This window comes from Podarcis vaucheri (assembly GCF_965113315.1).
Source record: "Podarcis vaucheri genome assembly, chromosome: 8".
Lineage (NCBI taxonomy): Eukaryota > Metazoa > Chordata > Lepidosauria > Squamata > Lacertidae > Podarcis > Podarcis vaucheri.
This window is the reverse complement of record NC_138766.1, coordinates 13,082,403-13,154,298: the sequence shown is the minus strand read 5'-3', so window position 1 is coordinate 13,154,298 and position 71,896 is coordinate 13,082,403. Positions and strand designations below refer to the sequence as shown.

The window sequence follows — 71,896 nt, the reverse complement described above, 5'->3', positions numbered from 1 at the left end:
CCCCTTAAGTTTTTGAGGGCTGATTTCTTGTCCTGTGATAAAAAGCCTTCTGTTTCCATCGCCAAACCTTTCAGGACAGCATTTTCAAGCTTTTGGCACCATTTTTGAGTGAATTGCCAAAAGTCAGATTTTTGCTGAAATTGTGACCCCGGGGCTTAGGGATTTTTTCAAAAAAATATTTTCTGCCGGTTAAGTTTTTGAGGGCTGACTTCTTGTCTTGTGATAAAAAGCCTTCTGTTTCCATCGCCAAAGCTTTCAGGGGATCATTTGCAAGCTTCTGGCACCATTTTTGAGTGAATTGCCAAAAATCAGATTTTTGCTGAAATTGTGACCCCAGGGCTTAGGGATTTTTTCAAAAAAATATTTTCTGCCGGTTACGTTTTTGAGGGCTGATTTCTTGTCCTGTGATAAAAAGCCTTCTGTTTCCATCGCCAAAGCTTTCAGGGGATCATTTGCAAGCTTCTGGCACCATTTTTGAGTGAATTGCCAAAAGTCAGATTTTTGCTGAAATTGTGACCCCGGGGCTTAGGGATTTTTTCAAAAAAATATTTTCTGCCGGTTAAGTTTTTGAGGGCTGATTTCTTGTCCTGTGATTTTTAAAAAGCCTTCTGTTTCCATCGCCAAACCTTTCAGGAGAGCATTTTCAAGCTTTTTGCACCATTTTTGAGTGAATTGCCAAAAGTCAGATTTTTGCTGAAATTGTGACCCCGGGGCTTAGGGATTTTTTCAAAAAAATATTTTCTGCCGGTTAAGTTTTTGAGGGCTGATTTCTTGTCCTGTGATAAAAAGCCTTCTGTTTCCATCGCCAAAGCTTTCAGGGGATCATTTTCAAGCTTCTAGCACCATTTTTGAGTGAATTGCCAAAAGTCAGATTTTTGCTAAAATTGTGACCCCGGGGCTTAGGGATTTTTTCAAAAAAATATTTTCTGCCGGTCAAGTTTTTGAGGGCTGATTTCTTGTCCTGTGACAAAAAGCCTTCTGTTTCGAGTGCCAAACCTTTCCGGAGAGCATTTTCAAGCTTTTGGCACCATTTCTGAGTGAATTGCCAAGAGTCAGATATTTGCTGAAATTGTGACCCCGGGGCTTAGGGATTCTTTCAAAAAAATATCTTCTGCAGGTTACGGTTTTGAGGGCTGCTTTCTTGTCCTGTCATAAAAATACTTCTGTTTCAAGTGCCAAACCTTTCAGGTGAGCATTTGCAACCGGTTGGCACCATTTTTGAGTGAATTGCCAAAAGTCAGATTTTTGCAAAAATTGTGACCCCGGGGCTTAGGGATTCTTTCAAAAAAATATCTTCTGCCGGTTACGTTTTTGAGGGCTGATTTCTTGTCCTGTCATAAAAATACTTCTGTTTCAAGTGCCAAACCTTTCAGGAGAGGATTTTCAAGCTTTTGGCACCATTTTTGAGTGAATTGCCAAAAGTCAGATTTTTGCTGAAATTGTGACCCTGGGGCTTAGGGATTCTTTCAAAAAAATATCTTCTGCCGGTTACGTTTCTGAGGGCTGATTTCTTGTCCTGTGATAAAAAGCCTTCTGTTTCGACCGCCAAACCTTTCATGGGAGCCTTTGCAACAGTTTGGCACCATTTTTGAGTGAATTACCGAAAGTCAGATTTTTTATGAAATTGGCTTAGCGATTTTTCAAAAAGATCTTTTTCTGCCGGTTAAGTTGTCGAGGGCTGATTTCTTGTCCTGTAATAAAAAGGTTTCTGTTTTGAACGCCAAACCTCTCAGGGGAGCATTTGCAACCGTTTGGCACCATTTTTGAGTAAATTGGAGAACGTCAGATTTTTGATGAAATTGTGACCCCGGGGCTTAGGGATTTTTTCAAAAAAATCTTTTTCTGCCTGTTAAGTTCTCCAGGTCTGATTTTTTTCCAGTGATAAAAAGCCTTCTGTTTCGACCGCAAAACCTTTCATGGGAGCCTTTGCAACAGTTTGGCACCATTTTTGAGTGAATTACCGAAAGTCAGATTTTTTATGAAATTGTGACCCCGGGGCTGAGGAATTTTTTCAAAAAAATCTTTTTCTTCTGGTTAAGTTCTCGAGGGCTGATTTTTTTCCTGTGATAAAAAGCCTTCTGTTTCCATCGCCAAAGCTTTCAGGGGAGCATTTGCAACCGGTTGGCACCATTTTTGAGTGAATTGCCAAAGTCAGATTTTGGCTGAAATTGTGACCCCGGGGCTTAGGGATTTTTTTCAAAAAAATATTTTCTGCCGGTTACGTTTTTGAGGGCTGATTTCTTGTCCTGTCATAAAAATACTTCTGTTTCGAGTGCCAAACCTTTCAGGAGAGCATTTTCAAGCTTTTGGCACCATTTTTGAGTGAATTGCCAAAAGTCAGATTTTTGCTGAAATTGTGACCCCGGGGCTTAGGGATTCTTTCAAAAAAATATCTTCTGCCGGTTACGTTTTTGAGGGCTTATTTCTTGTCCTGTGATAAAAAGCCTTCTGTTTCCATCGCCAAAGCTTTCAGGTGAGCATTTGCAACCGTTTTGCACCATTTTTGAGGGAATTGCCAAAAGTCAGATTTTTGATGAAATTGTGACTTATGGATTTTTTCAAAAAAATCTTTTTTCTGCTGGTTAAGTTGTCGGGGGCTGATTTCTTGTCCTGTGATAAAAAGCCTTCTGTTTCCATCGCCATAGCTTTCAGCGGAGCATTTGCAACCGGTTGTGACCCCGGGGCTTAGGGATTTTTTCAAAAAAATATTTTATGCCGGTTACGTTTTTGAGGGCTGATTTCTTGTCCTGTGACAAAAAGCCTTCTGTTTCAAGTGCCAAACCTTTCCGGAGAGCATTTTCAAGCTTTTGGCACCATTTTTGAGTGAATTGCCAAAAGTCAGATTTTGGCTGAAATTGTGACCCCGGGGCTTAGGGATTTTTTCAAAAAAATATTTTCTGCTGGTTACGTTTTTGAGGGCTGATTTCTTGTCCTGTGACAAAAAGCCTTCTGTTTCAAGTGCCAAACCTTTCTGGAGAGCATTTTCATGCTTTTGGCACCATTTTTGAGTGAATTCCCGAAAGTCAGCTTTTTGATGAAATTGTGACCCCGTGCCTAAGGGATTTTTTCAAAAAAATCTTTTTCTGCTGGTTAACTTTTTGAGGGCTTATTTCTTGTCCTGTGATAAAAAGCCTTTTGTTTCAACCGCCAAACCTTTCATGGGAGTATTTGCAACCGTTTTGCAGCATTCTTGAGTAAATTGGAGAATGTCAGCTTTTTGATGAAATTGTGACCCCGGGGCTGAGGGTTTTTTTTTCAAAAAAATCTTTTTCTTCTGGTTAAGTTCTCGAGGGCTGATTTTTTCCTGTGATAAAAAGCCTTCTGTTTCGACCGCCAAACCTTTCAGGGGAGCCTTTGAAACCGTTTGGCACCATTTTTGAGGGAATTGCCAAAAGTCAGATTTTTGATGAAATTGTGACCCCGGGGCTGAGGGATTTTTTCAAAAAAATCTTTTCCTGCCGGTTAAGTTGTCGAGGGCTGATTTCTTGTCCTGTGATAAAAGGCCTTCTGTTTCGACGCCCAACCCTCTCAGGGGAGCATTTGCAACCGTTTGGCACCATTTTTGAGTAAATTGGAGAACGTCAGATTTTTTATGAAATTGTGACCCCGGGGCTTAGCAATTTTTCAAAAAAATCTTTTCCTGCCGGTTAAGTTGTTGAGGGCTGATTTCTTGTCCTGTGATAAAAAGCCTTCTGTTTCGACCGAGAAACCTTTCAGGGGAGCCTTTGCAGCCGTTTGGCAGCATTTTTGAGTGAATTACCGAAAGTCAGATTTTTTATGAAATTGTGACCTCGGGGCTTAGGAATTTGTCAAAAAAATCTTTTTCTGCCGTTCAAGTTTTCAAGGGCTGAATTCTTGTCCTGTGATAGAAAGCCTTCTGTTTCGACCGCCAAAAATCTCATGGGAGCCTTTGCAACCGTTTGGCACCATTTTTGAGTGAATTACCGAAAGTCAGAGTTTTTATGAAATTGTGACTTAGGGATTTTTTCAAAAAAAATCTTTTCCTGCCGGTTAAGTTGTTGAGGGCTGATTTCTTGTCCTGTGATAAAAAGCCTTCTGTTTTGACGCCCAAACCTCTCAAGGGAGCATTTGCAACCGTTTGGCACCATTTTTGAGTAAATTGAAGAACGTCAGATTTTTGATGAAATTGTGTCCCCGGGGCTTAGGGATTTTTTCAAAAAAATCTTTTTCTGCTGGTTAAGTGGTCGAGGGCTAATTTCTTGCCCTGTGATAAAAAGCCTTCTGTTTCAACCGCCAAACCTTTCAGGGGAGCATTTGCAACCGTTTGGGAGCATTCTTGAGGAAATTGGAGAACGTCAGATTTTTGCTGAAATTGTGACCCCGGGGCTTAGCAATTTTTCAAAAAAATCTTTTTCTGCCGGTCAAGTTGTCAAGGGCTGAATTCTTGTCCTGTGATAAAAAGCCTTCTGTTTCGACCACCAAACCTTTCATGGGAGCCTTTGCAACAGTTTGGCACCATTTTTGAGTGAATTACCAAAAGTCAGATTTTTTAATGAAATTGTGACCCCGGGGCTTAGCGGTTTTTCAAAAAAAATCTTTTTCTGCCGGTTAAGTTGTCGAGGGCTTATTTCTTATCCTGTAATAAAAAGGCTTCTGTTTCGAACGCCAAACCTTTCAGGGGAGCATTTGCAACCGTTTGGCACCTTTTTTGAGTAAATTGGAGAACGTCAGATTTTTGATGAAATTGTGACCCCGGGGCTTAGGGATTTTTACAACAATATCCTTTTCTGCTGGTTAAGTTGTCGACGAGTGATTTCTTGTCCTGTGATAAAAAGCCTTCTGTTTTGAACGCCAAACATCTCTGGGGAGCATTTACAACCGTTTGGCAGCATTTTTGAATCAATTGCCAAAAGTCAGATTTTCTATGAAATTGTGACCCCGGGCCTTAGGTATTTTTACAAAAGAATCTTTTTAAGATTTGTTAAGTTTTTGAGGGCTGATTTCTTGTGCGGTCATAAAATGCCTTCTGTTTCGAGCGCCAAACCTTTCACGGGAGCATTTGCAACAATTTGGCAGCATTTTTGAGTGAATTGGAGAACGTCAGATTTTTGATGAAATTGTGACCCCAGGGCTTGGGGATTTTTCAAAAAATTCTTTTTTCTGCCGGTTAAGTTGTAGAGGGCTGATTTCTTGCCCTGTGATAAAAAGCCTTCTGTTTCGACCGCCAAACCTTTCACGGGAGCCTTTGCAACCGTTTGGCACCATTTTTGAGTGAATTGGAGAACGTCAGATTTTTGATGAAATCGTGACCCCGGGGCTTAGGGATTTTTACAAAAAAATCTTTTTCTGCTGGTTAAGTTGTTGAGGGCTGATTTCTTCTCCTGTCAAAAAAAACCTTCTGTTTCAACCGCCAAACCTTTCAGGGGAGCATTTGCAACCGTTTGGCACCATTTTGGAGTGAATTGCCGAAAGTCAGAATTTTGATGAAATTGTGACCACGGGGCTTTGGGATTTTTTTAAAAAAATGTTTTACTGCCGGTTAAGTTGTCGAGGGCTGATTTCTTGTCCTGTTGTAAAAAGTCTTCTGTTTCGACGGCCAAACTATTCAGGAGAGCATTTGTAAGTGTTTGGCACCAGAAAAAAGTCATAAAAAATCTGAGTTTTGGCAATTCACTCAAAAATGGTGCCAAACACTTAAAAATGCTCTCCTGAATAGTTTGGCCGTCGAAACAGAAGGATTTTTACAACAGGAGAAGAAATCAGTCTTCGACAACTTAACCGGCAGAAAATTTTATTTTATTTTTAAATCCCTAAGCCCCGGGGGTCACAATTTCATATAAAAATCTGACTTTCGGCAATTCACTCAAAAATTGTGCCAAACGCTTACAAAGGCTCCCCTGAAAAGTTTAGTGGTCGAAACAGACGGCTTTTTATCACAGGACAAGAAATCAGCCCTCGACAACTTAACCGGCAGAAAAAGATTTTTTTGAAAAAATCCCTAAGCCCCGGGGTCACAATTTCATCAAAAAGTTGACGTTCTCCAATTTACTCAAAAATGGGGCCAAACGGTTGCAAATGCTCCCCTGAGAGGTTTGGGCGTCGAAATAGAAAGCTTTTATCACAGGACAAGAAATCTCCCTCAACAACTTAACCGGCAGAAAAAGATTTTTTTGAAAAATCCTCAATTTCATCAAAAATCTGACTTTCGGCAGTTCACTCAAAAATTGTGCCACTTACAAATGCTCCCCTGAGATGTTTGGAGGTCTAAACAGAAGGCTTTTTAACACAGGAGAAGAAATCAGCCCTCGACAACTTAACTGGCAGAAAAAGATTTTTTTGAAAAAAATCCCTAATCTCCTTGGTCACTATTTCATCAAAAATCTGATGTTCTCCAATTCACTCAAAAATGGTGCCAAGCGGTTTCAAATGCTCCCCTGAAAGGTTTGGCGGTCGAAATAGAAGGCTTTTTATCACAGGGAAAGAAATCAGCCCTCGACAACTTAACCGGCAGAAAAAGATTTTTTTGAAAAAATCTCTAAGCCCCAGGTCAAAATTTCATTAAAAATCTGACTTTCAGCAATTTGCTCAAAAATGCTTCCAAATGGTTGCAAATGCTCCCCTGAGAGGTTTGGCGATCGAAACAGAAGGCTTTTTATCACAGGAAAAGAAATCAGTCCTTGACAATTCAGTGGGACTTACTTCTGAGTATGTATGCATAGGGCTGTGCTGACCGGCCCTCTACTTCACAGAACTCCTTATTTCATTATTCTTAAATCCCAATTCATGAAGTTAGGATTAAACATGGATGGTCTTATTCTTCAAGAGCATCTTTATTTCTGGCCAACTCCCTGCACTTAACAAATCCATCATCTTCCACACTATGGCTGCATACCTAAATCAAGTTACCTTGCGACAAAACACTTCAATTAATATCTGAACGAACCTGCTTAAAAATAGAGGTAGTTCTGCTCACGAACAAAGACCCCACCAGGGGCATTTCCCCTCACCTTTTTCCAAAGCTGCCATTTCAGGTTTCAGTCTGGTAAGCAAACAGCTTAGGAAGCAGATTCTCCGCAATGTTTTAAGGTCCTCCATTAGGCATATTTAAATCTTAATTGCAACAAGTAAGGAAGAATAGCTGTTTAAGCCTAGATAGAAATTCAGAGCTATGTCAACTTTATTGTACAAGTTTAGTTTTGCAGTGTGGAGTCTCTGGCCCACACTGTCCCTCAATCTGTCTGGGGAGTCTTGCCTACCTGCCAATAATCTCATGTAATTACACACACACACACACACACACACACACACACTTTTCCATATATAAGACGCCCCCATGTATAAGATGCCCCCTATTTTTGGGGACTCCAAATTAAGAAAACACCCCTCAGCACTACCTGTGTATAAGACGAGCCCCAATTTTAAACCTAATTTTTTTGTAAGAAAAACACAGTCTTATACATGGAATAATACAGTATATGGCCTTTATAGCCACCTTATCATGAATAGTTGCTCAATTGGTTCATCTACTGTGTTCTAATATTAGAATCTAGTAATTAGTTTGGAGATAATCCTTAAAGTGCAGGCAGAGGGATCTCTTATCTCCAGTCTTTACACTAAGCACCACAGCACTAAAATCAAAGATAACCCCTCTGCAGTGGCGTAGCGTGGGTTCTCAGCACCCGGGGCAAGGCAAGTAATTTGCGCCCCCTAACCCGTGGATTTTAGCACTCGAGTCTCTTCCGCGCGCCCCCCAGATGTTGTGCCAGGTGCAGCAGGCCCCCCTGCACCCCCCACGCTACGCCACTGCTCCCACCACAAGTCTTCAGGACAGCCATCCGAAGGCTAGCGCGGGGAGAAGGTCTCTCCGCCCCACCGCCAGCCTTCGGAGGAGGTCCGAGGACAGTGGGGTTCCTGCTTCCTCGAGGAGGGCCGGCCAAACGCGCCCCCCTAAATGTTGCGCCCAGTGCGGACGGCACCCCTGGCACCCCCCATGCTACGCCACTGCCCCTCTGCCTGCTCTTTGGGAGCAAAAGGTGGCAAGGGATCTCTCATCCCAATTGTTAGGACTAAGCATGACAGTGCTAGGATTGGTGGTAAGCTTTCTGCTTACTCTTTAGGAATAAATGGCAGCCTTTCCTCTCACTCCCCACCATAGCACTGGAGTGGAAGTGGGAGAAATGTTGCCTCTTACTCTCATCTCTGGTCTTAGCGCTGTGGTGCATAGTGCTGAGAATGAGTGATAACAGTCCCTCTGCCTGCTCTGCTCTAAGGAGGAGGCAGAGATGTCAACCCCAGCACTGGAGAGGGCTGGAAATGCTGAACGTGCTTATACCTTTGTGTGTGTGTGTGTGTGTGTGTGTGTGTGTGAGAGAGAGAGAGAGAGAGAGAGAGAGAACCTCTCTTATTGAAGCAGATCAGAAATGAATATCAGGTGCCATCAAATTTGTCCAGAAACGCCCTTCTCTCTTTTTTAGGTCAGGTATTTTTTGGCAGCACATATAATACCCCACCTTATGAAGCGATTCAGACCCCTCCCCCCAAAAAAGGTATCATTTTGAAGTTTTAACAGATTGTGCCATTCTAAAATAAAAAATATCTGCCCCCAATATTTGCTATTTGGATTTCAGAAAATACCTGCTGAGCCTCTTGCTTTCAAAGCCCTGGTTAACCGCGACCAGACCGGAAAAAGGGCATGGAAAGAAGGTAAACGCAATTGCCCAAATAGAAAATCCATCGTCCGCAAGGAAACATTTTTATTTTCCAAAGACATCAAGATTATGGTGTTTTTCCTCACTCAAGCTGCTGCTCACATTGTAACAAAAATGAAGTAACCAAGAATGATATCATGGTATCAGCTTCACTGAGGAAGGATCTAAGGAGAAATTAAAGTTAATGTTTTAGCCGATGGTGTACAAAGAAAACATTGGAGCTTCCATATTAGATATACAAAACCTATTGCTAATATGAAGATGGAAATCCTTCCATGAGCGCGAAAACCTGAGCAAATACTGTGGAGAAGTTTGACAGGGTTAGCTTACTGAAGAAAAAACAACAGGAAGCCAGCTAACTCAAAAGGAAGGAAACTATGAGCTTTTTCAAAATAAAAAGCCATGGAGAATAGTTAATAGTTGTATGTCAGAGAAAATAATTGATGGTCATCTCCCCATTTTCTTACTGAGATACAATAGTATGCTTATTCCCAAATATATGGTAAACTTACACAGTTTTGACACCAGGACAATATAGCTAATTCCATACCAATGCAGACACGACTTAAATGAAAGGAAGCTGTGGTTTCTCTCACAAAATAACCAGTCATATTTTTTAATTGTTGTGATGATTGGCAGATACCTGTCTATAAGAAAATAGCCAAAGGGGAGAGTTACACACTTGGGATTGTATTCATCATTAGTCCTACTCAGAGCTTATTAATTTCCGTAGGCCTATTCTTAGTAAAACTTTGATACGCAAAGCTGGAAAAAGTCCTACTGAACTTGGGCTTATTTTTGGGTAGAAATATATATGTTGCTTATGGTTTCAGTTAAGCAAATCTTTAACTCCTTCCCATCAACATCAATGAGGCTTGAAAATATTTAGCTAACTAGCTAAAAGGCAACCTAAGTTGTTGTTAAAATATGGTTGCATACAGTGCCATTTTTCTAGAAAAAGAGGCACTGGAACTCACCATGAACACCTCCCTTGTTCTCTTATACAGTGGTACCTCGGGTTAAGAACTTAATTCGTTCTGGAGGTCTGTTCTTAACCTGAAGCTGTTCTTAACCTGAAGCACCACTTCAGCTGATGGGGCCTCCCGCTGCCACTGCGCTGCCACTGCATGATTTCTGTTCTCATCCTGAAGCAAAGTTCTTAACCCGAGGTAATATTTCTGGGTTAGCGGAGTCTGTAACCTGAAGCGTATGTAACCTGAAGCGTATGTAACCCAAGGTACCACTGTAATGGCAATGGCGCCCACCTGAAATATGCCAGAACTGAGTTCCAGTGAGTTCCAGCTGGGAAAAAAGTCCTGGTTGGATGCAACTGGATTAATGTGAATAGACTAGGAGAAAATGCATGTTTGTTTGTTTTTCTTTATTTAAGCATTTGTGGCATAATCCACTTCTTCTCGCCTGTGGAATCTGATGCATCTGCAGTTACAGTAGCAAGGTGGGTTGGGCTTGGCCATGAATGTAAAATAAAAAGGGAAAAGGAAAGAACCCAAGACCATGGGTTCAATTTTAAATAATTGCCAGTAAAGAAACAGCACAGGCAGTATACTTGTTTTCTATAGTTTAATCAGCAGTAAGCCCCAATGAGCTCAACAAATGTGTGTGATGTTTTATGTATTTTGTACATAGGTGTTGCAATAACTGTAGGGGTTACTCGTGCGCAAGTTGGTGCCACTCCTGGCTAGTTTGCCTTGTTAAACCTTTTCTGTCTGGACAGCCCTACACTTCGTGGCTGTTCAGTCGCTAGCAGAATCCGTCAGTGGGCGTTTCTTAAACCCTTTCCAGCATAAAAGTTGTTTGACTCCAAGTCTCCTCCTACTCTCCCTGCGCGGAAGTCTTCTGCGCAGGGAGGGCGTGGGTAGCGGAGGACCTGTGCTCTCCTCGCTGATCTCCGGCGAGGAGTCCTGGAGCCCCCTCGCCGATTCCCCCATCTGCCCCCCTTTATCCCTGGTGTTACGCTGATTTCCTTCCCCAGCTGGTGAGCCGCCTCTCCCCCTGCTGGGCCCTTCTCCAGCATCGTTTGAGAGCCTCGCCTCCGCCTCTGGCTCCGATGTCAGTTCCCTGATATCCGTGTATAGAGTTTCATGTATTTTGAGGGTTCTGCTAAATGCTGCTAATTCCAGCTTAAATAAAGGCAACGGAGAAAAATTAATTATTCTTCTCTAGTCCAGCTGCACCCATCAAGACACCATTATGTACACAAATCCCATGAAAGCAGAGGTTGCCCCTGTTCACTAGGTACTCTCCAAACACTGGGTAGAAAGATGCCTTATACTTAGACCATTACCCTTTCTACTAGCAAGTACTGTCCACTCTACCTGCAAGCACAATGTATCAGGTGGACAGTTTTCCTGGCCCTGCGTATTGAGAGACATTTTGAGAGCTAGATGGGCCAGTCTTCTGACAACTTCTTATGTTCCCTATGTTCACAGAGAACACTGGTTCACACCTTCATCATTATAGTCTATTCCTTACTGTACCAAATTCACAGAGGAGTCCATCACCAACTGATTTTGGCAGTCCTGTAAGAACCTCTTAATATGACTCAAGGTTTCAAGTCAGAGAGAGAGATGCCCATCTGAAATCTACTTTTACTGAACAGCTGCAGGACAAATTTGCAAGGAAGGGCACATCTGCCCAAGATGAAATCAGAGGCATCGTTATTTGTCTGGCGAATATGAAAAGAAACACAGCCACGTATTGTATAAATTCCAAAGGCCGGCGGTCCTCTTATTTTTATGATTTCAGTGCTTTTGCCAAAACTATCCTGCAAATCGCAGATCTAATCAAACTGCCTTGGCATTATTCTTTCATGTACTATGCTCTTTATTGCTATTGCCTCCAGCTCTGCTATTCATCAAGACGTTTCGCTGAGATTCCAAACAGAGGGAGCTGAAATAATCTACCAGCCAAATCCAACCATTATAGTGCTTTGCCAATCACTGCTGTAATCTAGATAAAATCTGTTTGTAAAGTACCTTGGAAAAGCATCTATCCCGGTGAGTCATGAAGACATTTGGCTTAAAATATTCCAAGAACCATCTGTGATTGGATTGCTCACAAAAAGACTGAACAACAAGAAGTTAAAAATTGGCTTCCCGTTCCTTGATAATGGAACTTCAGACTGATTCAGCACTAAAATGAAATTTCCGAAATTATTTTATTGTGTGTTCTGTACCTCTGTCTAATCTGCACTAATCAATCTTGCATGCCTCCTGATCTTACCTCCATTAAATATATGACAACACACAGTCACATAGGTGGCAAATCCCTTCGAAATATGATTCTATTTACCAGCATCTTTCTTTCTTTTTGCTTCTGTTTCCTCTCTTGTACTATATAATATAAATTGTGGTTTTTCCACAATTTATACACTTCCAGCTTTGCCACGTTTGCAACCCAAAGTTTACATATCCAGAGGGATACATAAGCAGATACGTATACAGTTGTACTTCTGGTTACAAACTTAATTTGTCCCGGAGGTCCGTTCTTAACCTGAAACCGTTCTTAACCTGAGGTACCACTTTAGCTAAAGGGGCCTCCTGCTGCTGCCATGCGATTTCTGTTCTCATCTTGAGGTAAAGTTCTTAACCCGAGGTACTACTTCCGGGTTAGCGGCGTCTGTAACCCAAAGTGTTTGTAACCCGAGGTACCACTGTGTGTGTGTGTAGAGAGACAGAGTGTGTATGTTAATGTCCATTTTTCTTTTCATGTGAATTGTCATGCAACTCCCCAGTTGTGCACATTCAAGGTCTGCATGACCACCAACACACGTGCTGTTTTTGGCTCAAGAAGGGTGCAGAATGGGGGGGGGCTTACAAGCATCCTGCTGACACACATGGTGCCTCAGAATGCAAACCCCACCACCACCAATGGGGAGTTGCATACCCACACTAAATCTCTGCTGGAAGAGTGCCGGGCTCATTTGGGCCTCTGTAACACAGGAGACAACTAACAGCGCCCTTCCAGACGATCTCAGAGATGAGGCCGGGATATAAGTCTATGACTACGCTAGGTTTTAACTTTCCAGGTATCTTCAAAGTATTTTAACCAAGGGGGGGGGGAGTTCTTCCAAACCATTGTTTCATAGAGATATTGGGAGGGGCTGTGTACACACCATGTATTTAAATCTCCCTGAAAGCACTTTATCTCCCTCCACCACCACCCCCAATCCTGGGAACCGTAATTTATAATGTGCTGTGCACTGTAGCTCTGTGAGGGTTAAGCTACAGTTCCCAGAATTCTTTGGGGAAAACAACATGCTTTCAATGTGCTTTCAATGTACAGTGTGTATGCAGCCAGAGTGGGAGAGAGATGTAGAAATTTTCCCATTTCCTAGTCATCGGGTTGTTGTCTGGTCTATACGTGCACCAACTTTCAATGCCAACCCTCAGATGTTGTTTTTATATGCTACTCAAAATTTGCGAAGGGATTTATCTCCCACCTGGGAATTTGGTTCAGAAGCAGACCCCTGACATGTACCTAGTAACATTTCAGAACCTGGAGAAAAAGCTATTGCCAATTTAGAGCTTGGCTGATGCATAGTAATGTTTGTCTTTTCAAAAGCAGGAAGAGCCTCTGAGAGCAACATAGCTCCATGCTACATCTCAGTGTGTGTGTTGCATTTAATACTTCCCACAGCACTCACAAGAGAAGTGCCCCTGAAGAGGTGCTGTTGTTGAAAGTCCTCTCTAATTATGTAATCCTAGGTATCTTTACTTTATAGTCCCATCAAGTTCAGTGGCACTTGGGGAATGTGTTTACGATTGAAGGATGAGATCCAAACCAGAAGTGATGGTTGAATGTCGGCATTTAACATGTCAAGTTTCTTCTTCTTCTCAATAACAGGTATGGTGCATGGGAATAGGGTTAACCCTTTCCTCCCACCACAGTCCCATATAAAACCATCCCTTCAGTTCCTCTTAACCGCAGGAAGGAAGCTGCCCCGCCACCAATAAAAACTTCCTTCCTCTGAATGCAAGTTGCTAGGGAACACAAGTGGGGAGTGTGTTATGGTACTCAGTTCCACAGGCATCTCCTTGGCTGCTGTGACAAGAAGATACACAACTAGATCGGCCTTGATCCAGCAGAGCTCTTTTAATGCCACTGTGATCTATGCCCCCATCCACCATGGCTGTGAAGTAGAAAAGGGGAAGGAAACAGGACACATTAAATGGGATGAGACGTCTGGTTTTGCCCTGAGAGCTGTTTTTGAGGAGACAAGTATTGCCACTCATCGCATCAGTCAGTCGTTAAAACAGATAATAGTGTTTTTCTTTGGCTTCTGGAGTACAGTGGTACCTCGGGTTAAGAACTTAATTCGTTCTGGAGGTCTATTCTTAACCTGAAACTGTTCTTAACCTGAAGCACCACTTTAGCTAATGGGGCCTCCTGCTGCCGCCAGAGCACGATTTCTGTTCTCATCCTGAAGCAAAGTTTGTAATATTTCTGAGATAATATCTCTGGGTTAGCAGAGTCTGTAACCTGAAGTGTCTGTAACCTGAAGCATCTGTAACCCAAGGTACCACTGTATTATCAGGTACGTCATGCCTGTGAAGGCATTTCTGCAGCAACCCTGCAGACAGTAAGGCTTATGATCTTGAGGATTTTCATTACCTATAATGCTGTCAGGTGCAGCAGCAGTAAGCTTTGTTTCAGCAATGGGCAAGACCAATGGAGCGAGAAGCTTAAAGAAAGTGATCTGCAGCCAGAGTAAAATCAGTAATTAAAAGTAGAAGAACTTAAGAACCGTTTGGAAAATCCTTGTTGCCTAAGAATTTATCATTCAGGTTGTGGATAGAACCATTCACCAAAACATAAGCTCTTCATTATCATCGTCAGCGCCATTAATTTATTAATTGCTTTCTATACAATTGTCTAAAGGCAAAATACCAATAAAAGCAGCTTTAAAAATACACAAAACCTAGCAGATGCCTTTAAAACAAAACTAAAACCATAACATATGCTCAGGGCAAAGACCTATCTATTCAGCTAGACAGTTGGAGCAAAAATGTCCTCAGCTGTTTCTAGGAAGTACAGATAATGGATGCCTGTCATCTCCACAGGAATGCTATTCTACAGAACAGGGGCAGCCACACTAAAAGCTCTGCTCTGAGTTACTGTGGCTTGTGGAATTTTTGGGTCTAGCAGAAGAAACTTTCTCACAGACTGCAGCAATCTACTGGATATATAAGAGGTAAGCAATCTCTCAATATGCCTTAAAGAGACGTAAGGATTCTCAAATTTCAGTCACTAGTTCCCAGAGGATGTATATATGAGAATGACCTGGAACTGACTTCTTTATTCGGATTGGTTGGATTTGAAACTAGGAATTCATCAAGAGAGTACCTAGGCAGTGAAAGTTATTATAGGAATGATCTCTGAGGCATGAGTAAGTTTCTCCCGTAACCTATGAAGAAAGAACATCAAATGTGAGTCAGGCTTCAAACCCAGTTTAAATCACTTTATCCTGGATTTGTCTGAACCTCTGGAGTGTCAAAGAAAGTTTTATCGATCCAAGTAGCAGTGTTCTATTAAAGGGAAATTTTAGTGTATTGGAGCAGATCTCATTTTATGAAATCAGGGCATTTGGTCCCCATGGCATAATACTATTTATTCTTATACAAGATGTCTACAATGGATAGTTGTAACTGCTGGTGGCAATTATTACGATATGACATTTTGCAAATTATAACATGTTATTTCTTCTACAGATGTCCGTGCACACACACAGAGACACACATATAGAGAGACAGAGAGAGTCATTTACCCAGATTAGATTTTAACATTACATAGGATTTGACTTCAATTAATCACATTTATATTGCTTTTATCATTTATATTCTTTTTAAACCTTCCATTTCAGCACAACCTCCCCAAAAGATAATTTTTTGCTCCAAATGGCCTGAGAGAAATGATATTTTATTGCATATTAAACATTTTCACGCTTTTGTGATTTGACACTTGTTCTGGGTTGTCAGTTGTTTGTTAAACAATCCTCTTTTTTGTCTAATGGCAAGAAATCTTGACACCCTTTTGCAGAACATCAAGGTAAGGATGGGGGAGGAATTTTGTTCAGTTTGTATTTAAAAGCACTTTTTGAAACAATGCATGAATCAACACTCAGTAGTACTTCAAAATTCATATGTCTGTGAATTCTGCAATGCAGTTCTCCAGCCAATTAATGTGTACAAAAAATTGTATGCTAGGGTAAATTGTGCATTAAAAAGTACATTTGAAAACAGTGTAGAAAAGTCCATTATACTTGAAAAAATGTATTATTGGGCAAAGCTGCATATATTAAGAGAATTTTGCACCAAAATGCAGATTAATATGCATGATGATGTTTGTTTGTTTGTTTGTTTGTTTGTTTGTTTGTTTTTGTTTGCTTCTTTGTTTGAATTACAAACTGATGTGGAAATGTGGAAAACTGAGTTTAAGATTGGAAAAAGGAGAAGCTGGAGAAACCAAAGCTGACAGATTTGCACAGCCCTACACCAAAGATGCAATACTATTTACACTTAAAGGTAAAGGTAAATGACCCCTGACAGTTAAGTCCAGTCACAGACGACTCTGGGGTTGCGGCGCTCATCTCGCTTTACTGGCTGAGGGAGCCGACGTTTGTCCGCAGACAGTTTTTTCCAGGTCATGTGGCCAGCATGGCGAAACCAGAGCAGCGCACAGAAATGCCGTTTACCTTCCCGCCGGAGTGGTACCTATTTATCTACTTGCACTTTTGGGGGTGTTTTCGAACTGCTAGGTTGGCAGATTGGCCCGAGCAATGGGAGCTCACCCCTTTGCAGGGATTCGAACCGCCGACCTTCCGATCGGCAAGCCCTAGGCTCAGTGGTTTAGTCCACAGCTCCACCCACATCCCATACATTTACATGCAAGCAAACTCACTGGGGCAGACTTCTGAATAGGCATGCATAGGACTTTTACTGGGAGAGGCCCCCCTTTTGAAGAAGTAAAACTGATGTATTTTTAGGTCTCTCTAGTAATTTGGCCTACTTTAGACTGTGGAATTTTTATACCGCAGTCAGATGGTAGCAGATGAGCCAAGGTAAGTTCATGGCTACAGCTTGTAGAGTAGTAGTTTGATATCCCGCTTTATCACTACCTGAAGGAGTCTCAAAGCGGCTAACATTCTCCTTTCCCTTCCTCCCCCACAACAAACACTCTGTGAGGAGAGTGGGGCTGAGAGACTTCAAAGAAGTGTGACTAGCCCAAGGTCACCCAGCAGCTGCATGTGGAGGAACAGGGAATCGAACCCGGTTCACCAGATTACGAGACCACCACTCTTAACCACTACACCACACTGGCTCTCTTCACTGGCTTGTGCTTAGAGAGGAGATATTTACCATGAGCTTGAGTGGCACACTCAGTGCGGCATAGCAGTAAAAAGGACCAGGAAGAAGCAAAGAAGATGGGGGCCTTCATGTCCACACGGTGCTTGTAAATAACTAACCACTCTCCTTTGCTTTGTAGCGGACATTTCTTCCCTATGTGTACTAATGCTTACATCTGTACCACAGTTATGATTCCTCACCTACAGAAGGCACATGTTTCTTACAGAAATAAAGAAAAGAGAGAGGCAGGGAGGTGGGGAATGCATGCCTCTTTGATGCAAGGAAGCAAAGGCCATATTGGCTCAACCTCATCGAAGTACTCAAACCATCAATTTTGTATACGGTAGCTTTGCTCTGTGTTTGGGGCTCATGGGACGAGGAAGAAGAAAGCACGGAGGCTAGGTTAGCGGCATTTGCATTTGATATAGAACTTGCTTTTTAGAGCAACAGGTCTGTTGTGATGCATCCATAAAAAGATTGCTGAAAAGAAAGAGAGGCCATTGTGGGTCTTTGGCCTCCAGTCATATGAAAGCACAAAGGGGCAAAGAAGCGTGATTGGAGATGAGCAGACTCTGCCTAAGCACTGGAGGAGTACACGAAAAGAACAATAAGTTCTGCTGTGCTGTGTGATATCAAGTAATGGGTTTTACTTCTACAGCCAGCAGGATTTTCCTCACACCATTCAGAGTAAGAGATACTGGTGCTTGCTCCTTTTCAAACAAGCATCAGTTTTCCCTCCTGCAAGTCGCTTCTGTTGATTCAGATCTCTCTACCACCTACTGATGGAATAAATGTCTATATTAACAACATGTAAACTGATCAGTTATACAGTGGTGCCTCGCAAGACGAAAAGAATCCGTTCTGTGATTCTCTTCGTCTAGCGGTTTTTTCGTCTTGCGAAGCAAGCCCATTGACGGATTAGCAGATTAGCGCTATTAGCGGCTTTTAGCGGCTTAGCGGCTTAGCGGATCAGCTGATAAGTGGCTTAGCGGCTTAGAAAAAGGGGGGAGGGGAAAAAACCCGCAGGAACTCGCAAGACATTTTCGTCTTGCGAAGCAAGCCCATGGGAGATTCGTTTTGCGAAGCACCTCCAAAACGGAAAACTCTTTCGTCTAGCGAGTTTTCCGTCTTGCGAGGCATTCGTCTTGCGGGGCACCACTGTATTCGATGTGAGACAGTAATGCTATAGACAGTGTCTAGTTATGATGTTCCTGGCTGCTGAGAGTAGGTGGCTTATGAGTCCTTTGCAGTGTGAGTGTGCATTATTGTCTTGGAAAATATTCAATAGGGCCAGTTCTATAGAAAGGATTCTATGAATGGAAAAGAGAGGTGCTGTATGTACTTTTGTAACAACAACAACAAACAACATACATACAACCAACCAACCAACTTGAAGCTCAAAAGCACACACAAAAATTCCTCCTTTGAACTTAGCAAGCTGATGTATTACTTTTCTAGAAAGCCCAGTGCATTAATACATGACAACTGCAATAAAGTCAATGTGCATGGGACTTGCTTGTTAATAGGCCATCCAGATATAGCTTAATTTTTATTATTACTGTGTTCATTGTTTCCAAGCAGTTAAACAATGATTACTAGGTCCTGGGTGCTGCTTAGAGTTAAGTCCATGGTCATCTCCCAATTGGTTGGTTCTAGGACACAGTCAATTTGGGGTATCTATAAATGTTGCCTGCTTCTTGTGACCAGAGCGTGTATTCAGTGTATGTGCAGCTAATAAAACTAATCCTATCGTTACAATGCCTTTGGATGAATCCCTGAGCACTTTGGTAAGAGGGGACCGATAGTACACCCTCAGTACTAAATTACTCTTGGGACCTCATATTGTCATCCAAAAAGTAATTCTGTGGGGGAGCTTTCTTTCTTCTTCAGCAGGCTTCCTCAACCTCAGCCCTCCAGATGTTTTGAGACTTCAATTCCCATCATCCCTGACCACTGGTCCTGCTAGCTAGGGATCATGGGAGTTGTAGGCCAAACCGAGGTTGCGGAAGCCTGTTCTATAGTGTCTCACACCCATTTTTGGATATATGCCTCTTCAAGTTCCCTCCAGCATTTTCTGGAGAGATAAGCCCTGCTGTTAGTTTTAGATTATCCACCCATCACATAGGTGGTTGTCCTCTTGAGCTTTTAAAATTGTAGGGTCTCCACACTAGCACTGCTCTGTTCCATCAAACTTGAAACACTTCAGGATGTAGCATATTTTCTGGAGTGCTTCAATAAGTATGTTTCTTGGCCTCTTTTCAGATTCATGTCACTTTGTTAGATTAGCTCTTCTTCCATGGAATAGGACTCTTTGTGGCATCACTACTCTAAGAACCAGAGGTTCCAAATTAGTCTGTCCTACCGATGCCTCGATTTGGCAAAGCAATATTGTACCTTGTTCTCTCCCCAGACAAACTGAACAAGCTTAAATGCATGTATTACATATATATTTAACACTGGCTTTTTCAAGTGCCAAGCAAATGCAAAGCTTATGTTGCCAAATATGAATTGAGATCATTTCAGCGCAAACAGTTTGTTTTGCCCCAGACATTGTCATCTAGCAACAACAGAAGACTGAGATAAAGACGTTCATCTGCTTATATTTCCTGTGGATTTCTTCCTATGCGCAGTATGCTCTTGGGCAAGTTATCAAAATCATCTTGGCAGCGCACCAGGACAAGCTAATCATATATTGTGGAATCATAATTATCTGTCTGGGAGTTATTTGCATGGCTCTCGGAGTCAGTATTCTCTGCGCTCTTGCAAAATTAACCCGGAGCCTTAACTGCTCTAACAGCTAAGGCCTCCAATCATGGCTGCAACCCGGGAAGCTCTTTTCAGTATACCCATGAGCTTGCATGTGCCCTCTGGGAATTGATGTTGTCTATTTTCCCTAACTATTTTAGATGCTTCTCAGAAGTGCTTTGCTATGCAGTATAAAGGAGCTTTGCCTGGCAGTGGTGGAAGGAATATCAAAGGTCCTGCTGTGTGTCTGAAGCTAGTTTCTGGTTCTCTGGAGAATACAAATATGTGCCTTCCGCTGTCTGTGATAGAGGTACTCATTAAAGCTGTCCACCTGAGAGATGATGGTTGTCTGCATTGTGCATGCAGATCTCTCTAAAGATCCACCACCTCCTCCTTTAAAATGTTGTAAGTTAATACATTTATTTAATAATTGTAATAGCTGGTAGATTGATGGAGCAAGGCTATGGGATAAATTAAAGCTGCCAAATGATACCTGTTTTCCTCCAAATCTGATATGTTTCACAGGGTGGTGGGGTAACTAATAAGAGACAGTTTTTCTGGAACAAAGCAAAAGTACTGGGGTGATGTTGGTTTTAAAATTTTTAATTGTATCTATTGAATGAGGACTAGGATATTCATTGTGGCTCCCATCTAAGTAAAAATGTACAATACGCTGATGGATTGGTGGATTAGGGGCACTATGGTCTAAGCCACTGAGCCTCTTGGGCATGCCGATCAGAAGGTCGGCGGTTCAAATCCCTGCGATGGGGTGAGCTCCCGTTGCTCTGTCCCAGCTCCTGCCAACCTAGCAGTTTGAAATCATGCCAGTGCAATAGTAGATAAATAGGTACTGTTGTGGCAGGAAGGTAAACAGCGTTTCCTTGTGCTCTGGTTTCCGTCATGGTGTCCCATTGTGCCAGAAGTGGTTTAGTCACATGACCCGGAAAGCTGTCTGTGGACAAATGCCGGCTCCCTTGGCCTGAAAGCGATGAGCACCACACCCCATAGTCGTTTTTGACTGCACTTAACCATCCAGGGGTTATTTACCTTTACCTATACTCTAGAAATTCTCTCTTCTTCTTTTTCACCAGTCCTTCCAGTTACTGTATTTTACTAGTCTGATGGGCAAGCCTATAGATGCCTACTCAGAAGTAATCCCATTGGGTTCAGTTGGACATATGCTGATGTAAGTGCATATAGGACTGCAGTCTAACTTGGTTTTCAAGAAATATTGTTTGTGAATCATGTCAGGAACACTGTGATTTTTAAAAAAAAAATTAATGATTTTCTGTTCTTATTGAATATTTGTTTTGCTTTTGTTTGATGTATAGGAAAATGTATTTATGAATTTGGAACGAGGCTTGAAAACAGAGAAATAAAAGATTGTTTAAAATATAAACACAGAATCCCACTAAACTGTGTCAGGCTAGCTGTGCATAAATGGTCACTGTACAAAGCAAGCGAGATGTCAAGAGAAAAGAGTGCTAGATCAACCTTCTCCATGACATATTGTCGTCTAACAACAAGAAAAACGGAATATTATAAAAACATATGGAACCCTTGGTTTCTCAGCAGCAAATCCCATTGATGGTCCTGGCTTCACTCCATCCTCACCACATAGTGTGTTCACTCCTTCAGCAGGGATGCTGGACTATTTATTATGCTGTTGGCAAGATAATGCCTTTGCATCTATGCTAGTCTTTCCAGTCTGGCGATGAATACTGAAGTGTGGATAATGAATACTGTGGCCAGCTTTGCCCATGTACGGACGTAGGTAAGGAGCTTATTGTTTCTCTAAATTGGTTGTCTCTCCAAATTGTCTGGGAATTTCTCAATAAAGGCCCATTTCAGTGCTGGAAATTCTTATTTATGTATGTAGTGTCTGGCTTTGCTCATGTTGAGACCTCCTTTTCCCATCAATCTCTTGGTACAACATTGCCCCCAGTGGTGGTATCTGTGTGCCAAGTAGAGAATGAATGGCTTACTTGCAACTGCACAGGCTAACACTGGAGCCTATGTTAAGCACCGAATGATCTCATGAAACATTTTCTTACAATCTTCATTCCATTGTGTTCCAAACGATTCTAGTGGATCATGACAGAAAGCCTCTGATGGTTGCCAACGTTGATGCCAAAATCCAGCATCGCCTGAGCGAGTGCGGCTTTCTCCCGATTGAAGTGCAGAGTGTTTGAGGACCGGGACATTCACAGGGAAACCAAAATGCTTGTTTACAAAGCTATTGTACTACCAACCTTACTATATGCTTGTGAAACATGGACCACTTATAAATGCCATCTCCAACTCCTCAAAAGATTCCATCAACGGTGTCTCCAAAAAATTTTACACATCACTTGGGGAGACAGGCGAACTGGGTTTCTCAAAAACAAGTCATACCAAACGAATCTCATTTCTTTTTTCTTTTCTTTTTTGATAGAGTCACAAGCTTGGTGGATCAGAGGAATGCTGTTGACATAGTATATCTTGATTTCAGTAAGGCTTTTGACAAAGCCCCACATGATATTCTTGCAGAGAAGCTGTACAATGTGGGTTGAACAAGGTAACTGCTAGGTGGATTTGTAGCAGGTTGACTGCAAAGGCAAAGGCTATCTGTCTGATGCCTTTCAGGATTAATTATTGTAGCCCTTGATATTTGTGAATACGGCCTTCCAGGTGTATACAGTCTGTATAATAGTTACACATGGCACTAGTAAAAGGTTTGTGGTGAGCACCTAAAGTAAAACCCCCATCACTTGACACCTTAACACGGGAGCTCTTACAATAGCTGGGCAACATCTATAAAGTCTCATGTACTCTCATATGTTTGCAGTTATCATGGGCATAGCCTGTTGTGCAAACCTGCGAGCCAACCTTGAGGAAAGCATTTATCTTAAGCAACAACCTTGCATCTGTACATTAAAACGTTCTATCCATTTTCAATTATAAAAGCATTCTGATGAAAAGGGAATCTTTATTTCAGTTTTGCACCTGCTGCATAGTCCTCTTTTGACATCCTAATCCTTTGTTTGTGACACTATTCATTGCCTCAGCAACCAAGTAAATGCGAATTTTCCGAACAGAGGATTAGGACTCCAGGTGAGAAATAAGCACAACCAAGAACAATGAACCTCTTCTCTGCCCCCTACCCCCACTTTCCAAGTTGTGTGCAGACATTATAGCCCAGATTTGAAAATGTCAAAGAGGGCATCTAATTGCTTCCAACAAAATCTGGGCCATTTCTTGCCACTGAAGCAGTTTTGGAAACTTTGCCTCAACCAGTTAAAAGATCGCACCTGTTGTTAAAACGAATGGCAACCAGATGCCATTTTAATGGTGTATTAGACAAAACACACAGATAGGGGATTGAGAGAGGAAGAGGCTGCAGGATTTCTCACTGCCAATTTCTCATCAGAGTTACTAATATATTCACTGGCTTCTTGTCTGGCAGCCTCCGCAGAGGACTAAACAGGCTTGGAACGAAGCCCACGAACTTCTCGTAGGCTGGCAAATCCTGCCATCTTTAATGGTGTTGACTAGATGGGAAGTGACCTGTGACAAGATATTGGCAACAATATCCCAAAATCATTGTGAACGGGAAAATTAAAATAGCAACATTAACACATAGATTGCGGTGGCAAACACCTTCAAAAATAAGTGGGGGGGGGAGCACTGGAGATAAGGTTGCAGTTCACTCCATCACACGTTTCTTGACACATTTGTGTGGCATGTCTCTTACAGTCTTGCCAGTTTGTGGAAGACCTGAAGGGTCATATTTAGAAGTTCTTCCTAAAGACATAATTTCCCAGCCATGACATTTTGCAAGGTACATGTTCAGCAGGCATATTATGTGGTGCATCTATAGCTGGACTGGCTTTAGATTCCTGAGTGAATATGTGCTGTGTGAATATGTGCCACTATTACCAGCCCGGGTCACTTAGATGCTACTTAAATTTTAACACAAGCTGTGGGGGAAATTTTCTTTAAGGCCAGGGACCAGACATACAAGGTCCTGCGTTCCCCCTTGGCTCATCCCCTTTTCTTTCAAGAAAACATGTAACTAAGCAAAACAGGGGAGTGGTTAAATAAAAAGTGAGTGCAAGCTGGTCCCTTTAGACCAGGAGAGAGGTACAAGTAGCCATCTAAATATTGATGGACTCCCACCAGCCCTAAACATCAGAGTGGTTAGAGTTGATTATGGAAACTGCAGTTCAGCATTATCTGGAAGGCTGTATTATTTTATTGTTGTTAGCCACCCTGAGCCCGGCTTCGGCTGGGGAGGGTGGGATATAAATAAAATTTATTTTTATTATTATTATTAAGGCTGCACGCTCCCCATCTTTGCCTTTAGCTACATTCTGAGTGGATTCTAATGCAACGTGCTCTGTGTAACGCTACTTTTGAAAAGTGTTCAGAAACAAGCTCCAATAAGTGTTGGAAATGTAAAGAAAGGGAAGGCACATTTTTTCACATGTGGTGGAACTGTAAAATAATTAAAAATTACTGGGATATGACTTATAATGAAATGAAAAGAATGTTTAAGATAACCTTTGTTAAAAGGCCAGAAGCTTTCTTATTAGGCATTTTAGGTCAAGATTTGCCAAAAGACAAGAAGAATTTATTTATGTATGCTACAAGGGAAGGGAAGTTGGGGGAAGGGTAATTGAGAATTCATTTTTTGATTATTATTTTTACCAGTAGTGATTATGTTAAAATTTGTTGAAAATTTAATAAAAAATTTTTTTAAAAAAATGAAAAGCGTTTGGAAACTATAATGGCTGTAAAATGCTGCAGTCAGACTTGCTGTGGCCAGAGCAGTTTGATGGAGCATGTTGACTCCGTTGCTGGATCCGCTTTCATGACTTCCAAGATCAGTTCAAAGGTGATCACCTTTAAAGCCCTAAGTAGCTTGTTCTGATGATACCTGAAGAACCATCTCCTCCAACATGAACCTGTCCATCTGCTCAGGTTGGGGAGGGCGGGGCCTTCTCAGCATTGTGCTGTCAAGAGTGCATTTTGCATTCCCCATGGCAGTGCCCAGGGTCTGCGCCAAGAGATCTGCCCAGCTCACTCACTAATGGCATTTTGCTGCTGTATAACGACTCTGTTTCAGCAGACATTTGGCCTATCTCTGCCCACCCTTGTGATTCGGTCACTTTCTCCCTTCAATCCAGATTTTCACTTACCCTTCCCTTTTTTGGAGTATTCTTAATATGAGAAAGTCGAGACTGAGGGAAGGGAAATTATGGGAAGGCAGCGATTTGGAGAATGTCATTGGAGAATTAACAGAGCTATAAGAAGCATACCATCTACTGTACACTAAACAACAGAGCAGATGGGGAAAGGGGGGGTAGAGACCCTGAGATCAGGGACTTTGCTAGAATGTGAAATTGCATCAGACCAGAGCACTTTAAGGTATGTCATAGCAGTAAGAGTGAGGTTGGCAGTCACAGAAATTGCAGCAAAGTACCAAGGAGAAGGTTAAGAATAACTGTCTTCTGAATGAGATAGCTGCAGCCTTCAGAAATATCAAGAAGTTTGCAACAATGGTTTTCAGCTCCTTTCCTAACAGAAACCCCTATGGTTTTATTCGCTACAATACATTAGTAGGTATGATTCCCCCACACCTTTACAAAGCTACACAATGCATCTCTATCTGGGAAATGGCTGTCAGCTTGGCAAAGAAGAAATAATTAGGGGCCAGCCTAGCCAAGACGTTAGAATTCAATGACTGCATCCGGGATCTCTGTATGTTTCTTTCAAAAAGCAGCCGTGGGCTCCCCTGAATTGGATCGTGGCTGTCCGTATAATAGTTACACAATGGAAGAAGTAGGTTAAACCTTTTCTCTGTGAAATTTCCCCAATCATGCTTGCCAGCCCCATCCGGCTATTTGTTCATAAAATACACTGCTTTTGAAGCAAATATCAAGCTCAATGGGATATTGGGTGGCATTATAAACGTTACCAATAAGATGGCATCCATAAGATAGCAGTCTTCACACCGCTTGATTCACTAAAGGTAAAGGTAGAGTTTGAAAGCACGCCAGTACAAGTAGATAACTAGTTACCACTGTGGCAGGAAGGTAAACAGCCTTTCTGTGAGCTCTGGTTTCCAAATGACCCGGAAAGCTCTGTGGAGAAACACCGGCTCCCTTGGCCTGAAAGCGAGATGTGCACCGCAACCCCATAGTCGCCTTTGACTGGACTTTATTGTCCAGGAGTCCTTTACGTTTTCCTTTCCCCTTCAGCAATCCTCTAGCTTTCTAGAGGATAAAGGTAAAGGGACCTCTGATCATTAGGTCCAGTCGTGACCAACTCTGGGGTTGCGGCCCTCATCTCGCTTTATTGGCTGAGGGAGCCGGCGTGCAGCTTCTGGGTCATGTGGCAGCATGACTAAGCCGCTTCTGGCTAACAAGAGCAGTGCATGGAAACACCGTTTACCTTCCCGCCGGAATGGTACCTATTTATCTACTTGCACTTTGACGTGCTTTCGAACTGCTAGGTTGGCATGATGTCTAGAGGATGTCTAAGACTAAATGGCAGTAACTGGTGTGAAGACTGCATCCAAGTATTGTTACATGTTTTGGGTGCCAGAGTTCGTGGGGGCAAGGCACTCATATTTCCTTGATTTAGAGAAGGTGCCAGACATTGAATTTACCAGTGTACAAATGCAGGCTAAACTGGTTTCTCCTAACCAGAGAGTCGCCTTGAAATAAGCCATTAAGAAACAAAAGCAGTGCCATGACCCATCAAGATTGGCTATCAGCAAAGCAAAGGCTGTACCGCTGGCTGGCTCGCTCTGTGACAGTTTATGCGCTCCATGTATTTTTCTGGAAATAAAAAATTTAAAAAGGAGTTGCCATCATCTTCATATGATTATTTGTACTTGTGAATTCAAAGCAGCTTTCACTGACTGATATTTATCGCACTGCTTCACAGGAAATGCTGTCAATCACTTCAGCTATACTCCCACTGAAGAAGTGTACGTTATTAGCTGCCCTCAGCCATTACTATGCTTGTATTGTGACAACCACACATTGCTAAAAATTAATTAAAAGAGCTATTTAAGCAGAAAAAAGCGCATGCGTGGGGTAGGCAATTTCAACCTTTTTTTCCTTGACAACAACGTGCAATACCCTGTAGCAGTTGCTTTATTTTGCTCTCCAACAGTAGGGTGTTTCCTACCGCTCACTTCCCATCTGTATCCCATTTTCTCAGTCACTGAACAAATGCAATTAGCTTGCAGTCAGCCACATAATGATCTCCTACAAGTACCACTAAGGTGTTCTGTATCCATGGATTCTCACATTTCCCCTCCCCCCCGAATATTATGCTTTTCAATACTCAGCCTGATTCACAGGTCAAGAGGAGTTCGTGCACTTCAGCCTGTTTCAAAAGTAAATCAAGCAGATTTTTATAGGGTTTTATTCTAAGAATTTTCGCTTATCAGAGCAACTTTAGATTCATTGGGCGCATGCATGTTCATGACTGCGATATGGAAAGATAACCTGAATGTTATCACAGATATAGGACCACACAGAGAGCTTGCCCTTCTGTGACACAATGGGTCGGTGTGTCTGGCTGTTAACAAGAAGGTTTGGGGTTCGAGCCCACCCACGGATGCCTGTGGGCAGGATTCCTACATTGCAGGGGGGTTGGACTAGATGACTCTCAGGATCCCTTCCAACTCTACAATTCTTTGATTTCCCAACACCTGAAACAAAATGGAGTCTGTTTATAAATCCAGTTACCAGTCAACACAAATACAGTAAGTAGAATAGCGTACAGAAATGATAAGGTGTGAATCTGCCATTGGCTGAACTGGATTGGAGACCCCAGGGCATATAATACAAATCTTAACATTTCATGGCGAATTGAGAGTTATATAAAACTATATTCAGCTACCCATGATATACTTTATCTTGGGGATCAAGTGTAGGTAATATATTTAAAAGGAGGAGGCAATAATTATGCTCCAGCAATATAAAATAAGTAGCAATACATGTAAAAGGTAAATGGCCCCTGGACAGTTAAGTCCAGTCAAAGGCAACTATGGGATTGCGGCACTCATCACGCTTTTCAGGTCGAGGGAGCCGGCGTTTGTCCACACACAGCTTTCCGGGTCATGTGGCCAGCATGACTAAACCGCTTCTGGTGCAACGGGACACTGTGAAGGAAACCAGAGCACATGGAAACGCCGTTTACCTTCCCGCTGCAGCGGTACCTATTTATCTACTTGCATTGGTATGCTTTTGAACTGCTAGGTTGGCAGAAGCTGGGACAGAGCAACAGGAGCTCGCCCTGTTTCAGGGATTCGAACCGCGACCTTCTGATTGGCAAGCCCAAGAGGCTCAGTGGTTTAGACTTGCTCCCTAGCAATACAGGTATGCTTGTCCAAACAAAGATCTTATGCTGGATCTCATGATATGGAAAGATAGCTATCATATCTGTCTGCATACAGTGGTACCTCGGGTTAAGAACTTAATTCGTACTGGAGGTCTGTTCTTAACATGAAACTGTTCTTAACCTGAAGCACCACTTTAGCTAATGGGGCCTCCTGCTGCCACTGAACGATTTCTGTTCTTATCCTGAAGCAAAGTTCTTAACCCGGGGTAACCTGTAACCTGAAGCGTATGTAACCTGAAGCGTATGTAACCCAAGGTACCACTGTATATGCATTATCAACAACAGGTATAATAAGACTGCCAGCAGCTTTTCCTTTTTTATTAATATTGAGGGGATGGGAATCTTTGCAGCAGGAGATTGCTTTAATCTTTGTGCCATGTAAACCCTACATGTGTAGGAAAGCAGGCCAAATCCTCGTGGATTCCAGTAAACCAATATTGAATGTATCTAGCAGTATTAATCTCAGATGGCCTCAGTGCGTAGGAGAAAAAACCTTGAAAAGGGCAGGCTGGTGCTTATCACCATATGCATACAATAGAAGCTGCTAACATGGGAAACCGCCCCAGGGGTTCTACAACATGCTATGCTTGGCAGCTTTCCTTGTTGAAACCAGCAACAAAACAAAAGCTTTTATTATTTTTTTATAGGTCTCTTTAGTCAGCTAGCATATGTTATCCCATTTTAGACTCTTGGCCCAGCCCAGTGCTGTCAGAATATTTCATGTCTCGCTACAGGAAGCTGCAATATGTCCAAGAAAAACAACTTTCCTTACACCTTAGCCACCCACATAAGGAATCCTAACAGCCTCCACTGGGAGAAGTGGAATATGGAGGAGATGATTGACTTGAAAAGTAGTCGGCTATTTGAAAGTGTATGGGGCACCCCTTCTCAAGGTTTACAATACATAACCGTAGAAACATAAAATCCTGTTACGTTCAGCCAAAAACAATACAGTCAGTGCCACATTCTTATACATGTCTACTCAAAAGGATGTTCCCCTTACCACAGGGAATTGGAGATGGGATTGCAGACTAAAGCATTAATCCACTTTTAGATTAGCCCTAGCTTTGCCGCAAGACAGAAAAAATATATTGTTATAGACAGTGCTTTCCTTCTATGAAAAAAAAGGTGCCGGTACTCTTGAGTACTCCCAGAAAAAGCACTGGTTATAGATTTGAGGGGGTGCCCCCCCTAAACCGCAAACATTGATAAATGGTAGGATTCTGATTATTTGTAGTATGGCAGGACCCAACAGATACAATTAGATTCAGTTCTGAATAAACATGCATAGGACCATGTTGCTAGTAACCACAATAACGATTTTTATATAGGACACAGGTGGCGCTGTGGGTTAAACCACAGAGCCTAGGGCTTGCCGATTAGAAGGTTGGTGGTTCGAATCCCTGCGACGGGGTGAGCTCCCGTTGCTCGGTCCCTGCTCCTGCCAACCTAGCAGTTCGAAAGCACGTCAAAGTGCAAGTAGATAAATAGGTACTGCTCTGGCAGGAAGGTAAACGGCATTTCTGAGCGCTGCTCTGGTTCACCAGAAGCGGCTTAGTCATGCTGGCCACATGACCCGGAAGCTGTACGCCGGCTCCCTCGGCCAATAAAGCAAGATGAGCGCCTCAACCCCAGAGTCGGCCACGACTGGACCTAATGGCCAGGGGTCCCTTTACCTTTATCTATATAAAAAGCATTGTTTAAGGAAGGCAATAAAGAGACACTTACATTACTAAATACAGAAATCACAACCAAATTTGATGTAAAAAAAACAAACCCTGAAAATCTACAGTGTGTTGTTTAACTCAGGAACTCTGGTTCCTGAGTTCCTTTCTGTGTTAAAAACAGAATGTAATCTGAAGCCCAGCTATAAGCACATTGAACGCATTGATTTCAATGTGACTGCATGCACTGCCACCAAAAATACTGGGGAAGTGTTTTTCTTCTTCTCATGATTGCTATTATCAGAATACCCAAATGTTAGTGATATTTTTTTTCTCTTTTTTGCAGACTATAAACTTAACTCTAAGTGTTATGTTATCAGTTTCACTTCATCTTGAAAGGATTCCAACTCCGTCTCGTTTTTAAAATATTATACAGGTAGATCGCATCTCATGCTAATTTCACTTACAGTTACAGATTTATGTGGATCGACGATTTTTTTAAAAACAACAACAACAAAAAAGGGGGGAGCGGGGGGAACCCCTGGAAGGTCCAATTGAGATCAACCTGCTTACAAGCTGAGATCTATATTATGAAAAACTACACAATATACATCTGCTGTATAGTGTATATATAAGATTCTACCTGACTAAATCATGCTCAGAGCAGACCCACTAAAATGAATGGGAGTTGGAAGTTTGCACTGACAACTCCATTGATTTCAGTGGGTCTATTCAGAATAATATCTAAACACGTGGAATTATATTTCTTCCATATACCTTTCCGACTGTTGGATACAAAATGCCATAATAATAATAATAATAATAATAATAATAATAATAATAATAATAACAATAATAATAATATCATCTTTATTGTCATTGCCCCCTCTCGGGGACAACGAAATTACTTATTATTTTGACTGCTGTAAGCAGATGAAAACATCAGCAGGATTTCAATGTCATTTCAATGTATCAGAGATTATGGATAACATGGATGGATATAAAATATAGAGTATGGAATAATATGAGGTGAAAATGTTGGCAATAAGAGCCATGGAGGGGAAGTCTTGAGATTCAGGGAATTTTCTATACATGGATATGTATTTGGTATTGTTATAAATTTCTATCTGTAAAATCAAATAAAAATGATTTTTTAAAAAGCCATTATTCCATCTCAACTTTTACGTGATTCGCAATGTCAAGTTTGCCCTCTGCCCCTTTCTTACCTTGTTTTCCATACCAAATCACTAGATTCCTTCTCCTCAGGGCCACTTTATTGTGGATTCCTCAGAAATTCCATCAAATTCCCAAATGTTTCTTATTAGATTTATCGGTCTTCAACTGCTTTTCTTCCGTTTTAGAAAACACACTTTTAACCACTGCAAGATATAAAAATAAGCAACATGATATTTGACAAAATGTAATAAACATTTCAAAGTCTAATACAATATGAAACTGAAAAAAACTAATATTCACTACCATCCGCCAATATTTAATTGCCTTCCCATACTTCCAACATGTGTGCATGTTTGCGAAATCTCTTCGTTATTTACAAATATTTACAAATATTCCATCTCCTTGGAAGACACGTTCTTGTCAGGGGGCCTTTTTGGTTTTGTACAAATTTAGTACATTCAATCTCCTTTTCACCAATTTTATTCATTTTGCAGGCCCACAAGCACCACTGTACATCTAAAAGCACTTTTCTTTATAGTTTCTCTACCATTTCTTGATAAAGGTTTTATATTCTTCTACCTGAGTATTAAATAATATCCCATAAACATTTGATAGCTTGTTTCTATTGGTTGGTGTCAACTTTTCTGGTCTTTTTACCTTTAACCCATGATTTACTCCTTACATTTTCCCCCCTTTCATCCCCAGTAAAATTGGAAAGCGTTCCAATTATAAAGTAATGGGGGGGAGTGCATTAATTTGGAAGAAGAATGTGCCTCCCACAAGGTGTTTAACTATGATGAATTGCCAATCCAACAGCATTAATTGTCTTTATTGTCTAAGTAGGGAGTGCCCAGGAAAAGAAGTGGTTATCAATTCTGAAAAAAACAGACTTCTGGTGATTAAGAATACAGCAGTCATAATTAGAGATTATCTGGTACTTAAAAACGAGTCGAAAAATACATTTCTATCTCCCTGAATAAATAATTTCTCTCTTAAAATAAACGCAGCCCATTTTAATACTTCCTGCTGCAGCCTAGACATCTATATACTTCACCAAGCTCCCTACATGAAAAAGATGAGGTTATATTACACACAGACTTAGCGGAGACAGAATGCAAGGCCTTCACAATGCATTATTTATAGCCTACTACCGGTTCATATTCTTTGGGAGAAAAATGCACGAGGCAAAAGCCCTGAACCTTGTGATTGATAAAGTATGGAACAAAGTTAACAGAAATCTTAAATCATCTACCAAAGACCTGAAGGTAAAGCTCATGCAACAGCAAGTACCCAGCAGACTACATCTAAGATAGATAAACAGGGAATCAAAGCCTCCAACAGGGACTGGGAATATGGAAAGCTCAATATAGCACCAGCTCCTTTTGTTGGGCCTTCAGATGCAGTTTTTGAGGCAATGTGCTGTATCACACTCATACAGTTATAAATCAGCCATATTTTTTCTATTTTTCTAATTCTGCAATTCCTGATCTTCATCACATTGTCTCATGTTTAAAATTAGTTTTTTTGGGGGGTCAGGATGGGCAGAGGACTGAGGGTGGGGAAAGAGAAAGGGTTGGGTTTTTTAAAAAAAATAATCAATCTTTATTAAACGTTTTCGACATACAATAAAAGCCAAAATAATCTAGAAAGGAAAAAGCAAGAATAAGTAAGGGAAGAAAATTAAGAAGAAGAGCGGAACAGAGAAAGTAAATACAGTATTTCAAACAGTGAAAATCAAGATGGAAAAGTTGTTGAGCTTTCTTTTGTTTTGCCCAAAGTTCAAAAAATGCAGTTTTTGAGATATTTTAACATCAGCAAAATTGCCTGCTATACGTCCAGATATTCCCAGACATTTGGATGATGCTGATGAATGTGGATATAGCATTCCGAGCGTATAGCAACCCTACAATTGTATCTTTACCCTTATTTAACACACAGGGCCCCTTCAGAGAAAGGATTAACACTTTTCAGCCCAGTAATCTGGCTGCTCTAATTCAGCCCTTCCCAAGATGCTTTCCTCCCCAGAGCTACACAGATATTTATGATATAGCTCCAGCCTGAGCCCTACGTAGACAAGCTGTATGGCCAGTGACCTACAGAGTACAGTTTGTTTGTTTGTTTGTTTGTTTGTTTGTTTGTTTAACTGCACTCGTGTGACACTCTTCATCGAAAGATCACAGAAAGAAAAGAGATCAGAAATACCATACTCTATAAGCAACCAAAACTACTTAGTGAAGTATCTGTCAGTAACAGAGGTGCAAAATCTTAGGTGTGGACAGCTGCATTTGGCCTCTGGAATTACACCCATCCCAAGCTTCCTCGCCAGTAAAGCGAGATGAGCGCCACAACCCCAGAGTTGGTCACAACTGGACCTAATGGTCAGGGGTCCCTTTACCTTTTATCAATAGTAATGAGTTGTGGGCAACTTACACTTGCCAGGAGTGACACCTCAATGCCTTCCACATGCGCTGCATCAGGAAGATTTTGGGCATCACATGGCAGGACAGAGAACGTCTACACTGGATTGGTCATGCCCACAGAGTGGAAGGTGCAGGATCCCTAAAGATGTGCTTTACGGGGAGCTGGCTTCAGCACCAGGCAGACCAACGGTGCATTACAAAGGTGTCTGCAAACAAGACACGAAGGTTGCCTACATTAACTCCACTTTATGGGAATCCCTTGCTAGACAACTACAGTGGTACCTCGGGTTACATACGCTTCAGGTTATAGACTCCACTAACCCAGAAATAGTACCTCGGGTTAAGAACTTTGCTTCAGGATGAGAACAGAAATCATGCAGCAGCAGCAGGAGACCCCATTAGCTAAAGTGGTGCTTCAGGTTAAGAACAGTTTCAGGTTAAGAACGGACCTCAGGAACAAAATAAGTACGTAACCAGAGGTACCACTGTACAGCACATGGAAACCATCAGTCAGGTTGTGTATCCACAGCAGAGACCAGAGGAGGAATGTCCACTAGGAGGAGTGCAGATGAAATGACACACCTGCATGGGCCCAACCAAACACCTTCATCTGCCCCAGCTGCAACAAAGCATGTCTCTCCTGTTATGTACTGAAGTTCTCACCCTGGGCCAGCAGGAGGATACTGTAGATAGTTATGCAAATGAAGGATCGAAAGTGACGTTCAGTGATTGGATAGTTTGTATGCAAATGAAGGATTGAAAGTGACGTTCAGTGATTGGCTAGTTACAGAAAATGGATACTGTTGCATTCTAGTGGAGCTCTATATAAGCAGGCTGACTGAGCTCCTCAGTTCAGTTCTGTTCCAGCTTACAAATAAAGAGCTGCTTTGGAAGAATCCCTGTGTCGTCTAATATGTTCGCCACAACTTAACATCTCCCATATTGGATTTCTCTACAGCCACGGGGGGGAGGGGGAGCTGCAACTTTCCAACTTAAGCCCCTGAAGGTGCAACTCCTCCATAGGCTCTGGAGACAGATGGGACGCATAATTTCTAACCTGGTTTAGCATTTTAACTTTTTGCATTGCAGGGGGTTCGGCTAGATGTCCTCGGGGCGAGGCTCCCTTTCCAACAACCCTACAATTCTATGTTGCAATTCCACCCTAGATTTCCCCCTTTTTGCAAACCTCTCTACTTCTTCTTTTTTGCAATGTATAAATTGCGTGAGCTGACTAAACAAACACAAAGCAATAGGCCCCCTAGCCAAAAAACGGGGTGGAGAGAGAGAGTGGAGGAGGCAGCCGCCCGCCCGCGCCTCTCTCGCCGTCCTTGCTCGCAGGAAGAGGAAGGAGCAGCCGTCCTCCTCTTTCCGCGCGTCCCTTTCTCTCTCCTCCTCCTCCTCCCGCTTCGCCGCGCGCTCTGACGACAGATCCGTGCGCAGCCAGAGGCCACGTTGGCAACTGAGGACGCTGCTGGAGGAGCCGCTTTGCGCTTGAGCTTTTGGGGGCTGACTCTTGATTTGCAGCAAGCAGCAGCAGCAGCAGCAGCTTCCGAGCGAGCATGTCTTCGCCGCCTAAAGTCAAAACAGAGACCCGGGCTGGACACCCTCCTGCTGGTACTGCTGACCTTCCCCCGATCTCTCTCTCTTTCCTTCTCTCTTTCCACCTCTCCAGATCTTGGCTTGGCCAAACGGGAGTTTCTTGTTGGGAGGGGTGATTAGGGGAGGAGGGGGAAGCTGGTAAGTTTTTTAAAATTAAAAATACCCCCTCCACACATATACACAGTATTTGCATGTCGTCCTAAATGGAGAGTGGGCCGGGTTGTGGACATGTTTTGTGCGCGCGGGTCATTGCGCGCATCAGGGAAGGAGGCGGGTGCCCGATTCTTTTTAAAGCTGCAAATCCTGTGCACGTTTACTCGGGAGCAAGCCCCGTGGAGCAGAGTTGGGGTTGTTGTTGTTTTTCTGAGCACAAGAAGCAAGCCCATTTTCGTTGAGGTGTCGGGGGCGGCTGCAGCCCAAAGTGTGCTTACCAAAGAGTGAGCCCCGTTGAAGCTGCGGGGCTTTCTTCCGGGTAAGCAGGATTGCAACGTTGCTATCTAGTCAACATGCTGAGGATCGGGGTGCACGGAAGGTGCTGCACTGTTAATACGTGCTTCCTTCCGCCACTTCTTAAAGCAACAAAAGTTTTGTACAGTATGGCCTATGCGTATTGAAACTTCTGCAAAGTAGGGCTTTGTCCACTCCCTTTCCACTTGAGGACGCCATGCCAACGTATGCAAGAAAACAGATCCCTCAAGTGTCTTGTGAAAAGCCACGTGGAGGTCACCGAGTGGATCCTCATAGGAGTCTAGCTGATAGACACCGTAGCACTAGCACAAAGGAACATTGCAAAGTGTGTGTGGATGCCATAATACAATACAGAGTTACTGTGTACTATTGCAGCCAGATCGTATAAGCTTTTTTCAGTGAGTTTAATAGCACTTATTCTCAGGTTAAAGGGACGCGGGTGGCGCTGTGGGTTAAACCACAGAGCCTAGGACTTGCCGATCAGAAGGTTGGCGGTTCGAATCCCCACAACGGGGTGAGCTCCCGTTGCTCGGTCCCTGCTCCTGCCAACCTAGTAGTTTGAAAGTGCGTCAAGTGCAAGTAGATAAATAGGTACCACTCTGGCGGGAAGGTAAAAGGCGTTTCCGTGCGCTGGTCTGATTTGCCAGAAGCGGCTTAGTCATGCTGGCCACATGGCCCGGAAGCTGTACCTCGGTGTACAGCTTCCCAATAAAGCGAGATGAGCGCCGCAACCCCAGAGTCGGTCACGACTGGACCTAATGGTCAGGGGTCCCTTTACCTTACTATTCTCAGGTTGGCTGCAGCCCTAGACACACTTTAGTTACATCCTGTGCAATAGCAATATTTGAAGCTACTGTTAAATAGGACAGTATAAAAAAGAATAAAACTTCATTAAATAACTGATTAAAAAAATCTCCAAAGTGACTGTCCAAAGAATTTCCACATCCTAAATGTAGAGGTTAAAACAAAATGTTTAAAAAGTAAGCAAGTTTCTTATTTTGTGTTAATCTTTCCATGAAAGCGCAGAAAATTCTTGCTACTGATTTAATTTCTGCCGTGCTTTTCATAAATTATTGTTGGATTTTCAGAAATAAAATAAAAACTCCTGAAGCAAAAATTTCAGCATAAAAAAATTAAAAACATTCCCCTCCACCCTGAGGCTTTGTGTCCACATGCTGATTTATTCATTTGTCTAACTTCAACATTTGTTGTTCAGAGCAAAGTCTAAGCAACTTCCCAAACATTGTGCAATACAGTATTCTGAACATGGAGCTGTCTTGAAGCTGCTGTGCTTGTAAACCCTGTGGATTTTAGAAATCACCAGAGGAAAAACAAGAACTGCATTTTTGAGGGTCTCTTCATTTAACTTCCCTTTCCTCTTCCCGGATTATATTGCTCACTTGCAGACAGTACTTCTCTTACTTCAACCTTTAACCTTCCCAGTCTGTTCCTGAGCTGTATGACCCCACTGTTTCATGATGCCTTAATCTTGAAAGTCCTATGCTGAAAGTAAGGGAAATAGTTTAAAGAAATTTCATTATTATAAAAGTTAGGCAAGAGATCTAGAACAGTTGTTCCCAGTTAACTAAGTAATGCAGACCCCCTGTTTGTCAAAAGCCAAGCCTTGGACTCCCTACTTTTGAATTTTCCCCTATCCCTATGGTAGTTTATGTTACGTGAATGGTGCCACAGATCTCCTGGGGTCCACAGACCCCCAACTGGAACCAATGATCCAGGACATTTCTCCTTAAAGTCCTTTTTAATTTCCTGGAAGTGAAGAATACTTTTATTTTTCTAATTGTTTACTAAGTATTCCCCCCCACCCCTTTCTACTATATATAAAGAACCGTGTAAACTGAAGGCAATGAAGAAGGAAAAGTAAAAATTATTGCAAGCTGTAGAAGGGGCTCTGTAGTTTGAGAGAGGACCAGCTGTTGCTTAGGTAAACAGCTGATAAGTGTTGGTGTTGAGGAGCTGAACCGTACATTGAGAGATCAATTGTATCCACAAGAAACAGGCATAAAGCAAGCCGGTGCAAATTAAGCCAGCACAAAGTTATACTAGAACCAGACTCCATTCAGCTGCGAGGCTCCTAGTGGTTGAGCTGGCCTAAGCCTAGGAAAAACAAGCCTTTCAAGTAGTGTTTGAGTTACACCACCCTTCTTGCTATCTTAACTTACGCTGGGTTGCCAGGTCATATGACTGTGTTGAACAAGTATAGGATCTAGCCAATTTCCCTTCCCCTTGCCCCTGCCATGTTCCTTTTTCAGGAACACTGGCTAAATTACACTGGAGGGAAATGTTGAAAAATCGGTGTGTGGCACTACTTTGCCCCCTCCTATTTCCCCCTCCCTGCAGATCTTTGCACAGTTAATTGTTCAGAAATTGTCTCTGAAAATAGGTGGCCCCTAGTTAATCAGCTGTGAGCATAATGCTTTTTTAAGGGCCGGTGTGTGTGCTCCCACTTCTTCACTTTCTTGGCTTTCCCCTGCTTCTGGCAATCTTGCAAAGTGTTTTTAGGTTCAATCTAGCACATTGTTATGTGGACTCAAGCTCCATGGGTTTCAGTGAGATTTGAGTGCTCATAATTGTGCGATGGATTGCAGTGTTCATGTGCAGAGAGGAAAACAAGAGAAGTAGCCTGGACAGAAATTACCAATCAATCCTAGAGAGGAAGAGGGGTCCATTAATGTGTTGTGTTAATAGGCACTTATTACAATCACAAGTCCCCATAGACAAACAAGCACAAGTCCCTCTGCTTTAGAAAAACATGTAAGGTGTAGGCAATCAGCCTAAAGATAGTTCATGTGCATCAGTACAGTCCGAAAGATGGAGATGTTTTTACAGGCCTAATAGGCAAAATATTGGGCTCCAGCTAAGCACTTTCAAAAAGAAGATGGAAGATTTTGAAGTCTTAACACACCCTTTAAAAAAATACTGTAGTTCTGGGAATTGTTGTTGAAGGGAATCTGGATCTTTGGGGAAAATGCTATTGTTATTCAGAATGATCAATGGATTGAGGGATATCTCACTGATTTCCAACGGGAAAATGTCCCGTGTAATGTAGTAATTCACACAAGTGCTTTTCAGCTATGTACATGTATTGTGGTTTAGTGTTGACTACTCTGTTAAACCACACAGCCTAGGACTTGCCGATCAGAAGGTCGGCGGTTCGGATCCCCGCGACTGGGTGAGCTCCCGTTGCTCGGTCCCTGCTCCTGCCAACCTAGCGGTTCGAAAGCACGTCAGAGTGCAAGTAGATAAATAGGTACCGCTCTGGCGGGAAGGTAAACGGCGTTTCTGTGAGCTGCTCTGGTTCGCCAGAAGCGGCTTGGTCATGCTGGCCACAAGACACAGAAGCTGTACGCCGGCTCCCTCGGCCAGTAAAGCGAGATGAGCACTGCAACCCCAGAGTCGTCCGCGACTGGACATAACTGTCCAGGGGTCCCTTTACCTTTAATTTATCCCACATCCCACGCTGTCACCAACTGCAAGTGATTGGATTGTCCCCCCACAATCCCTGGGAAATTAATCACTGGAGTTTAAAAAGATTGGGTGTTTTTCATCCCAAATCCAGACAACATTATCGGCAGCCAAAATACAGTTCACAGGCTTTGTTTCCAGCAAGCACTTTCAAGTGTCTTGATTTGTTTTGGATGCACTGTCCTTGTGAAAACAACGTTAATAATTTGATTTTCCCTAAACTGGTTTGTGCTGCCGTACTCATCTGTTAAATGCATTGTAGCAGTTTGACTTAGTAGGAGTGAAGCAGAGTATGGCTTAAAAGTCTAGATTCAGTTTTCGGAAACTGCAGAAATGAAGTGAGATAATAGCATGGCTGTAAAGGAAAGCCTTTGGTTTTGGTGGTCTTTATAGCAGGCTTGGTACTGGCCTCAGCCGTGCAACTAAAAGGTTGGGGGAGATTGAAGTTACCTATAAGGAGCAGTTAGCTCGAAGCTCCTGCTGTTGGAATATGAGTTATAGGAAATGAAAATCACTGCTGTTTTTATTTTCTATTCCTCTCAGGCAGTACGATGAAAATAATGTTGTATCACTTCTGTGTTTCATTCTCACAATTATGTAGAACAAAAAACAGCGTTTGTATAGTGGTCATCACAATATCCGGTCCATTTGGACCATCAGAAATGCTCATGAGCGAATTCTGATGATGCAGTACTAATTTCTAATGTTTCATGTGGCTTTAATGTGTTTGCCTGCCATCATGCAGCGTATCTGACAGGCCCCTTTATTTTTGTTGCAGTCAAAGCTGGTGGAATGAGAATCGTGCAGAAACATCCACATGTCGTAGAAACCAAAGAGGAGAAAGAGAAGGAGCAGGAGGACTGGGAAACTCCTGGCACCAGGTGAAGGCCTTTCCATCATGTGTATTATTATAAATGAGCAAGGCGATTACTCTTTTTCCAGCAAAGCACAGTTGTGGGGAATTGGACAGCTTGGGTGAACACGGAGGCAGCCCTATGGCAAGATCTGCCAAAATGAAACAGATCTCCGTCTCAGCCAAAGATGCAGCCGTGGAACTTGCTCAGCTGGGGCTCAGCTAGCTGAGCTGAGGCTGGTGTGGGTCCCCCAAAAGGGGTGATCTGGGAGCCAGGACCAGAGCGGGGCTAGGGCTGGGGACTTAGACTGGATCTGGTGTAACTTTACGCTAGCTGAACTTACTCTGCCTCCCTTTACGCAAGGTTCTTGTTCATAGCATGGCTCCCTAAATATAATAACACACACTCAACAATCCACATTTATTTATGCTAATCCTAGTGATTGCTTGACAGTTTTCAATGGCATCTAAAGTGGATGCAAGGTAGAGAATTCAGTAAGAACTGAAAAGTGTTGGAAAAATAGAATTCCTGCTTTGGTGGGGGCGGGTGTGTGTTTGCCTGTTTCTTTTTAAAATCTGTTTTGGCTGCCACCTCTTTTTACCTCTGGGCCAGCCAAGTCAGGTGGTCTATTGAAGATTGAGGTGGGGTTGCAGATATGTAGGGAAAGGGTTGTAGGTAGTCTAAACATTTCTCGTATGAGCACAGAGCTATTCAGGAGCTTCTTGAAATAGGCTTTAGTGGGAAATGTTCAGGAAGGGAATAATGGGACCAGTAGCAGCTTATAAACCTCTGGTGATTTCCTCCAGATTCTGAGCATGCAAAAACTGCACAAACAGAGAGTCTCACTTCTCACACGCATCTGCTTGGCCACAGGTCATTTCCTGCGTTCCGCTGCTACTTAGTAGAAATTAAAATGGACTTTATTTACTTGGGGTTTTTTTCATGTTTTGCTACATAGTACCATATTGCTGATGGTCAGATAGGCATGGGGAGGCGGGAATATGATTTATTAAAAGAAACATCTGATTTCGAAAACGTGCCAATAATGTGTGTGCTATATCCTAAGATTTTTAACAGTTAGAATCTAAAGTTTTACATTTAAACGATTATTTGATGCTTGACTTTTTAAAAAGACACCCCACCCCATGTTAACTGCCTTCTGTTTTTCAACTGTCCTCATAATCCAGCGCTCCCAGCAAAAACTGCAAAAAAATTAGCAGGGGCAATTAGAATAAGATCTATTATTTGATTATTGTTGTAAATGTATTTTGTATAGTTGAGTTTTTACCTCTTAATCTTCAGTACATTTTATTTTATTGCATTGCATTGCTACGGCTAGTGGCTGATGCAAATAAAGTTTCTTCTGATCTGATCTGTTCCAGCACACTCTTACAGTGAGCTTCCAGATGCCTACATGAAAAACTTGGATGGGGCATGAAAACTACACTCCCCCCCCCCCCGCCGTTCATCCCTAGCATAATGGTATTCAGAGGTACCACAGAGGCATGTGGTGTTCTTAATATGATGCAATGTTTATATTGCTTGCATTTAGTCAGCTTGGCCAAGAGACTGACCTTTTTTATCAACTGACATTTGCCCAGTGGATAACAGAGGGGGGAAATCAATACAGAAAGTGCACATTTAAATGCATATAAAATAAGTACTCAAGGTCCATGAATATTATTTTACCCGAATACTTAAAGAGAACATAACACTGCTGTGCTAGGCTAAATCAAAGATCCATTTAGCGCAGCGCCAACCGGATTTCTTTGTGAACCCCAGAAGCAGATCATGACTACTTCGGCAATAGCTCAGTTGGTTAGAGCAGGCATAGGCAAACTCTGGCCCTCCAGATGTTTGGGACTACAATTCCCATCATCCCTAGCTAACAGGACCAGTGGTCAGGGATGATGGGAATTGTAGTCCCAAACGCCTGGAGGGCCAGAGTTTGCCTGTGCCTGGATTAGAATGTAGTGCTGATAATGCCAAGGTGACAGGTTTGATCCCCGTATGGGTGCATGTTCCTACATTGCAGGGGGTTGGACTAGATGACCCATGGGGTCTCTCCCAATTCCATGATTCTATGAGCACAGCAGCCTCTACTGCTGTTTATCGCCAGCGCCTGGTGTTCAGAGGCAAGGTGATCTTGGAGGAAATATATAGCCATCATGACTAGTAGCCATTTGTAGACTTATTGGCCACGCATTGTCTTATCCCCCGTTAAAGCCATCTTTAAATTGGTGGTTCTCACCACTTATTGTGGCAACAAATCCCATATTCTAACTATACGCTTAACTGTGTGTTAAGCATTTCCTTTTCCCTGTCTTGAATCTCCCACTGTTCACAATGCGAAACACTTGAAGCGCTTTGAAGGAAAATTGTATAGGTACAATTATTTAGGACTATGCGCCGGTCGTCCGTTTACTGGTCAGGCTGTTCCAGGTAGGTTTGTGCTCCCTCGAGCGCCGTCTATGTTCTGCCCTTGAATCAACAGCACCTCCTGGATAACAGCATAAAGCAAAGAATGAAGATGTAATAAGCCAGTAGGGTACAATTTCTCACATCGACCTCTAGGCAAAGATCATTAAACAAAGCCAAAAGCACAGTCCATATCCAAATGGAAAGCCAGACTGGCAGGAAGCCAGGAAGCCAATAATGTCCAGGTGTGCCTGAAATTGCAGAGCAACCCCCTACTTTGCAGTTAAAAGGGAATGGTATCGTTTTCTCTTCATTTCAGGTCCTTTGAAATACAGAAACCCAATCAGGAGCAAGGGATACAAGCCAGTAATAAATTTTGAGCAAAGATTGATGGTTCTTTCCCCCCAACATCAAGCCAAGGAGAGGGGTGCAAGCAAAATGTCTATACTGTATGTTTCTAATAGTTGAAAGTTCAACAATATACGGAGAACCATATGTTCCCCACTCCTGATCTGCACTTACTGGCAGAAGCTTGGGATTAATCCTGGAATCTTTTGCATGCAATGTGAAGGCACAAGTGTTGTATATTTCTTGAAATCTTCTTATGGCTGCAGCCAGAGACTGGGGTGGCTATTGCACAATGGGTTGGATCCAGATCAAGTTAGCTGCTGTTAAGTTCTATTGAACTCGGTGGTACTTTACATGCAGTGCAATACTGCGAATGGCTACTCAGAAGTAAGTCCCATTGTATTTGTTGGGACAGTAGACCCTAGTAAATATGTTTGGGATCGCAGCCTTAGTCATGACTAACATTTCAAATGGATTCTTTTTTTTCCATTTGCCAAAAAATAAATAAATCACACAACAAGGATCATTTCTCCTCTCTCTGAACATTGTACATACCCACCGTTTACTTCGGGGAAAACCATGATGTTTTAAGGAATTGTAAGTGTTTACAAAAAGGAATCTTACCAGGGTAGTCTTGTGGGAATAAGCTTTAGAGAATTATTTGTATTAGGTTCTTAGCCAATAGGTAAGTTCCCAACTAATTAAGGTGGAGAGCCAGAAGATAACCAGCCAAAGATAACAACTGAATTGTTGGCAGAGCAACAAAGGTTAATATATTGGCTTCAAAATAATTCATGGAGAGTGTTGAATCAAGACGTGGTCTAGCCCTATTCTCTCACTTCTTAGCTGGAACTGAGTTGTAGTCCAACTTGGCAGGGGGTTGGACTCGATGGCCCTTGTGGTCTCTTCCAACTCTATGATTCTATGATTCTATTCTATCTGGAAGGCACCAGGTAGACCAAGATTAGGGTATATATACTTAGTGGAAGTATCTCCCCCACAAGGGCACCTAACCTTCCCCTTTTGGCCCAGTTTGTGTCTATTTGTGGGGCTCAAGATTTGTATGGGGTTGTACATTTAGGCTTGATTCATAGGAGCTTTCACCCTTGACGTTGAGCAGTAGGCTTCTCGTGGCTTGGGCCTATGCGTTCTGTACAGTCATGCCTCGGAAGTTGAACAGAATTCATTCCGGAAGTCCGTTCAACTTCCCAAACGTTTGGAAACCAAAGAGTGGCTCCCAATTGGCTGCAGGAAGCTCCTGCAGCCAATCGGAAGCCCCGTTGGACATTCGGGTTCCAAAGAACGTTCGCAAACCGGAACGCTCACTTCCAGGTTTGCGGCGTTCGGGAGACAAAACGTTCGACTCGCAAGGTGTTCGGGATCCAAGGTACAACTGTACTCAGTTATTATTAGTAGTATATTTATTTATACCAAGCCATTTCCCCTGACAGGGATTCAACACATAAATGGACTGCCATAGACATTCTAACCTACCCTTCTATGTGCAAGATCCTTTTTTAATATGAACTCATGTTCTGTTATATGAGCCCCAACTTGTAGTCTGAAGTGCTACACCCCAGACAGACGCATAGTTACCACTGTGGTGAACATTTGATCGTAGGGACAAGGCAGACTGAAGACAGTGTTAATCACACTCCTCTGCTGCATTCGCACTCTGCACTGTGGATGGCAGAAGAATTGTGTTGAACTTAACAAATGGTGAGCGAATAAATCCTGAATGTAAGTTAGCGTGATTGAGAAACTCATAATGGAGTCCCATCTTAGTTTGTTTATTGACTTTGAATTTGGCCCAGTATATAAAATCCCTAAATAAATATTACAGCTTTTCAGCCTCTGTGTTTCTGATAAAAAATGAAACATTTATGCTATTATTTTAAGAGCTGGTTTTGTGCAGTTGCCTTGCATCTTCTCACTTTGTTTATTCATTCAGCGCCAGATCCTGGTTTTGATTGGCAGTCGTATGTACGCTGGCTGTTGCTTGGCCGTGTCATATTTATTAAGATGAAGAACTTTAATTAAAACCTTAGATTAGGAATTCCTGAGAGGACAATAGATCATTTTGCAAGATCATTTGTTGTCACAAGTGGTGACATGGGGGGTGGAATATTCTGAGCTATTTAGACTGAAATGATCATAACTGTTGGATTGGGCCTCTGGAGTTGCTTGCATGAGGCAGGCGTAGAATTACATGCCGACTTGTCTGTCAAAATCTAGAAAGTTAATGCAACAGATACACTTGAAGGACAAACAGGCAGCATTTCTGTTTAATTATTAAAGCGTTATTAGCCTCTACTTGTGCGCCCCAAGAAATATAGGCAGCAATTAGTTTAGCAAAGAAATATGGGTGGCCTCAAAAGGCATTTTCTTTCTTTCTTTCACAAACAAGATTGTTTGCATTTATTTGATCTGAGCAAGAAAGGGAGCTTCCTCAGTGGTGCTATTACCCAAAACTGTGGTTCTTGCTTGTGCATTTATTGCTGCTATAGTTTATCTTCTATATTTCAAAGTCAAAACCGGCTTTAGATAATTGGCTAGGATAAGGACCATGATCGTTTTGAGGCAAATGAGGTATAAAATGAAAGCACGGAACCAGTAGGCTTGCTAGTTTGCACAAGCAAAAAGATAAACATGACAAAAGATTGGCGGAGGGGGAGCGCTCGACTCTGAGATCAATTCAGGCTGCGGTGTTTGAAAATCCCATAGTTTATTTGACTGTGAAATATCAGCTTCAGTTGATTGAAATGAGTCTTCCATAGCCATTGGCTCAGCTACCGTTTTGGAACTGAGAAAGTGGACTCTGATCCATGAAAGCTTATTCAGGAATAAATTTGTTAGTGTTTACGACGGTGCAAAGCTCCTTGGCTCTGTTCAGGTGTTTGCCCAGACACGTGACATTGTAAACGAGGGCAGGACAGGAGCTGGCATGGAAGCGCCACCCACAGTGGGTGTGCCAGTTGTCCTTTAGACCTCCGTGAGATTAGTACACAGGTCTTTAGAGACTTCTTAACCATGTTGACTCCAGGGCGCCTAGAAAACACTTTGGAATGCACCTAGAAAACTCGCTGCAGTTGGCAGCCCTGTCTAATCAGGGTTCCGATCACGGGGAGAGTTTCTAGGCATGTTCTACTGTACATGCTTAGAACCCTTTACAGACCTGTGTGCTGATCACATGATCCTCTGAAGGGCAGCCTATGTGCTGGGGGACATTGGAAGCATTGCGGGTACTGGTGAATTCCTGAACACAACACTCGTTGCTGGAGCAGGCTGATACGGCCATTCCTCTGGGTGGAATGTTTTCTATGAACTTTTCAACTGCACAGACATTTCTTTTACGTTCTCCATCATGCAAGGGCTAGGGTTGGGCAAGAATGTTGGTAAAAAGGAGAGCAGAGGAGGAAGCAAGGAACCCTATTGCTACCATAAAGGTAAAGGTACAGTACGCCTGAGCATTAGGTCCAGTCGCGGACGACTCTGGGGTTGCGCTCTCATCTTGCTTTGTAGGCCGAGGGAGCCAGCATTTGTCTGCAGACAGTTGTGGCCAGCATGACTAAGCCGCTTCTGGCGAGCCAGAGCAGTTCACTGAAACACCATTTACCTTCCCTATTTATCTACTTGCACTTTTGACATGCTTTTGAACTGCTAGGTAGTCAGGAGCAGGCACCGAACAACGGGAGCTCACCCCGTCGCAGGGATTCGAACCGCTGACCTTCTGATCAGCAAGTCCTAGGCTCTGTGGTTTAGACCACAGCACCACCCGCGTCCCACTACCATAGTCAGCTGTTAAGCTGCAGAGCACAAATAAATTATTATCAGTGATATTAATACTTGAATGGGGTCTCTCTCTCTCTCTCTCTCTCTCTCTCTCTCCTCTCTCTCTCTCTCTCTCTCTCTCTCTGTGTGTGTGTGTGTGTGTTTGCCTTTTCCACAGAGCTCAGGACTGTATATGTTTGCTAACCTACTTTCCATTCACAATAACTTTATGAAGTAGGTTAGGCTGAAAGAGAAAAACCATCTAAAAATGAACAAGTGAGCTTCATATCTGAGCAGGAATTTGTATCCCAGTCTGCTGAACCTGAGTCTAGCACTATACCACACTGGGTCTCTGAGGAACATGAACTGTGTGTGTGTGTGTGTGTGTGTGTGTGTGTGTGTGTGTGAGAGAGAGAGAGAGAGAGAGAGAGAGAGAGGGAGGGAGGGAGGGAGGGAGGGAGGGAGGGAGATGTCATGAGGGCTATTTGTGAAAGTGGTTTTAATAGTCCAGAGACCTTCAAGTTCTAGAGTTAATATTTGATTTTGTACGGAAAGAGGGTAAGAGAATTTTTTTAAAAAAATAAATGCAATCAACCTCCCTAGCATTTTTCATTGTTCCAGTCTGTTTTTTTTATTTTTTAAATAACAAAATTTAAGCTAGTAACCATTATAAAAGTTGGTTATGAATCTCTATATCTTGGAATACAAGCTGTCCAGCTTTCTCCCTGTGTCTTTTAGAAAAGGTCCTCCATCTCTTGCTTTACAGTAGATCCAAGTTTAAAGGCATCATCTGCTGCTATCCCATCTAGTTCTCTTTCAGTATTTCTTTCTTTTGTCTGTATTTTTACTCTAGATAGTCCGGTATCAAGGCCTTTGACCCCATGAACCACAATGTGTCATGATATGGAACGATAGCTATCATATCTGTCTGCATACAGTGGTACCACGGGTTAAGAACTTAATTCGTTCTGGAGGTCCGTTCTTAACATGAAACTGTTCTTAACCTGAAGCACCACTTTAGCTAATGGCTAAAAACACACACAAAAGCAAGGTCTGAATCTGGCATGCCTTTACTGCAGCAGTTTACACCATTGATCTTCAGCGCGGTTGGGTCATGACCCACAAGTCGACTGCTCTTGCTAGTGTCATCGTTTTGTTTTTAATTTGGTTTGAAGAGGGGAAAGTGAGGGGTACAAAAACAGACGTATTTAAAAAATAAAAAGTGGCGTCCATCTTGGAGCTTGACGTTCAAGGCAAGGTCTAGATCTGAAAAGGTTACTGTTGTGTGGCAGAAATTAAATTCTAACTATTGCAAACACACCTGTTCTCTCTCTCTGTCCTGCCCCAAGGCAGGTTGATAAGTAGTACAAATATTCAAGGTGAACAGAATGCTCCCAGCAACTAAAGGGGATGTAGAACAAGTTGTTCCAGTTGTTCTCTTGATCTGTTTGTTGGTAGCTTTCAAAATGACCTCTCTGCAGTTACCTTGCTTAACCACCCCAATAGTGACACAGAGCTTTGAAGGTCAGTGCATTTTTCAGATTTGTCACCCAGTCCATATTCCTTCTGAGTGCTACTGTATTTAAGGAAGGACACCACTGTGCCATGCTTCTGCCCATAGCTCCTAAATTACAGGCTTCCACCACCATATTGGATATGCAGATGTTTACAAAGGGAGATATTTGCCCCTGATTTTTGATCTTGCTTCCAGTGGATGGGGCAAAGAAGGGTTTTTAGCCAGGCAAAAATGTTCCTCTTTAACCATTCCTTTGGCTGATTGGGGACGCGGGTGGCGCTGTGGGTTAAACCAAGGAGCCTAGGACTTGCCAATCAGAAGGTCAGCGGTTCGAATCCCCATGAAGGGGTGAGCTCCCGTTGCTCGGTCCCTGCTCCTGCCAACCTAGGAGTTCGAAAACACATCAAAGTGTAAGTAGATATATAGGTACCGCTCTGGCGGGAAGGTAAACGGCGTTTCTGTGTGCTGCTCTGGTTCACCAGAAGCGGCTTAGCCACATGACCTGGAAGCTGTACGCCGGCTCCCTCGACCATAAAGCGAGATGAGCACTGCAACCCCAGAGTCAGCCACGACTGGACCTAATGGTCAGGGGTCCCTTTACCTTTACCTAAATATTTCTTCTGGGTCAAATTCAAGTCCTTTTACCTCTTGAATAGTTTAAACTGATACTGAAATGAGCCAGGATACTCCTCTTTTTCTCGTTCTAAATGCCACCTTGAGCAAAGAACAGGTTTCCCCCTCAAAGCTTTTTAATTTGATGTCCTCCACTTCAACAGGTTTTTAAGGCATTCTTGATTAAAAGTAGGCCCTGATACCCTAATCTTACACTGTTGAAGCTTGACAATAAGGTATGCAGGCTGTGCTTTGAAAACCTGGTATGAAATCATATCTGTACTCAATCATATATTTAAAAGCGCTCGTGTTTGCTGTTGCTAAAGCAAGCTTGTCTATTCTGCTTCACTGTAATAGCATGGCGTCTTTACCACATTGTGCTCAGTCAACATGATTATGTTTTATACAAATGCCTAGTTCTCACAAATAACAGATGCATTGATAAACCTGTTACTTGATTGTATATCACTTCAGATTGCCGGTGGGGAGTCGCATGGTTGAACGAGCCCCCATACAAAATAAAATAAAAATCGCCTATTTTGCATATTGAGGAGGAGGCCCCGACATCCCTTTTTTTGCACGGAGAGAATTTTTCCTGTGAATGAGCATTTACGGTATTTACGGCATTCTCCAGCTGCAGTCTGAAGTGGCATAGTCAAAAAAGGTTTACCATTTCATCTACTTTTTTTCTGAAAACTGGGCCAAAGTGACATTTAATTGGTGAACTTGTCAATGTAACAGTTCCATGTAGAATCTGAATTCTGGGAACTGCTTGGTTCAAGCCGTGGCTTCCCAAGAAGGCAGGATCTGCAGTCACGGTTTTATCCTGGCTTGTGTACTTCCAAGGCCCCATGCCATCTGAAATAAGGCAGGTGGTTGCACACATTTTCACACGATTGGCTCAGTTGAAATTATACAACGGCACAATAGCACATGTACAGATTCCATTTGCATTCAGAGGTGCTTATCCAGTTTCCATTTGATTATGCCCCGTTTACTCAACGGTGTACAACTGGGCATAAAGACTGTATCCTAGTTTATAGCAGCAGGTTTAATAAATGAAAAGGGTGGACATGTTTCTGCCCTTAATATTTGCCTTATTTATTTTATTTTATTTAGATTTGTATACAGTGGTACCTCGGGTTACATACGCTTCAGGTTACAAACTCCGCTAACCCAGAAATAGTGCTTCAGGTTAAGAACTTTGCTTCAGGATGAGAACAGAAATTGTGCTCAGGCATCGCAGCGGCAGGAGGCCCCATTAGCTAAAGTGGTGCTTCAGGTTAAGAACAGTTTCAGGTTAAGTACGGACCTCCGGAACGAATTAAGTACTTAACCCGGGGTACCACTGTACTGCCCTTCATCAGGGTGAGTCGCAGGATAAAATACAAGGTAAAAACACAAGTAAATAGTTAAAACAATACCCCCCAATCTTGACATACTTAGTCCTTCAAGTCACAGTTCAGCGAGTGTTTGTTTAGAAGCACATTTCTGTAAGAATACAGATCTCTCACAAATTTACTGCAAGCTTTTCAGCTACCCAGTGCATGTTTTATACCCAGGGTAGTATCTTTTTCTTATCTTTCTTGCGCAGTGAGAAAAAACAGATTGTGCTGCCTGTGCAGCCTCCTTTAATGAGACAAATCCCTTAAATGCGTGATCTCATGCCCTCTTGACTCATGCTCCTTTTAAAACACACACATACACAAAACATCACTCACTTTTGGTATGCTCTTGGGTCAGTAAAATTGCTCTGCTGCTTGGGATACCAGGGGCCATTCAATTAAAGAAGCAAGTTCAGAACTTCACAGTCTTGTTAGAACACTGTTTTGGTTTGCATGCTCTTTCTTACATCTAACATATCGCCAGCTGTCTGAAAGGCTCCAAAATTAAAACTCCTTCTGGTCTCCAGTGCAGCTTTACTTGACCACACAAGGTGGGGGGGGGGCATATTCAGTTGACATTGGGTAAGTATTGCTTGACTTGCACATACTCTGTTACCAAGATACAGTGGTACCTCAGGTTAAGAACTTAATTCGTTCTGGAGGTCCGTTCTTAACCTGAAACTGTTCTTAACCTGAGGTACCACTTTAGCTAATGGGGCCTCCCGTCGCCGCCACGCGATTTCTGTACTCATCCTAAAGCAAAGTTCTTAACCCGAGGTACTATTTCTGGGTTAGCGGAGTCTGTAACCTGAAGCGTCTGTAACACGAGGTACTACTGTATTTGTTTGGTAAGGCTCTGATCTATAGCTGCTAAGTTCAGCATTCAGCGTTGCTTGCTCTGGAAAAAGACCTTTAGCACATTACCCTCCCATTTTTGTAATGCTCTCTTGCAGAACCGGATTAAAATGCAAGTTTCATACATTGTTTTCATTTAAAATATGCTACCTTTGGGGGGATACTAACAGTACGCTATTCAGAAATTACACAGTCCTTTTCTGAACAACTTACGATCTATTTGAGAGAAACATGGAAAAGGGGGAAGGGGAAGGAGTTAGGGTTTTATGTGATGTGTAGGAAAGATGCCAGTGAAGAACACATAGTGTGGCTTGGGAATGGATTTGCTAAAGTATTAGCAAATGGCCATTACTCAGTGGTTCCAGTTTAATCTACTGGTTTCAGATTCTTCCAGAATGACCTGTGAATGTTATATAGAGTGAAAAAGTTTTAGTCTGAAGGTCTGTCAAGAAGCCACCAATCAACTGAGTAACTGAACTCTCCTAGACTGGAGTTTTCAGCTTTGTATTATTTTTGTAGTAAGGTTGGTCATCATTTATTACTTTCTAGCATATTAAACAAAATTGCCCTCGCTTCTTCCTTTATGTACATTTTACTTACCTTTTGCACGTTGTCTTCTGAAACATACCTGAATGAAGATTTGGAAGTGGTAGAAGGAATTATGATTGGATTTAAGAGTTCTTCAATGTGTTGTCCATACACACCTGTAAATTTCCAGCAATCTCTGAATACTCCACAAACCAAAACTATGAGATCGTCTTGTTGTTCGGTTTCTTAATTTAAAGGGAACCTGATAAATGTTTTCAAGCTAATCGCTTCTCATCTAAAATCAATATATCCTGTGAAATGTGCATGCTTTGCACTTCCCCCATCAGTATATTAATTAATTACTGTTTTACTTCTTTGAATACATGAGTTACAATGGTAATGGGCAACTGAAAAATGTAATTCCGTCGCTCTGTATAAGCTATTAGGTCAGGTGTGATTCAGTATTTAAACTGAACTTGAAATATTGTGCTTTGAATGTACAGTGTTGAGAAAAATTATGGCTGCTCAGCTGGAAAAGGAGGCATTACTTTTGTAAGGTAAAGGTAAAGGGACCCCTGACCATTAGGTCCAGTCGTGGCCGATTCTGGGGTTGCAGCGCTCATCTCGCTTTATTGGCCGAGGGAGCCGGCGTACAGCTTCCGGGTCATGTGGCCAGCATGACTAAGCTGCTTCTGGCGAACCAGAGCAGCGCATGGAAACGCTGTTTACCTTCCGCCAGAGCGGTACCTATTTATCTACTTGCACTTTGACGTGCTTTTGAACTGCTAGGTTGGCAGGAGCAGGGACCGAGCAACGGGAGCTCACCCCATCACAGGGATTCGAACCGTCGACCTTCTGATCGGCAAGTCCTAGGCTCTGTGGGTTAACCCACAGCGCCACCCGCATCCCTATTACTTTTGTATAATCCTTTTAAAAGGATAGGACGGGGAGGTGCTGGGGGAAGAAGCTTTAATTGCTGATGTAAATGAAACACTGGTGATTGCTTACCTGCAAAATTGTGCGCCTCTGTCCTCTTTGTTTTGGAATGCGAATTTCTGCTATCGCACCTTACTGTGGTTAGTTAACATCCATCCCATGCGGTTCAGATAGCATCAATGCCCACTTTAAAGGTAATTGTGATTAGGCTCTATATGCCACTTCAGAATGCAAATGGGTCTCACAAGTTTAAATGACCCTTACATGTAAGAATTAAAATGTTGTCCTTGTGAGTAGCATACCAGCACATCAAAGTGCAGCGGTTCATGGGACAAAGGTTTTGCCAGATAACCCGAGAAGCGGATTTTCCCTTCAGACTGCAAACCAGAGGCTTGATAATATTGAAGACTGAAAACAGGCACTTCCTTAAAATGGTTTGCCAGGGCACCCTGCAAAAGTCGGTAAGACTTGCACTGCTAGATTAAAAAAAAAAAAATTATAGCGCTGTTAGAATTTCATCTAAAGTTCTTGTCATATGAGACTTCCATCAATGAACCTTAAAAGGGCAGTGAGGTTTCTTCCTTTGATCAAAGCAGAAGTTCAAAAGAATTGGTTCAAGCCCAGATAAGTAGGGGTCAGCTCTGTAAGGTATTGTTATCTTCCAAACCAACATAATTAAAATTGCCTCTTTCACAGTCATGGAATGCTCTGAGGCTCTGTCCAGGATAAGATGAAAACTGACAGGGTAGCACAGTGATATTGGCTTTGAAATGAAAAAATATAATTGCTGCTAATAAGAATAGGATTTCAGGCATCAACCTGGATTAAGTCCTGGCTAGGTAGACAATTGCCTGGCTGCCACTGCCAATTTGCAGTCGGTCATCTTCCTGGGCTTTCTCTTGCATGTTGTTGGGGTGACGGCAGTGGCGGATACTGGCACATAAATGAAAAATCTGCCTCCTACAAGGCAAGTGAGTCGACTTAAACCAAGTCAGTCCATTGCCTCATTATTTGCACTGGCAGTGCCTCTCCTCTCCAAGGTTTTAGGCAGGAGTCTTCCTCCCCAGCCGCCCAGTCCTGCTTGGAGTTGTCAGGGATTGAACCAGGCAAAGTCAGTGGACCTAGATATGAAAAATTCAGTTACCAAGTTCTGGCTGCTCTTGGCTGCAACCGTTTATTTGCAGGTGCCCCTGGCAACTCCCACCCCTGAATTTTATGAGGTAGTGTGGCGTTCGTTTCCTATCCATGAGGAGTCAGAAAGAGGGGGGGAACCTGACTGGGACTCACCCAAGCTTATTTTTCCCAATCCAAAACACAAGGTGTAGCCTTGAGTAGAGCTTTCCTACAGCGCCTCTAAAACGGGGTGGGTTGGGGAGAATAACAGGTTGTGTTGCTTGCATTGCACCAGAGTATGGAGGCAGTCTGAAGCAGTAAGAGAGATTCTTGCCAATGCTGAAAGTGTCAAGATGGGAGGAGCTTCCTCCTTTTTGGGGGGGCAGGGGGCAGGCAGGTGTGGAGGACTGCCTGGTCCTGAACGGGGTAACTGTGCGTCCATGGAGGCGCAGGTTAATTCTGTGTCCAGGGCAGCTGTCTACCAGTTCCATCTGGTACACTGGCTGAGACTCTACCTACTCACAGTCTGCCTTGCCAGAGTGGTGCATGCTCTGGTTATCTCCCACTTGGACTACTGCAAGGCGCTCTACGTGGGGCTAGCTTTGAAGGTGAGCCAGAAACTATGGCTAATCCAGAATGTGGCAGTTAGACTGGTGACTGGGAGTGGCCACCGAGACCATATAACACTGGTCCTGAAAGACCTATCGTATTTTTTGCACCATAACACTCCCTTTTTTCCTCCTAAAAAGTAAGGGGAAATGTCTGTGCGTGTTATGGAGGGAATGCCTACAGGTGGCATGCCTATGGATTTTCCTCCTCTAAAAACCACGTGCGTGTTATGGTACGGTACATTGGCTCCTGGTACATTTCTGAGCACAATTGAAAGTGTTGGTGCTGACTTTTAAAGCCCTAAACGGCCTCGGCCAAGTACAGTGGTACCTCGGGTTACAGAAGCTTCAGGTTACAGACGTTTCCGGTTACAGACTCCACTAGCCCAGAAATAGTACCTCGGGTTAAGAACTTTGCTTCAGGATTAGAACAGGAAATTGCGTGCCAGCGGCAGCAGGAGGCCCCATTAGCTAAAGTAGTGCCCCAGGTTAAGAACAGTTTCAGGTTAAGAATGGACCTCAGGAACGAATTAAGTTCCTAACCAGAAGTACCACTGTATACCTGAAGGAGTATCTCCACCCCCATCGTTCAGCCCGGACACTGAGGTCCAGCTCCGAGAGCCTTCTGGCAGTTCCCTCACTGCGAGAAGTGAGGTTACAGGGAACCAGACAGAAGGCCTTCTCAATAGTGGCACCCGCCCTGTGGAACGCCCTCTCTTCAGGTGTCAAGGAAATAAACAACTATCTGACTTTTAGAAGTCATCTGAAGGCAACCCTGTTTGGGAAGTTTTTAATGTTTGATGTTTTGTCGTGTTGGGTGGAGTATAAATATGTTGTTGTTATTGAGCATTTCCCAGGTTGGGTTGGAAGTGAACCCTGTCTGAAATCCTAGAGAGCTATTGTTTGTCAGTGTAGACGATACTGAGCTAGTAGACCCAATGGTAGCTTCTGATTATGAGTGTTTTCTGGGTTGGAACCTAGCAACTCCAATGTAACATGAGAAGCAGCTTCTATAAATAGTGGGAGAATTAGGCACCATAGTACAGTCATACCTTGGTTCGCGAACGCCTTGCAAGTCGAACGTTTTGGCTCCCGGACACCGCAAACCTGGAAGTGAGTGTTCCAGTTTGCGAACGTTTTTTGGAACCCGAATGTCCAATGTGGCTTCCGATTGGCTGCAGGAGCTTCGTGCAGCCAATCGGAAGCCGCGTCTTGGTTTCTGAATGTTTTGGAAGTTGAACAGACTTCCAGAATGGATTCCATTTGACTTCCGAGGTACCGCTGTATACTTGTTCACTCTTTACAGAAATGCCTATTAAGCCGAAATCATACTGATAAAATAGTGTATTTTGGGCACACAATATACAAGCAAGCGAAGGTTGTTTTTGACAAGATTCCTTTGAGGCTAAAAAGCTTAGCAGAGTTCAACATAAGGTTAGACATTATGATGGATTATGAGAAAATCCACAATTGTTAGGATAATGTTTCAGTTGGGGAGAGGGTAGATTCCCTTTCAAAACCAGACATGGGAGAAATAGTATTTTGACCCTCTAAGTCTACTCTAAAGAAGTTAGAGCCTAGCCTACAACCTGAACAAAAAACTTCAACAATGTGTTAATAGGCTATATATATGTTCACACTGCTTTTCTCATGCTCTCTGGGAGAATTATTTAGGCTTTCCCTGCTATCAACCAGCCTCAGAACTCTTCTTAGCTTAACCTAGGTTTTTGGTCACTTCACAATCCTTTTATACCAACAGTTGAGATTTACTGATGGGTTTCCTCCACTCTTTCACTGCACACAATTGAAGTGCTGTTTGATTATAAGAGGACTCAACAATAGTTAGTGTATGTAACCAGAAGGAATCAATATTTTATTTTATTTATTAAATTTGTATACTACCCTTCATGTGAAGATCTCAGGGTGGCAGGTTGATTAATTCCATGAAACAGGTGTTTACTGGATGCGAATGGCGCTGTGGTCTGAACCGCTGAGCCTCTTCAGCTTGCTGATCAGGAGGTCAGCTATTCAAATCCCCGCGACAGGGTGAGCTCCCGTTGCTCTGTCCCAGCTCCTGCCAATCTAGCAGTTCGAAAGCACGCCAGTGCAAATAGATAAATAGGTAACGCTCCGGCGGGAAGGTAAACGGCATTTCCATGAGCTCTGGTTTCCGTCACGGTGCTCCATTGCGCCAGAAGTGTTTGAGTCATTACCCGGAAAGCTGTCTGTGGACCAACGCTGGCTCCATCGGTCTGAAAGCGAGATGAGCACCGCAACCTCATAGTTGCCTTTGACTGGACTTAACCATCCAGGGGTCCTTTACCTTTTACTGGCATGCCCTTAAAAATTGTTCCAAAGCATGGGGGCAAGGTATTAACAGTCATTCTCCTTCTTCCCACCCCCATATTCCATTCATGTTAACAGAGCCTACTGGAGTGTGTTGAGAAAGTAGGAGCGCTGCATGCTTCCTTTGCTCAGACACATTCTAGAATTAAAATAATGGACACATTTACATAACTTGGTGGCAGTAAGACGCTAAGCTAAGATGGCACTCAGCTGGTTGGCTGGCTCTCTGCAGATTATTGCTGTTGTCAGCCATTTATGTAATGCCAAACGGCCTGCTGCTTTGGAAACAGGAGCTGAAAGTGTGTGTTTTTGAGCAACACTAATCTTCATGTAATCTGAGTAATGTGGCAGATGGCGTGTGTGATTTCCCCCCACCCCCACCCTGTGAATGAAATTAAGACCAGCGTACTCTTTCCCCCCGCCCCAGAGACTTCTGTCTCCGGTCTAAAAACTGAAATCCATTTTCCGCGCTTCGTTATTTTAACTAGTAATGTTTTGGATGTAATCCAGTGGTGGCCAAACTCGATCCTCCAACTGTTTTGGGACTACAAGTCTCATCATCCCTAGCTAACAGGACCAGTGGTTAGGGATGATGGGAATTGTAGTTCCCAAACAGCTGGAGGACCAGGTTTGGCCACCACTGATACAATCTCACTGGTGTGCTTCTAAATGATACCAGGTGCTGGAGTATTGTCTTGCTTGTCGCCTTCCTGGGGGCATCTAGTTGGTTGCTGTACAAAACAGGATGCTAGACTAGGTTAGCCTTTGTTTAGCTCCAGAAGGTTCTCCCCATGTTCTAGTGTGGCTTCTCCAGGAAATGGAATTCCAGCTGCTTTTGGACTACAATCAATGGCAGCCGTCATAGTTGTGCTGGCAGGGGCTCATGTAGTCCAAAACATCTGGGAAGGAGAACCAGGCTTTAGTGTGTGTGTGTATTGCTTTTGGTTGGACGCAGGTGGCGCTGTGGGTTAAACCACAGAGCCTTGGAGTTGCCGATTAGAAGGTCGGCAGTTCGAATCCCCACGACGGGGTGAGCTCCTGTTGCTCAGTCCCTGCTCCTGCCAACCTAGCAGTTCAAAAGCACGTCAAAGTGCAAGTAGATAAATAGGTACCACTCTGGCGGGAAGGTAAACGGTGTTTCCATGCGCTGCTCTGGTTCGCCAGAAGCGGCTTAATCATGCTGGCCACATGACCCGGAAGCTGTACGCCGGCTCCCTCGGCCCATAAAGCGAGATGAGCGCTGCAACCCCAGAGTCGGTCACGACTGGACCTAATGGTCAGGGGTCCCTTTACCTTTACCTTATTGCTTTTGGTTATAGTTGTGCACATGTACGCTTGTCATTTTGGGTATAGAAGCAAAAGGGGTTGGTGTAGAAACGCAGTATAGATTAAATCTGGTTTGGGATTAGAGGGAAACTGTTTAAAGGGTGGAAAATGGAGAAAGGTCGTCAAACGGTACAATGCCTAGAAAAAGGAAGCGTTTCTTTGGTCCTTCACAATTTCATCTCTCTACTGGCCTAATTAAAAGGTGTAAAATGTAGATGGAGCCAGGGTGGATTTGATTTAAATCACTAGTCAGTAAGACTTGATTTCAGTCATTATTTTTTTACAGAAAGACTCATTCTTGCTGGTATAATCTTAATATTTACAACCAAATGAAGGTTTCATTTTTTGAATAATAAATTTTCAGAGTAGTTTTTGCAGTTATATCAAAAATGCTGATTTGGAAATTATTGTGAGTTTTAATAAGTTAACTGTTTATATTTGGACAACTTTTCTGCTGTACTTTATTGGAAGGAGAGAAATAATCATTTCCTTAATAACAATTTATTTAACTAAAACAATAACATTATAGCATATGTATCCATGTTTGTTAACTGATGTGGTTTAAACAGGTTTTTTTGAAAAAACGTAGACTGAGTTTTAGCACACATGTCGGTCACGACTGGACCTAATGGTCAGGGGTCCCTTTACCTTTAAAACGTAAAACAAATCCTTATTTCCTGATGAATAGCCTTTGGACTATAATGTAACTTAAATAGAAAGCTATTTTTAGGGGGGTTTTTCCTCCAAAAGCATTTTATTTTAAAAATCCAATTTAAATAAAAAACATCTGATTTAAATTTTAAAAAATCTATTTATTTATTTTTTAAATCATTGATTTTTATCCACCCTGGATGGAGCAAATCTGCAACAAGAGAATACCACCATTCCTGAAGACTACCACTTAGGAATGCAAGTGATGTAAATGTTTCATTGTGTCCTCATGTACAGAAAGATGATTTGGGGGAGAACCTTTCCTTGCTCACACAGAAAACTTAGCATGTACTCATGCCCTTTTTTGCACGCACAGTGGTGCCCCGCAAGACGAATGCCTCACTAGACGAAAGGCTTTTCCGTTTTTGAGCTGCTTCGCAAGACGATTTTCCCTATGGGCTTGCTTTGCAAGACGAAAACGTCTTGTGAGTGTTCCGATTTTTTTTTGCTCCCCCCCCCTTTTTCTAAGCCGCTAATAGCCTTTTAGCTGCTAATCCGCTAAGCCTTTAATAGCCGCTAAACCGCTAATAGCGCTAATCCGCTAATAGGGTTGCTTCGCAAGACGAAAAAACCGCTAGACGAAGAGACTCGTGAAACGGATTAATTTCGTCTTGCGAGGCACCACTGTAGTGCAGTCCCAGAATGGCTGAACCATATCCTACATTCTTCCTTTCCCTTTTCATTCAGAAAATGAATTATTCCCTTTCATTTGGTAACGGAGGTGGCTCAATGGATCACAGGGTACAATGCTGCCCACAAGGTAACTTGCAGCTGCTGGGTGTATCATCCGCATTCATCAGGGTGTGATAAAAGTGATGTGGTTTTCCCCTCAGTTGTTCTTGAAGATTACTCGGTGGGATGTTGGTGCGTTGAGGGGGCATGTTCACGACTGTTGTTCTATTCAGTTGCTACATGCATAATGGAAAACGGATTATTATGGATGAGGGCAAACGGTGTTTATCTGCAGTGTGGTTTCTGAGCTGGTGTCTTGTACAACAATAACTTTGAAGCGCGGTGTGACAACTTGCTCACTTCTGGTGACATGACATATGCTGGGTGGTGCGTATGTGTGCAAATCCGCAAGTGATTTATATGTGGGTTGTATCTTGGTTAGTGAAGAGAGTATGTTGCCTCAGGATAAGACTTTCATTCTATGAGGCTACCTTAGATAAATCTTCACAGCCTTTACCTAATGTTGCTATAGGTAGATGGGGAAGAGCCTGTTTTCTGTTTCTTTCATCACCCAGGAGAGCTGAGGCATAAACACTTGCATGAGTAGGTTTTGGTTTAGTGTGTCTTGGTGTTTAGAAGGGGAATGAACGTTTGGAGAATCGTCTTTGAGCTTCTTGCAAGCAACACGGTGCCTTAAAAGGGACTCTGTGGGTTTAATCAGGGACCTAAAAATTGTAGCCTGAGCTAATGTGGACCCTGTGTCTTTGAAGCCATCTTCAGGTACTGTAGAAATATAGGTGTGTTCAGCAACGAACACTACAAGTGGGTGACAGCAAGAATCCCCCAAATTGGCTGTTTTTTAAGTAGGTATTAGGGGCATGGCATTCTACCTTTATCTAGTTTGTGGAGCAATACCAGCTGCTTGTAGCAATTGAGACCACAGCTTTTTCTACCTTCACTGACTGATCTTGAGAGGCAGAGCCTAGATTCGGGTGTAGCCGTCCATAGTCTAGCCCTGGCAGTGCTCTTGATTTGCAGGTAATGCCTCATTTGAAAATTAAAGCAGTACGCCTTATATCCCTGCCTCTCCATTAAATGATTGTACCTGGTTAGGTACATCCTCAGGGTTAGTATTGCCCTTATGCCTTCTGTAAGTTCTGGAGCAAATGAAAAACTTACATCCTGATACAGAAGTCCTGTCTTCTTCACAGAGGAAAATTGCATGCATGTGAAAAGCCGTTGTTGTAAATAATCATTGATAGGGGGAAGTTGTACACTGGCAAAAGAACTGTGCGTGGAAGAAAAAATTCAATACCTACAAAGCACACACATAGCTAGCATAATATTAATAGGGGGCATTACCAGTAGGTATATAGTTGCGATCAAGAAACTTAACATGCCTCATAAATAAACCCTCTTGCAAAGGAGAGATAGCCTATAGCTTTAGATAGTGCCTCACAAATGCCTTGTAAACACAAATCTTTTGATCTGGCAGAAATGAATCACTGTTTTTAAGAGCTAGTGCCTGAGCCTGTCTGCTTAGAAGTACTGTCCCAGCGATGGATTGCGGTCTGGTAGTTAACGTGACTTAAAGCAAACAAAAAACAGGGGCCCTTTGGGACATGGAATTGTAAACATTTTTCTCACTCCTGCTGTTTTCTTTCAGCCGTTGCCCACAGAACAGCTCAATTCTTAGGAGGGCATTTGCTTCCTTCTGCTTGGGCAGATAAAATCATGAATGAGAGAGAGCTGGAACAGAGGAAGAACTTCTTGGAGGCTTCAGCATGATTTGGGCATTTGTGTAGTCTGTATCACTTAAAGCCAGAAGCAAGTGGAATCAATCCACAGTTATCAGAAGCTCAGGGACCTTGCCTCCAAAATATTTTGCTTCTCTTGAACATTGAAAAATTATCTTATTATTTTTTTAAGCATAGGAGTATACTCACTAGTTTCTCACATACACAGTTTAAAACATGGTCCTCAGAACCAGTTCCTCAGAGGTAGTTCAGCCATGCATATTTGTTCTTACTGAGTCTCGAACGCCGTGGAAATAGAGACCAAATAAACAAAAGTAGCAGCACCTTAAATTAGGCTTGGAAGCAAATGGGAAGTCTGTGTAGTTCTTTCAAAATTGGGCCCCATGTAGAACCAGCTAGTATTCTGAAAGACAGGTTCTACACTAATTGAACCTTTTGAGCGGTCTTCAAGGGCAGCCCCATGTATAATGCATTACAGTAATCTTTCTGGGAAAGTCAGTAAAGGACAGAATTAGTGTCATTTCCATCCTCCACCACTCACACTCCCTTTTGCCCTCCACTGGCCCAGGACAAGGATCAGTGATTGGAGAGATTGTAGTATGTTGTCTTTGTGTGCTACCTTCCATCAAACTGTGGTGATTGGAGTACAGGAGGGACTAAAGTAGAGATTTCCAACATGGCACCCATGGCTGCCAGTTTACCACTATCTTTTCCGTCATGCAGGAAATCTACAATTCATCAGAGACTGCTAGGTTTTCCTGCTCGGATCCTGTTTGTTCAGTTTATCCTATGTTGAACCCCCACCCCAAAGCCACACCCACAATTCATTTGATGCCAGGATTCGGCATTCATCCATTCTGAACAAAGGAGACGTAGAGTTTCCCTTTGTGAGTGGTTGTGGTTGATACTGGTGCTTTCCCCACCATTGCTGGTGCAGTTGATGCCCAGAGCATTTTTTGGTCCTATTTTTCTGCTCATTTAAGTGGCACAGCCATTTTGTGTTATGCCACACATCTCACTATAGCCATTTTGTGACTGGCACCAGTAGCACTTTTGCAGGATTCGAGACGTGTGCCCAAAATAGTTGGGGAGCCCTGGACAAAAGGAAAATTAATCGCTACTTGACGTCTGGTTATTGTCCTCGCAGGATCCGAATTAAGAGGTGGGCTTGAGAAAAATGGATCAATGACTCATTTCCATATGACTGGTTGTTGTTTTTTTTTAAGTTAGAGCAAAGCACATAAAGACTGAACTCTTTATGCACTCTAAGAAGTTTTATTAAATCAGTTTGTAAATAGTTATTGTTGAGAGACTGTTTCTGTGTAGCTACGTCTTTATTTGTGTGAATATAAAAGCTTGTGCAATATAATGCATGGAGTGTTGGACTTGTACTAGAAGAAAAAAAAAGAATTGCAGTGGACCCTCCAGATACGAACTTAATTTGTTCCGGGGCTCCTTACGTACCCCAGTAAGTCTGCAACATGAGGCGCCGCTTTGGCATACATGCATGGCGAAACCCGGAAGTATACCCTTCCGGTTTGCCGCATTCGCAACCCAAAAGTTACCTTACCCAAAGGTAAGATGACCCAAGGGTCCACTGTATTCCAATGCCCACTTCACCCAGTCTCAGAAGCTCTGTTCCTTCATTCAAAGACCATGTGTGACCATGAAATGCAGAAGGGGTTTTGGGCTGCAACTGGGAGCCCTGTCCCCTTAACCACCTACCCCAGCATTTCCACATTGAGCTGGAAATACTGATGGGAATTTTGGGGAGAACGACGTTGTGGCAAACCCACATAGACTTCTCCCTGCAGTCAGGAACCTTGCATGAAAAATCCTTTCATAACTTTCTGCTTGGTGGCATTGGTAGTTTTCTGCTGTCCTTTTATGCTTTATGTCCATAACTGTGCTTTGAACCTATAAATGGGATGTTGGTCCAGCCCACTTCTCAGGGCTGTTCTGAATTTAAGATGAGAAATCTTCTGTGTATCACCAGGAGCTCCTTGGAGGAGATTCATTGAACTCTCCAATTGACATCTTTATGAATTAAACGTATGTACGAGTGTGCGCTGTCCTCCCCCCATTGCAAAGAATTACATTATTTGCAACTCTGTGTTCTGAAATTACGAGGAAGAAAGGATCAGCTTGTCATTTTAAGTTTGCTTGTTTGCCTCTCTGCGAAGTTCGGAGGCTCAACAGTGCCATCTTGTGGAAATCCTTGCACATTTTCAGCCTTGCCAGGCAAAAAAACCCTCCCTCTTGCAAAGTGTTTTGGAATGCTTTGATTCTGTGCCGATCTGCTAGCAAAGAATTTGATATGTGAGAAGCAAATTATCAGCACGTGGCAGCAAAGCATTTCAAACCTGTTTTACCTTCAGGAACACTCCTTAGAAAAGTCACGTCGATCAGGTGAAATATTGAAAACAATAGAATGAAGGTTGAGCTGAAGAAACCCCCTGCTAGAGTCACTCCTTGGACCCTATAGGATTGGTGCCTGCTTACAGATTTATCAAAGCAACTAGATGGTTTTTATTACATTCGCTCAGGTCAGGGAAAATCCATATTTTAAAAAAAAAAATAGTTGACAGTTTCCCTGTGCTTTTTGAACTCTGTCGTTTTTAAAAGTATTTTTACACTTAAAGTTTCATCTGATCCACTATCCGTTTTCAACAAAGGTATGAGCAATGGGTTATTTCCCTAAGTAATTTGCACATACTATTTTTAAAAAAATAATAATTAACTATTTTGTCCTTCTTCCCTGAATTCCATGGAGATCTGCGAACCCACACTCTTGCTTATTTTGGGACATAGCATTTCCAGACACCCCATTTCATATCCAAATAACAATGCCATATATAGAGAGAATGTATAAGCACATAATACTAGCCTACTTTATAGTTGGGGACGCGGGTGGCGCTGTGGGTTAAACCACTGTGCCGCTTGGGCTTGCCGATCAAAAGGTCGGCGCTTCGAATCCCCGCAACGGGGTGAGCTCCATTGTTCGATCCCAGCTCCTGCCAACCTAGCAGTTTGAAAGCACACCAGTACAAGTAGATAAATAGGTACCGCTCCAGCGGGAAGGTAAACTGTGTTTCTGTGCGCTGTTCTGGTTTTGCCAGAAGTGGCGTAGTCATGCTGGCCACGTGACCCGGAAAAACTGTCTGCGGAAGCGGACAAACGCCAGCTCCCTTGGCCTTTAAAGTGAGATGAGCGCTGCAACCCCAGAGCCGGTCGCGACTGGACATAATTGTCAGGGGTACCTTTACCTTTACCGTATAGTTGCTATAAAGATTACTGCAATGATGTATGTGAATTACTTTGAACAGACTTCAGAGTGGTGTGTGAGTACTTTATAAAGTGAGATGGAAGCGCTGTAACAATAATAATGAATAATAATGAAACTAAAGACCTAAAATCTTACACGATGAAGTCAAAAACACTTTTTAGTATTCCTCATATCTCATTTCACTGGTTTAGTGGCCTTTTCAACTAATCAGTCTTCTGTGTGAGTTCTCCGCAATGTCAATATCTGCCTTGTTTAAGCTTTAGTATTATGAAATATTAGAATTCCATATTATAGGATTAAGAATAAATGAACTCCTTGAAGATATTGATGTTCAGCAGGTGCATTTCTTAATAGAAGCACCGAGTGCTTCAAACATTTCATCATAAGCAGGTGTTGGATTTCTTCCCATATGTTATGATGTTTTGAAATGAGAATATTCTCTCTGAAAGTTTAGGTTTTATAGTGGCACTTCTTCGTTTTCATTATTGTTTTTAAATTGCATCTATTTATATTTGCTAAATGCATTTGTTAAAAACAAGCATTCCCTACATTAAAGGAGGCAGTCCTTTTTAAAATTTATTTACAAAAGCCTAGAGAGAAAGGTATGGTATGCCGTATCTTCAAAACAACATCTGTCAAACTGGTTTTCATCAGATTAAATATATCCTCAAAGCAGCCATTTATAGCTTACAAAATACTAGAAATGTAGGTTACACTATGCGTGAAACGCCAGCAGAATGCAAAGCAATTGAAAGAATGAAGCCCTGTTTCCTCCTCCCTTCCATTTCTCTGGAGGATTGGAGAAGGAGGAGGGGAGACTGCTGTCAGGATTTCTCTATCCCTTTCTATTTTTAGCAGCTATTTGTGGAGAGATGGCAGCGTTGCTGATGTCAGGATGCTGTAAATATCATGAAATCAGGGAATTGGTGTCTTGCACCAGAAATCAGACTCTGATTTCTTCAGGAAATACAGATGTGCAATATTGGCCCCTATAATTAGATGGCAATATGAAGGCTCTGGAAAGACTAGGCCTGGTATAAATACTAGTCACCTGTCCCACGCACCCCAAAAAAAATATTGAACAGAGCAAGCAAGCGTCATCTAGCCTTCACTTCCAGTAACTCATCTCAGACACTTGCTTGGAGACATACATTCCAGGCCTGCATGCAGGTCCAATAAGTCATGGCCCCAGACTGGCTCTGACACATGGGAAGTAAATTATATCGGAGTGGAATCCAATTGGTGACCTTGCACTTATGGTAGGGCTTTTGATTTAGCAGTGTCTCTACTAATAAAAGGGATGCGGGTGGTGCTGTGGGTTAAACCACAGAGCCTAGGACTTGCCGATCAGAAGGTTGGCGGTTTGAATCCCCGCGACGGGGTGAGCTCCTGTTGCTCGGTCCCTGCTCCTGCCAACCTAGCCGTTTGAAAGCACGTCCAAGTGCAAGTAGATAAATAGGTACCACTCCGGCGGGAAGGTAAACGGCGTTTCCCTGCGCTGCTCTGGTTCGCCGGAAGCGGCTTAGTCATGCTGGCCACATGACCCGGAAGCTGTACGCCGGCTCCCTCGGCCAATAAAGCGAGATGAGCGCCGCAACCTCAGAGTCGGTCACTACTGGACCTAATGGTCAGGGGTCCCTTTACCTTTACCACTAATAGAAGGGCAGGTGATTTATTTATTTATTGTCAATCTGCCCTTCTGTCTGCAAGCTCCTCTTGCCAACTTCCACTCTAATGTGGAGGTTCCTCATTTTGAGGCAGCAAAGGGAATCGGAAAAGTCACTTGTCCTCTTCCATTAGCGGAGGCATCCACTGACTCAAAAACACCTTCATGACCACAAAGAAGGGCACCAGTTGGTTGTCAGAGATTGCTTTTTCCAGATTTGTTTTTTCCAGCTGAGCCAACTTGTGGTAGAATCATGTGCTCTTGGTGGGGTTTTTTGGCCTCCTTTTCCTGAGAGGTTGCCCTTAGATTGAAACGGCTTTCACGTGGAAGTCTCCTAAGTTGTCTCAGAGAGAGAACCAGCCCATACTTCTTTGACCCAAGGGGCTTCATTACAAACAACTACTTTGAGCAGCGCCGGTGGATAAATCTGGTGGCTGCAAGTGCTTCTCTAAAAAATGCTGCTCCAAAATTTCATGGTTTGACGGAGAACAGTGAAAATTGAAAGGTCATATGGAGAATATGTGAGGAAATCATTCAAATTCAGATTTGCCATTATGAAGCCTTTCAGAAAATGCCATGGCAAGCAAATACTGTGCAGAAACTAGATTTCATGTTTTATTAACATGTTGTTTGCTATTCGTTTTTTCTGACTGTCATGTATGTTTAAGTGCTTAACACAAATTTGAAAAGTTTGTAAATCAAACATCCTCCCCAGAAATGTCATTGCTAGGTTTCCTGGATTTTGATGCTGTAGTGTTAGCCTTAAAGGCGGATTTACTATTATTTGTCTTATGTTATAAGCTCTCCACCACCCATTGTACCAAGCAAAGAAAAGGAGAGAATGACTTGAACCCCAGAGAACGTAGACTGAAGGACCTGTTGCTGCCTTGTCATATTGCTTATTTGGGGTTCCATTTTTATTCTCTCTGCGTTACTTAATTTTGAATCTGGAACATCTAAGAATAAATCTTCCAAACTCTGCCATGTTTGCACCTCTGGTACATTAACTAGTACAGCAAGAATAGATAATTCACGGAGATTGCTATGAGAATGTTAGTTTCCAAGAGTGTCTCTGGCTGTGTTCGTTTGAATTGATTATAAAGTCTGAGTAATAAAGTCTTTGGAATTATCTGTTGTGGCTTTTTGCCCTCTGGCTTTATCAAATGGCACTGTTCAGTTATATAGCTAAATATTCCTCTTTAATTTTCCAGTCCACCTAAACCAACTGTGTTCATTTCTGGAGTCATTGCAAGGGTGAGTTTCCATCTTTGTTAATTTTCAACTGTTTTAAAATCAAGGGAAGCTTTGCCAGTTTCTTGTGAATTTCAACTTGCTTTTGGTTTTGATCTGATGTCTCCCCTTCTCATTTTTAATTTATCATTCACACATAAAGTCCCTAATATATTCAGTGCCGTACAAAGATTGAAAGGTAAGACAGCTCTTGACCACAGGCGCATAGTCTGATAGACAAAACCCAAAAAGGAAAAGGAATGGAGAAATTACCGTATTTTTCGCTCCATAAGACACACTTTTTCCCTCCTAAAAAGTATGCCGAAATGTGTGCGCGCGTCTTATGGAGTGAATGCAGGCGGGAGGCTCTGCTCAGCGCTCCTTTTAAAGGAGTTAAAGGACTTTTAAAGCCGCCCTTCTCCCTCCTCGGGGAAAAGCCAGCAAGAGCCACACACACGCTCCGTGCGGCTCTTTAAAGGGAGCGCTGAGCAGAGCCTCCCTCCTGCATTCGCATCTGGGATGCATACAGGCTCTTGGGGGCTTTTCCATGAGGTGGGAGAAGGGACTGACTGACTGGCTGCCCTCTTTCCCTTCCCACGCCTCCCGGAAAAGCCAGCAAGGGCTCCCTTTCGTCCCTCATCCCGCTTTGCTGGGAAGCCAGCAGAACAAAAGCCACTGCGCAGCTATCGCTCTTGCTCTGCTAGCTTCAGCGAGAGCTACGCAGCTTGCTCTGCTGGCTTCTCAGCGAAGCAGGAGGAGGGACGGAAGGGTTTAAAGCAAGAAAAGCGAGAGCCGCTTACATGCTCTGTGCAGAATATTTTTTTTCTTGCTTCCCCCCCTATAAAAACTAGGTGCGTCTTATGGAGAGAAAAATACGGTGCCCAAATTGCTCCTGCATGAAGTGCATCTTTTAACTGTGTGTGTGTGTGTGTGTGTGTGTGTGTGTGTCAGTCAGAAAAGGGCTAGTTGCTGTCCACTTTATAGTGCAGAATATGGCCTTATTCATACCATTTTGGACCAGCATGTACATTCTGAATTTAGAGAAAGATTATGGGCACCAGTCACAAAATGGATACCATTCACACACATTAGCTTGCCAAGTTATGCAGCCATTTGTTTCATAAGTAGTAAAATGTGCAAAACCTGCATTTTAAGCCAATTTCCTAGATTCCTGTAGAGCAGCTCATTTTAACTGATCTGGTCAGCTGCAGTTTGTATACACCATGGTCATTTCAACAACAGGTAAATGTTTATATTGTGAAATGGGCAAGCTGATACGAACCACAAGCTCATATTCTGTAGCCCAAGAAACAGTTTGTAAGAATCTCTGACATTCTGGCATGTCAGGCTGGAGCAAACACACACACAACTTGCAGATGAGACAGGTGTTCTCTCTTTTTCTTTTTCTTTTCATTCTGATGTGTTTGTTTTTTTAATCAGGGTGATAAAGACTTCCCTCCAGCTGCAGCCCAGGTGGCTCATCAGAAACCACATCCCTCTGTGGAAAAGCATCCTCCCGCACAACATGTCAACCAACACATCCACCAACCTCGCAAATGAAGCTCCCGTCCCAGGATCCAGCCATAGTGTTTACGGATGGAATGATTAAGAGATTTGTGCTACCAGATCTTTTGAAAGTGGTATCTCATGCTTTTGCCTTAATTGCCTATGGTTTAAATGGTTAAAAAGGGGTGGGGGTGGGGAGGGAAGAGTCTTCAGTCCTGTCAATTCAGCTGGGGGGAAAAACATGTTCCTGTGTACTGCCAATAAAAAAATACGAAATCATAGAAATGTAACGGGATTGGGAAAACCTAGATCTTTGAATAATTATTTTAAACTTTTTCATTTCTGGATTTTGGCACTACTGGAATGCGTTAGGAATGGGAGGGGAAGAGGTGTATTACTTTTTGCCTGCCCTCTTCTGGTGAGAGGTTTTCAATGTATGAGTAAGACTTTTAGGGCATCCTTGCAATTATTTTTATTATTTTCTTCTTCTTTTTTCTCAAACATGTTTGAGGAAGGGCCAGCGCAATTATTTTTATTTTAGTCTAGGATATGAAAGGACCAGAATTTATTTCTCAGATGGGTAGATCTCTCTTGCAAAGTGTGGGTCTTTAGGAGATTTATGTCGCAGCCTAGCCAAAGATGAGCCAACTGGTTGGCCCAAAGTCTACATTCCCCCCCCCCAAAAAAAAAACAACAACAGAGCAATAAGAGGCAAGAATCCAAATAAAATGGCAAGATTGGATGGTCTACCTATTGCTACACTTTCTACATGCTCAGAAAGTACAGAAACTTGAAACAGATTTGAAGCCTGCAGGAATAACACATGACAGCACAACCATTCCTAAATAGATAGCTTCAAATTGTAGGATCCGAGTGAATCACATGTTTGAATGCTCTGCCTACAATCTGAAGTGCCTGCAGTCCAGGAAGGACCCCGCCATATACAAACTTGAATAATCTTACAGTGGCAATTTAAGATCTATGTTATATTAATGCAGTAACGTATGAAGTACTGGTGGACAATGGCTTGTCCTTTTATTTCATCACAGCAGGCAGAGTAAATTAGCTCTAGTGTGTGGCAAGTGATCTCAAGATGGTGGTATGTATTCTCATAAATATCTGTTAGATCCATTACACTCATTGGGGAACAAGATGAAGGTTGCATTGCACACCTGGAGATCTCCACCAGCTGCCTATAAGGATATCCACTGCTAGATTTGGGAGCGGGGGATGTAAAAATCATTATGGTGAAAGCTAAGCCTAGTCATGCAAACAACCTTGTACTTCGGAATCACTTGGTTCTGTATACTGTACCAAAATTTCATTTACATTTTTATAGGTACTTTATTTTTTTAAATGGTGAAATCACACCATTCTTTCTTCTTTTTTTAAATCCTGTAGACTACAATGCAGTCTAATAACTTCAGAAAAAGTTGGCTGCTAATAAATCATTGTTACAATTTCTCTTCCGGCAACCATGGAAGATTTCCACTCCCCTTGGGCTTTGAAGAATCATTTATTTTTAATGACGAATAACATGAGAAAACTGCAAGAGGAGAGAGGTTTAATAATAATAAAAACCCATTGAAATACTGCTTAATAAAAATGTGTAATTATTTTACGACTGCCATGGTTTTGAAACGAAACAGAAATGGGGTCTGTTTGGTTTCTTCTGCCGCTGTGTGTAAAACAAGTCAAAGCTTTACAAAGGGCTGCTTACTACTATTTTCCTCAATGTTTAAAGATGCCCACCTTGCCATTAGGCACAGAGGGAACCTCTGTACCCTTGATCGTTATGCCTAAATTGATGACAGAACTCTAGGAAAACTAGGTCAAACAGCAAACTCTTCAAATATAAATCAATATCTGCTTCACAGCCAAAAGTGTCACAGAAGAACTGCACGTGGAAAAATGCCTCCAAATTACAAATTGGACATGGTAGCTGCTTGCATTGGGTCATTCCTCTGACCCTTGAACATGTGTTGCTAGGGTGTCATCCACAACTGCTCTCCCCCTTGTATGTGAATTCAGCAACCTAGTCTGCAACATCTGGACCTTTCTGTCTATGTCTTGGTCAAGACATGAATCTAGATGCTTTTCTGACATTTTAAGGCAGGGGTCGGCAACCTAAGGGTCCATGGGCCACAAGCGACCCGCGGGGGTCGTTTAACCAGCCCATGAATCACCCCCAAACTGAGCTGCCCGGCGAGTCTCCGCCGAGGACTCGCTTCCACGGCACTGGAAATCGTGTCTGCGCAGACGCCGGAAATCACATCTGCACAGGCGCAGACACTGGAAATCGCAGGCGCACGTGCCATCTGGCCCACAGAGGGATCTCCACTGGAGTGAACCAGCCCAGGCGAGGTAAACCTTCCCGACCCGTTTTAAGGCATGGTTGCCTGGTTCTTCTATGAATACATGATTGAGCAGAAAGAAAAATGAGTAGAAACTGCCTAATACATGTGGTGCTTGGTGCAGTGTGGCCTAGATGTCACTGTGCCATAGAATCTACCTACCTAGACACCGATTCATCAGCACGGGCATAGTTGGTGAATAGGAGCAACATGCTGCCTAAAGTTCTTTAGACGGAGTTGCTTTACTGCTCTCTGTATCTAAATGGTTCTCTTGTTTGCATGTTTATTTTCACATGTAACTGTGAAAAATGTTTTCAAACCCTTGAGGCATTTCAGTGGCAGAATCTCTCTGCTGAGGAAAACATTCATGGAGTGTGCTTCTCGTGTGCTTATCCATGGTAACTAAACTGGAACTCTCTGTATAGAGGAGGAATATCTCTCTTGTGATGGAGAAAAGGCTATCATTTTCATGCCCTGCTTTGTGAGCACTCAAAATCATCAAGCTGCCCACTGGAAATAGAATGCTAGAGAGATAAATGTTAAAGGGTGTCCTTATACTTATTTCATGTACGTATATGCTTATTAGATTTCTGTGCATAAAATAGCTGAAGTCCTAGAGATACTTGACTTGACCAAAATAAGCCATGTGAACAATAAGAAGTGAAACCTAAGGCGAATATGTTATTGGCTTTAAATGACTTGGTTCTAATTTGTTTCCAGAAAAAAATTCTGCCTTTTTTGAAATCAAGTTTCAGCGTGTGTAGCTTATGAGGCAAACTCTTCTTTCTCGAAGTGCCATTAAAATGACTACCTTGTGACAAATGAAAACTGAATGCTAGATAATAAATAAAATGTTTTGCATACACACACACATAATTTAAATGTTATTGTCATGAGGTGCAATGTAGCTATCTACTCTGAAAGTCTGCTCATCTCAATAACTGTACATGTGATATATTTTATGGATATAAATCAAACTGGGCTTTATGTACATCATCAAGAGAGCATGAGCAACCCTTCGATGTATGAGAAATCTCGCTGGGTCCAGCGGGGCTTGCTCCCATTTCAGTATGTTTAGCATTGCAACCTAGGTCCTATCTGGAGTTCC

The 71,896-nt window shown here is 42.7% G+C and overlaps 1 protein-coding gene and 1 long non-coding RNA gene across 4 annotated transcripts; one reads left to right on the top strand and one right to left on the bottom strand.

Annotated features, from left to right (window-relative positions):
• Positions 1 to 26,845: 26,845 nt before the first annotated feature.
• LOC309538904 lies at positions 26,846 to 34,682 on the bottom strand. Of its 3 annotated transcripts, none has more exons than XR_014222480.1 (4): positions 34,498 to 34,682; positions 33,451 to 33,646; positions 31,071 to 31,223; positions 26,846 to 27,488 (listed from the first exon to the last, which is right to left on the bottom strand). It is a non-coding gene; the product is annotated as an uncharacterized lncRNA (long non-coding RNA). The 3 variants fall into 3 exon arrangements; XR_014222481.1 differs by having other exon boundaries at positions 26,847 to 27,488; positions 31,085 to 31,223; XR_014222482.1 differs by lacking the exon at positions 26,846 to 27,488 and having other exon boundaries at positions 30,903 to 31,223.
• Positions 34,683 to 34,852: 170 nt separating this feature from the next.
• DAP (death associated protein) lies at positions 34,853 to 70,026 on the top strand. The gene is made up of 4 exons (XM_082234726.1): positions 34,853 to 35,054; positions 39,769 to 39,871; positions 66,910 to 66,952; positions 68,369 to 70,026. The coding sequence occupies exons 1-4, from the start codon at positions 35,000 to 35,002 to the stop codon at positions 68,486 to 68,488; spliced, it is 321 nt and encodes a 106-aa protein (XP_082090852.1). The 5' UTR covers positions 34,853 to 34,999; the 3' UTR covers positions 68,489 to 70,026.
• The last annotated feature ends 1,870 nt before the right edge of the window (positions 70,027 to 71,896 follow it).

Coding starts and splice junctions, on each gene's coding strand:
- DAP (XM_082234726.1), top strand. CDS start 35,000: ATGTCTTCGCCGCCTAAAGTCAAAACAGAGACCCGGGCTGGACACCCT. Junction 39,872..66,909: donor TGGGAAACTCCTGGCACCAG/GTGAAGGCCTTT, acceptor TTAATTTTCCAG/TCCACCTAAACCAACTGTGT. Junction 66,953..68,368: donor TTTCTGGAGTCATTGCAAGG/GTGAGTTTCCAT, acceptor TTTTTTAATCAG/GGTGATAAAGACTTCCCTCC.